The following is a 52,863-nucleotide window of genomic DNA, read 5'->3' on the forward strand; positions in this document are numbered from 1 at the left end:
TCTTGAAAATTTAATACAAGGTTTCTTATAAGTTGTTCTTAAAGTGATAAAAAAAAATCCGAAATCGTTAGTCACAATTTTTTTTATAAGTTCTTAAAGTTCGAGTTTATACGAAATATGTCAAAATTGCGAAAATTTGCAAGTAATTTTGTGGTTGGAAAATCGTAAAATTTTTTTCTTTTATAACTAAGTTTTGAAAATTTGGTACAAGGTTTTCCATAAATTTTTCTTCAAATATCTGTAAAAAAAACTCTGCCGGATTTAGACAAAAAAATTTTATGAGTGTTTGAAATTTAAATTTTTTCAAAACCGTGTTAAATAACGATTTATCCTCAAACGATTTTAAATATTTGTTATTATTCAAAAAGTATAAGTCGTAGATACTTGAAAATTTTACCAGCTATTAAGATTCACGTTTTCTTTACGTGATTTAATTTTTAAAATATTTTGAATTTTTTTGAGCTGTTTATAGACAACTGAAATTTTCAATTTTTCTGAAAAATTTGTTTTGAAGTGTCGATAAAATTTTTTTGGCTCTATCAAATCTATACAAAGTTCCTCATATGTTATTCTTATAGTGATAAAAAAATTATAAGAATACATAGGCACAATTTTTTTTTATTAGCATTTGAAGTTCAAATTTTGACAAAAATTCGTCAAAATTATGAATATTTGCAAATTATTTTGTAGGTATAATTCATAAAAATGTTTGTATAGGTAGCTAAGAGTTGAAAATCTAATACAAGATTTTTCATTATTTTAGCTTACAATAATTATAAAAGAACTTAAATTTTTATAATATTTTTTTTTTAATATTATTCAGGCCATTAAAACATAAACCACCTTTTTCACCAACCACTGGAAATTATATCCTAGGCTGACAAATCATCTTCGTTCAGAATCGTTTTTCGTATACAATGATACCTATCATCATCATTAACCTATCCTAGTCCGAGATCAACCCCGCCCCCTAATGTACAGCAGAACGGTACCCACTTGCCCACTTTTTTTCTGTTTATCTACACTTATAAATATTAAAGTTTTCCATACCTACACTATATTAAAATATTGAATTTAGTATCAAAAGAGTTAATTCATATTTAATACTACTGAATAATCAATAATCAATGTATGTTTCTTTTATTGCAGATGTCGTTTTTTTATTATTAAAATATTAAATTGATTTATTTAAAATATTTTTATACTAGTGCACTATACAGTAGAAATCGTTAAGAAGCAGGCTTGTTAATAAATTAAATACCTTTTTTTAAAAATAATTCAATGAACTAATAAATAGGTATAATACTTTTTTAGTGATAAATATTTTTTTAAAACCTATTTTTTGATGCTTTTTTAAAGCTTTTGGAAGATTTAGACAGCTTTATTGCTTTTTTTTTAGTTTTCTATTGTTTTAAGCCTTTAAAATCCTTACTCTATTTATAATATACTCTGGCATAATATGCTTATTGGATCAACTGATGAGTGGTGGTCAGTGACCAATATAATATTATGGGTTGTGGGCTCTGAAGTCTGGAGAGTGGAGATGGCAAGATGCAATATCTGTGATTGTGTAAGAAATGATAATTAACACGCGCCCTTTTTATTTAGACACTTTAGCGAACAGTACGGCCGTAGATAGACAGTATCTGCAGGCTTATATTATAGCAGTGGTGCTAAAATAGTTTCTACTTTCTACATTTTTTTTTTTTTTCTAGAGTCCGTGAAAGTCGATTTTCTTCTCGTATCAGATATTAAGGACCGCGCTACCAGGTAGAAGAATATAATACGTGACTGTGATTTGATTAGGTATATTTTTATCATTTAGGTAGCTCGTGTTTATCACAACGTGGAATTGTCCTCCAAATTTGAAATACTATTATCAATCGTTATTCGTCATAGGTATTTCCAATTTTTCGGCTTTTCACATCTCGAAATTGTTTTGTTCGTTCGTAATTTCTATTAGTGGTACCATCAAACTGCGAAGGTTAGTATTACTCTGTATTGAAAACTGTATGTTATCTTTTTTTTATTTTAGTCAAAATTCAAACGTACACTGTGTTTCAGGTACGATTCTTTAAACTTTGAAGTTCAAAGTACACTGCTGTGATCATGTCGACAATTGTGTCTTCTCCGGATTATGGCAAAGTTTTCAATGACAATATACATGGACACATTTTGCTCCATCCGCTGTGTGTGAAATTCATCGACACACCTGAATTTCAAAGAATGCGTAACATCAAACAGCTTGGTACTACATATTTAGTCTATCCTTGTGCGAGTGTTAATCGATTTGAACATTCTATTGGGTAATACACTTAAGTTTTACATTTATTTGTTATCAAGTATTATTTTTTTTTAACATTGCCTTTTTATTCATTCATAAATAATATTTATGAATGATAATAGGTATAAATAATAATATTTGTGTATAGTATTTATATTTATATTTATTATATATGTATTGTGAGGCATTCAATTAAAAGGTATGTACATACTCTGTTCAGAATAATAGTACACCCAACATATCTATTCCTTTACTGGCAATTGACACTGTTACTGTTATGCACAAATTTGTTTATTTTGAATATAGTATACAGTATAGTAGACTATTCTCTTTTAAATGTAAGTTTCACTGTATGTTATTGTTTAAATTATAATTTTTTTAAGTTTTAACTATTATTGTAATGTCTGTAACTATATTTAATTTAAAATTAAGAAGATGTTCTTTAAAGAACGAATAATATGACTATAAAAAACTTACAATTTGATATTGTTTATGCTCTCTTGTACAATTTGGAAAATGGCAGATAGTATTTTGATTTAAACGCCTTTAATACCTATAAATATTTTTTTATTTATTTTATGTTTATTTTTTAAAAACTGCTTTCAGTGTTTGTTATTTAGCTGGACAAATGATTGAAGCCTTATGTCGAAATTCAGGGAATGATATTAATGTTACTACAGAAGAAAAATTATGTGTTGAATTAGCAGGTCTTTGTCATGATCTTGGACATGGTCCTTTGTCTCACAGCTGGGAAAGATATCTTAAAGCATCTGGAGTCGATTGGAAGGTACTAAAGTTTGCTATAATACAATTAATAATCATAATAATATATTTATTTAATCATATAACAAAGGTTTCATTAAATATAAAAATTTTTTTTATAAAAAATCTTTAATACACATCAACTATATTTTATTATAGTAGTATGAATTTAGTAATATACAATGTTGGCCTGGCATACAAAAAGCCTTGGCTGCAATTTTTCTTTGGGGTCTCAATTTTTTTTTTCTTCATTTACTATGAACAAGATTGATCATAGAATAGTGAATTAGTATATATCCTTGTCTCCCTGCCATGATTATAAACTAAAAAAAAAGCTTGGCCAGGCCAACACTGATAATATATCATATAATAGTCTTTTTTTAAATGATATGAAAGATATCTGAAGGTTATTAGGAATACTAAATAAATGCACTTATAATAAATAAAAATAGTTTTATTATACCTGTTATAAAGGCCGTAGCCATTTTCCTCCAAAAACAAGATACCGTATTTCTCCACTGTCTATTTTCCTCCACATTATTGTTGACTAAAATAATGTCTATTTTCCTCCAATATTTTAGTCAGTGTTGAGTTCTGTATTATAAAGATAAAGCAGAGATTAATCTAACACAATCATGATTTCAAAAAATTCAAAGTCTTCATTTAGTTCAAGAACCAAATGTGAACAGGCACGTATATTTCAGAAAATATTACATTTCCATCACTTATTTGGGCAAAATCATCATCTTCATTATTATGAACTACCAATGCATGTGAGTCATTCCATTCACATTTTAAAGAAAATTTTTATAAAGAAAAAACAAACATATTTATGTGGCTCAATATTATGAAGCAGATTTAAACTTATATTTATTGTTAAATAAGAAATATTCATACCTACTCCAAAAAAATCTATTGACTCTCGAGCGAACAAACGTTGTATTATTTTACTTAATATTATATAAAAATATAAAATTATATACTATTTTATTATTTTATTTATTGAAATTTGAAGGAAAATAGATAATGGAAAAAAATGGTCAAAAATTATTATTTTTTTTTTTTTTTTTTGAGGAAAATGGACCTGCCCGTTATAAAATATTATTAAATAAAATGAATGGCATTTTAATAGTACTATCACAAAAATGTATATGGTTCTTTGATTCTAATTTTTTTAATTCTAAATATAGACTGGTAAAATATCAAATAATATAATCTTAAATGTATTTTACTTTTAACCAAATAGTATATAATATACAAAATTGTAGGTACACATTAATATACTATGTATTTTAACTAAAGTTATATAAATTGTTTATTGATACATGTTAAAGCATGAAGAAAGTTCAACTGAAATGCTTAAATATATTATACAGAAGTATGATTTAGAAAAAGAGCTTAAAAAATATGGACTTAATATGGAGTATCACGTTGAATTGATTTGTGAATTTATTAGAGGAGAAGGAAAGTTATTAGTAGAAAACCATTTCTTATATCAGGTAAATTAGTTTTTAATTTATTTTTACAAGATATTGTTAATTAATTAAGTACATTTTATTTTCAGGTTGTATCAAATAAAGATAATGGCATTGATGTTGATAAATGGGATTACTTTTTACGTGACGGAAATTGTTTAAATTTAAGCATATCATTTGATTATAAAAGATTGATGCAGTTTTCTAGAGTAGTTTTAGATCCTCATTCAAACCAACCAAAACAAGTAATAGCGTTCAGAAATAAAGAGGCTAGAAACATATATGACATGTTTAGGGTGAGATCAGATTTACATCTGAGAGCTTACCAACACACAGCAGTTCAAAACACAGAGTTGATGTATGCTAATTAAATATCTATTTGGATTAATTTTGAATACTTAAGATGGCATATTATTATAAATATATTAAATTTTATGGTACTTAGTAAATGTGAATAAAATTTGATAACTTTGTTTATATATTTATGATGTATTTAAATATATATTACTGTAATTAAAATATTATTTTTTCTATTTTAGGTGGATAGATGTGTTATTAAAAGCAGAAAATTATTTTACTATACAAATTTCATCTGGTGCCAAGTAAGTTTTATTCAATAATAATTTAACTTTCTATTGGCTATAAAAAATCATATTATTTAATTGTTCATTGTAAAGTGTTTCCATTATCAATATTTGTGAATTTATTAAGTTTACATTTTTGGTAAAATGGATTAATAATTAATTATTTAATTTTAATATTTCATACATTATAATATTGTAGTACTTTGCATTAACTGTTATTAAAATTAAAATAATATACTTATATCAATAGTTATACTTTAAAGTCTAAATGTATTAAATATTCATAACTAATGGTTTAAATATTTCTGATATATATATATATATGTAAAACTAAAAAAAAGTATTTAAATATTATGTTAAATTCATAAACACCTCAACCCTACTTAAATTTATTATGATTATTACATAATGAAGTAAGTATATATATTTTTTATTCTCATTATTCATTTAAATTAATATATTATTTTTTAGGTTTGCCTTGAATGAAGCTCATACAAATATTGAAGCAATGTCTCGTTTAACTGACCACATATTGTGTGATATTCAATATAGTAATGACCCAAAATTGGAAGAAGCTAAAAGTTTATTAAATAGATTACAAACAAGACATCTATATAAATTTATCGGTTCTTATAATTTAATATTTGTGAGTATAATGTTAAATTTATATTTGTTTTAAAATTTAAGATCTGTTAGGGATAAATTAAACACAACAAAATTTCATAATGAATAATTACAAAATTACACAGTTTGTTGTTGAGTAAAAATAGAAATAATGTTCAATTAATGGTTTAAAATATTGTTTCAACTTGCTACTCTGCAAAACACTAAAAAAAAAATTGCTACATATTTTATTCATTGGTGTTTGATTATTAATTATAATTTATAATATATATCTGAAAACAATTATTTTTAGTCTAATAAATTATAATAAAAATATTAAATAATATTATAATTTATAAACAAATAGACACCTAGAAAATAATAGTAATTATTAAATATTATTTATTTAACTTAATACTGCTAATAATTATAATATTATTTTTAAAGATTAACAAAGAAATTTATAACAAGTCTATTGATGTTGAAAATCTAAAACAAAGTCTTAAGGATGAATTGCAAAAACAATTTGGTATTGAATTTGGTATTACAGCTACTTGGCTAAATTGTGGATATCCATTAATAAATCCATTAGAAAAAGTACTATTTTTCAAGAAACCATTATATAATAATACATCAGTCGTATTTGATGACACCAAATTTCAAAATGTATATCCTATGAATGAGTAAGTAATAGTTTGGTATTTCAGTTGTATTTTTTTTTTTATTCGTTTTATTTAAAACTAATACAATTTGATGAATTGAGAGATTTTTGTTATGTTTTATAATTTTGTTTCAAGTGTATATTGTGTTTTTTGGTTTTGATTGTTATTATATCACACAACGATTAATAAGTTATTGTTTATGCTTTCAGATTAGAGTTTTTTAAACGAGATATCAATGTATTTAGTAAATCACTTAAATTAGAGGACAGTCAGCTTAAAGAAATTGATCTTGCTTGCAATTCGTTTTTAAAGAATTTCAGGCCATAATGTAAGTTTTATACTTATTTATCTAATTTTTAGACAAAATAAAATATTATTATGGTACCATATTTTTATTGTATCCTATTCAGTTTTAAATTAAAATTATTTTATAATTTAATGTTAGTATTTCATTAGAATTTCATAATAATTATTAGGTATTCATATGATTATTAATTATTATATTATACTTTTCCATAAAAATAAACCAATCCTTTATTATTTCTTAGAGTCCTTACAATTTTTGAATAAATATTATATTTATTATAAACTTGCATTATATGTGATTTTGTTTTTCAATTTATAATTCATACATTTTAATAGTATTAAAAATGCTCTCAAATTTGTCAAATTTAAAATGAATTGATTATGATTTAACTGTATAGTTTTTGGTTCGAGTATACATTCAATTTCAATAATATGCAAAATATTACACCAGGTCAAGGAATATTATGATTCAATATATTTTAATAATAAGAATAAATAATGTATTGCATTTACATTACGTCAATATTAGTTAAATTAAATAGATCACCAACCAAAGTATGTATCCAAATTTATTTATTTTATTTTTTAAAATGTCAATCAATTGTACATAATATTATACATTTATAATTAACCTAATTACATTGTTATATTTTGATTGATAATCATACCTTTGTTAAAACTAATATTTAACTTAATATTTATTTTATTTATATCCATTGATCTATGATGCTAGTTGTGATAATAGATTTAATCACTTATGTAATTTAATTTAATATCATTATTTATTATTTATAAATTACAATTGTTTTGATTTTTATATTAACAATTATACACTATTTTATTTATTTTGAAAATGTTATTAACAAAAATTAAGTAGTTTATTTGTCATTTTACTTTTTGTATACCATTTTCTAAAATGTTAACTTCAAGTATTATACTATTTTCCTTCTAATGTTTTAGCATAATCTAAAACATATGCTCATCATATTTCAAGCCTTCAGTATTTGTATTTTAATGGCTTTATATACCTATACTTTAATACAAGGCAAAGTTAATTTTATCTAAATTCCTCAACCTTAAATTATTTTTCTTTTATAACAATAATGAATATAATTGTAAAAGAATTAAAAAAAAAATTTAAACAAACATTTTTGTGATACATACATACTTATACGCAAACAACGACTAAAAACCAAAAAATGGGAACAATGCAGATTCGAGAATTAGACTTTATATTGCAATGGTGAACGCGACAGTGGTGGCGCCAACTGGCAACTGTTGAAAATTGAAATCCGTTCGCGGGCACTCCCATCATCGTTGTAGGTTTCAGCAATACCAAATAGAGGTATGGCCAAACCGGATGTGTTGAGCTATGATACCCACCAAGTAGATGGTGGAAATCAATGCCAAAATTCGCAATACTTATGATGTATGATGCGATTGAAATCAAGTGCACCTTAGCAAGGTTCGATCAAAATGTTATGAATAGCTAGTTTAGAGACTGAATCCGCGGTAATCATTATTGAATTTAGACATCGTTCATTTTAGAAGCGGACGAAAAGGTTTATTCGTCGTATATTTTGTTGTGCTTATTATTACCTATGTAATAAAGTGCCAGGTGATTCCTTTGTCATGAGTAGTACCGGATATAAATGCTCTCAAAAGCATACAAATATGCTCTAAAATAATAGTCAAAAATATATTTTACCGCAAAAATGAAATAAATTTGTTTAACGAAAACAACTCAAATATCAATATAAAACAATTTATCTTTAAAATTTAGTTAATATTATGAATAGTCTAAATTTTTATAGCATATCGAAGTATCGAACAAATATGCATTAAAATCAACAAAATGACCCAACAATACTAAAAAATACTGTTAATCAAATCATCCATGTATACAATAAATACTCAGTACACACGTAATAAACTTTAAAATCATAAACATTAAATAATAAAACATTATTTTCATCTACAAGGCATGATTTTATTTTAGGTATTATAAGTAATATATGCTAAGAATAATTTTTTAATAGTTGGCAAACAAATCTATATTATTATAGTTTATAGTAGTTATTGTCAATATTTGATATTATTTACTAGTGTAACATAAGCTGTATACTTAGTATATTAGGTATATAAACATTTATAATACAGAAAACAAATAAATCGTTGGCACAATCACTTAAATAAATGTTTCTACTATTTTTTTGTTTTATATAGTTGTATAATAAATTATAGGTATATACCAATATATCATGCATATAACGAGTGACGACACGTAGGTATATTTTTTAGGTAGGTATCAACCTATATTATTATCTACACTTATGCTTAAAAAAGTATATCGATATAAAGAAACGGTGATCGTGAATTATGATCTTAGTCAATATACTTTTTTTTATAAACAAGATATTTTTTTCCCATATTTATTTTCTTACAGATCCTAAGATATTAAGAATAAGTACGTATACTTTTTTCGTATTATGTATAACTTAATACAACTTTATAAATACCTAGTGATAATGTATAAAAAAAAAATTAATAATAATTTACATAAAAAACAATACTCGGGCTTTAGCTTATGAGGTATCAACGCACAGCCTCAGCCTAAACCACCGGGTCTAGAGACTTGAAATTTTGCATAGATGTTCCTTATACGATTTAGGCGATCACTAAGTAAAGGTTTTTCAAAATTCAACTTTTAAAGCGTTTTTTAAAATTCATGCCTTAAAGTGGTGAAACAGGATTTCTAAATTTGTCTAGAAATAAAAAGTTTCTCCAAAGTCAGTTTATAGTTTATCATTTTATTTACTAATATAGATAAATATAAACTATTATACTTCTACTGAATAATATATACTGAGTAATACCTATGTAAGAACATAGTGCACTGCTGAAAGAGTAAAACTGTATGAGATTATGATATTAAAAGTGTGCATGTTACCATTTATAATAAATTAAAAAGTTAATAGATAAATTGTTAGCCTAGAAATCACTGATAAGTATATTTCATGATATATTTTAGATTCTTAGCAAAGCGATGAATTTATTGATTTTACATACAAATATACAATGGTTTGTGTTGGTTTTATTTTTGTTTAATCTGTTGTGGTAGTAACCATGCTTGGATTTTCAACTTTGGGGATGAGTTTTCGGGAACAAATTGAATGTAACGTGTATATATTGGGTGGTCAAAAGTAAAAATTGTCAAGTTTTTTTCCTAATAATTATTGGAAAAATAAAAATTAAATTAGGAAAAAAAAGAATTTTTACGCAAAACCAGTTTTCGACCAAATCGATTTTTTATGGTTGTAGTTCTAAAACTAATCACTGAAAATACTTGAAATTTTCACCAAATGTTAGTGGTATCTGTATATAGTTAAATTTTCAAAAAATTTTGACTTTTTTTGAGTTATTTATAGACCACTGAAATTTTCGATTTTTTTGAGAATTTTTTTTTAAAGTGTCGATAAAAAATTTTTGGATGACCAAAAAGCTTTGAAAATTTAATACAAAGTTCCTTACGAGTTGTTTTTATTGTAGCTAAAAAAATTTAAAATCGTTAGTCACAATTTTTTTTTATAAGCGTTTATAATTCAAATTTTTACGAAATCTGTCGAAAACGCGAAAATTTGCAAGTAATTTTGAAGTTGAAAAATCATAAAATTTTTTGTGTTCATAACTAAGGATTAAAATTATAACACTAAGTTTTTCATAAGTTTTCCTTCAAGTAGTTATAGAGAAAACTCATAACATCATTATAGGAAAAATTTTATGTGCGTTTGAATTTTAAATTTTTACAAAATAGCGTAACGACAACGATTTATCCCAAACGATTTTAAATATTTGTTATTATTCAAAAAGTATAAGTCGTAGATACTTGAAAATTTTACCAGCTATTAAGATTCGCGTTTTCTTTACGTGATTTAATTTTTAAAATATTTTGAATTTTTTGAGGTATTTATAGACAACTGAAATTTTCAATTTTTCTGAAAAATTTGTTTTGAAGTGTCGATAAAATTTTTTTGGCTCTATCAAATCTATACAAAGTTCCTCATATGTTATTCTTATAGTGATAAAAAAATTATAAGAATACATAGGCACAATTTTTTTTTATTAGCATTTGAAGTTCAAATTTTGACAAAAGTTCGTCAAAATTATGAATATTTGCAAATTATTTTGTAGGTATAATCCATAAAAATGTTTGTATCGGTAGCTAAGAGTTGAAAATTTAATACAAGATTTTTCATTAGTTTAGCTTACAATGTTCTTAAAGAACTTAAATTTTGGTGTATTCAGGCTATTTAAACATGAACCCCCTTTTTCACCAATCACTGGAAATTATATCCTAGGCTGACAAATCATCTTCGTTCAGAATCGTTTTTCGTATACAATGATACCTATCATTGCATTCAAATTTAACCTTCCCTAGTCCGAGGTCAACCCCACCCCCTAATGTACAGCAGAACGGTACCCACTTGCCCGCTTTTTTTATTTTGATATAATTCAGACGAATACACATATAGAAACTTGAAATGTCTATCAATATGTTATATTATCATTTTCCATGCATGGTATAATTTCAAAATATTATGAGTATTGTGACTCCTTTTGCACATTATTTAAAGAAATTGAAATTTTCGATATTTCTTTTTTTGGTTTTAGATTCTGAATGAAGTGATGAGTGTATTGATTTTACAATGATGGTTTTTTTATTTTTTTGTGTGTGTGTTTACCAAAATTTGTCAAAATAATGCTTCAATTTAAAACTCCAGGGGTGCTTTTTTGATGGAAAAGTGAATATTCTTAGTACATTATAGAGGTCAAAAGTAAGAATTTCCCAGTAGTTTTTAAAAGAATCGGGGAAAAAAAAAAGACTGGTGGAAAAACGGGAATTTTTACACAAAACCAGTTTTCGGCGAAATTTACTGTTATAATATATTCGTAACACGAAAACGAGTCATTGTAAATACTTAAATTTTTTTGTATATTAATGTTATATCTATACACAATTAAATTTTCAAGATATATTGGTTTTTTAGCTACTTATAGATAAAAGTTTTCGATATGAATTTAATGGAAGGTTTCTCATAAGTTATTCTTACTGTAGTTAAAAAAAATTGTTTATAGACATTTAAAAAAAAACAATAGTTAAGTATAGTTTTTATAAGCGTTTAAACTGTTTTAAGTTCAGTTTTGCGAAATATGTCGAAATTACAAAAATTTGAAAGTAATTTTGTATTTGAAAATTTATAAAAATTTTGGTATTTATATCTGGTTAAAAATCCAACACTAAGTTTTCTATAAGTTTTCCTTCAAAGTTCAAATAGCTATAGAAAAAATTAGAAACATCATTATAGGAAAAAATGTTATGAGCGTCTGAGTTTCAAATTTTTACGAAATCGCATAACAATAATAATTTATTCTCAAATAATTTTCAATATTTATTATTATTCAAAAAGTATAAGTCGTAGATACTTGAAAATTTTATCTGTTGTTTAGATTGGCATTTTCTTTACATAATTTAATTTTCAAAATATTTCACTTATTTTAAGGCTACTTAAAAGCATTTGATATATTTGTTTTTTTTTTTTTTTGTAATAAATGTTTATACAACTTTTTTTCGGCTGAGTCAAAATACTTAAAAATTTAATACAAAGTTCCTCATAAATTAGTCTTATATAGTGATTCAAAAATTATAAGAATAAATAGGTACAATGTTTTATTATTAGCATTTGAAGTTCAAATATTGACAACTATTTGTTAAAATCATTGTATAATTCATAAAAATGTTTGTATAAGTAGCTAAGAGTTGAAAATTGAATACAAGATTTTCCATAAGTTTGGCTTACCGCTTACAATAATTATAAAATAACTTAAATGTTGGTGTATTCAGGCCATTAAAACAAATCACCCTTTTCACCAAATCACTGACAAATCATCTCCGTTCAGAATCGTTTTTCGTAAACAAATATACAATGATACCTATCATTGGATTCAAATTTAATGCATCTATTATAGTGACTTACCTACTATACAGCAGAGCGTTACTCATTTGACCACTCTTTTATTTTTTTAATAATTTGAAACATTTATTTTAAAATCAATAGGTGAATTATAAAGTATAATAATAAAGAAAAACTTGAATCATAAGATAATTTAATGAAGATGCATAAAAAATATCTTCTTATGCATAAAAGTATAATATATAATCCTATAACTACAACATATTATTTATATGAATACATTTTAATATTGAAATTCAATAACATATAAATTAACAATTATATATGTATCTAATACATAAGTACGTCAAATAAAAAATAAATTAAAACATTTAATTTCTGTTTGGTTTTATAACCATGTAAGTAACTAAAAATAAAAATACTATTACGAGTAATCCAAAACCGTTCAAAACTAATGACTCAATTGAATACATTCTGTAATCTTTTGCTCTGAAACAAAAACATTGTACACATATTATATTTTATTTCATATAATATTATGCTGAATATAAAATACAGATATTCAAATGATTCATTGTAGAATTTATTTTTAAAGGAGATTCATAATTAAGTAATTTTATGTAATTAATAATATTCATTATACTCATTAGTATTGAAAAAATAATATGAAAATATAAACTATTAAGTAGTCGATCGCAATAAGATTTTTATTTTTTAGTATTTTATTATTCCTAAAAATTATAATTATTATATTTATATTATTAATTTAACTATTAAATTTTATTGAAACATTCTGTGAATTTTTAAAATAATACATGTGAGATATAACTTATAAGTAAATACAACGAGATAAAATTATAAAAGGAATTTTTGTATTATAAGACAATAATAATTTAGTTAAGTTGATTATCTCATATTTCAATGTCAACGTGAAAAAATCCCAAAATATCTTTCAGCTGTATCACTAGCCAAGTCCACAGTTGTTTATCAGGCTGTTTGAATTAAAAAGAATAAATATATATTTTTTAAATACAAGTAATAACTCATTTATATTTGAAATTAAATGAAAAAAAAAAATGATAGCTTCTTCAAAAAGTCTAAGCTTATTAGAGATCGTTCTGTATTGTAAGTGTTATATAATTTATAACTTATAAACATTTTTATTTACTGTTTTAGCCTATAGGTTATAACTTCTAACTAAGCTGTAGTGTAATTTCTATCATCTAGTCATAATACAATTTTACAATATGATTCATATTCGTGTGCAATAGATACAACCCTTTTAACTAGAACTCCGTAATAAATTAATTACGGTAAAAAATTACACAATAAATATTTAATCATTTTTAAAATTCTAGATAAGTATAGTCGTATAAAAATAGTTAGATAACTCTCAGGAGTAAGAAATAAAAAACTAATTTAACACATAACAAAAGAGTTATCGTATTTTATATTCGTATATGATACGACAATGACAATGCAAACAATCGATTATCAGTAAACATATATTGCTATAAAGGTATGTTCCGTTCCGTTGGTTTTATTTTTGTTTTTCTTTACGTTCTCGGTACTTGGATCACAGAACAATACTGTACCTACAATGTACTCGATTGTATGGGCAAGTCACAAGTGATTAATTAATGTCGTCACGGTTTTTTTCCATTTTATCATTTGGTACCAATATGTATAATAATAATATTACACTGTAGCCTGTAGGTTAGGTTTATGTGTGGGCACTCACCCCAATATATGAGTATACAGTATCCCAGCTTGTAAGTTGTAACCCACTGTCGATAAACATTTAGTAGTCGTATCGTATCACTCATAACAGTGAATTTCCTACGCATTGTCTTTATCTACAGATAGATTATTACGTCATGTACTCAATTACCCGAGGCAGAGAAACTTAGTGAGCCATTTATTGCATACTTAACTACTAATTTATACCATATGCATTTTAATATCGTATAAGAAAAAAGACAAAGAATGCTCTATAGGGAAAGTTATGATGGAAAATCAAAGTGGAGAGCGAAGGTTTGATATGATGGCAAAAAGAGATGTTACTCTTAACGTCAGTATAAATGGTAACGAATAGTGAAATAGAGATCAATGGAAAGGGATTGTAGAAGCAGTAAAGGATCTTACTATTTCGTCTTAATACGCCTAAGAAGAAGATAAGACAAACTCAAATCTCAAAACCGCCAGTGATTATAGTACGTCTCATACTCACGTCTTCATGGCGTTTTGGTTGACTCCGGAAATGAGGCTGATGGTTGACACGATGGTGGTATACAGGCTAAACATCTTGCCCAGCGGTAACCCTATTTTGAGCAGACATGGCATGATGAACGTGGCGGCGGCAGTCAGCCATTGGATCGTGAACATGGCGGCCGCCAACACACCGGTCCAAGCGTGTATGGAGTATAGATGACCCTCGTAGAACGCGCTACCCTCGGGCTTGCCCGTTTCTTTGTGCACGTACATGGCGCACAGTCCCAAGGCTGATACGAGGTACGCAAATGTGTGCAGCATTATGTACGGTAGCGACACTTTTGATTTGTGGGATTTTATCATGAAAATCGCTGCGAACAGTCGCGTAATATATTAGGTACATACTATTGTCTGCCTATAACATGTGTGATACCTATATGATGTATAATTATATTCGTTTTTGTAATCTTACTAAATAGTCGGCGTTTTGCATGTTAGTGCCCACAAAATAAAACAACTCCATTGGGTCCCCCAAATTCATCTAGAATATCTGAATATCTCAAATAATTGTTTCTTCTCCTCGTTTGTTAATTTTACGCAGAACTTAAGTAAACCCCTACTTCCACCCCAATCCCAAGTAATCGAATTCAAACATTTTAATCGGACAGACAATTGCAACGTTAAATTCGTGAAAAGTTAGCCTTAAGTTTTTTTTCATTCAACGATTAACGTGATAAAGCGTTATTTGATTGTATTATGTTAACGATTAACCGATCATTGCAGCATCACTTACAGTTGGCATAGAGGTATATGAATCCAACTGTGCTAAGCGAGTAATGCCAATTGGAAAATTGGCTTTTAGTAATCGACGTTGAGTTGTTGTTGGAAGATACGTCAAAATATCCGTGCTGATATATGACAGATCGACAAATAATCGTGCCAACACACGTAAGTCCGACGGCTTGAAATATTGTCCAAAAACACAAACCAGTGTGGTCTTTTTTGACGTTTCGTTCTGGAATTATAAAAGATATAATATTATGATATATTGATATCTGATTATTAATTATTGTTTTGTAAAATAGAAATTAATTCATTAAATGACTATGTATAATAATAATCATATACACGCGTGCCACATACGTGACATTTTAATATTTTCAATGATGAAATGAAATGTTAATATTCCCATAGGGATAAATGGAAATGAACACATTTAGAAGTATAAATATTTATATATTGTGCCAATAATTGAAAACCGACTTACAAATAAGAATAAGAAGAGTAATAATATGTCCTTTACCATAATTATGTATCGCCGGGTGAGTTTGAGAAGATTGATAGCCATCTGAAACCAATCATTAAATATTTAAAAATTATCAAACATTTAAAGACTAAACAATAAGCATAAGTCCATATAAATATATTCCAATATCGGTCTACATTTTTAATAAAAACAATATTATATATAACTGTTAATAGTGTTATTCATACAATTATTATTAATTATTATTATTATTTATATTAAAATTTTACGAACTGCTACCAATTGTATTCTCCACGGGCATTACGAAAATATTATGAACACTTATTAAAACCAATCTTTTTATAGTAGCTAATTAGTTAATTGTTCCTAGAACCTAAGAACCTACCCATCTATGTACTTTAATGTTATACAGAAAAAAAACCTAGGTACTGAACTGTAGAAGTAAGTAAAATTCAAATAATTAATAAACGTTTTCACGAAAATTTAAACACACTATAAATTTAAAATAGAATAATACATTTATTTTTCACATGTAAACTATTCACATTCAATAAAATGTTCATTCTGTGGATCACCTTTACTTCTGGTAGTTTGACTAGTGGTAGACTAGTGGTTCTCAATCTTCTGAGGACCACAACCCAAATTTTCCCATGCAGAAAACTATCGTGACCCACATGATTTTACTCTAACAAGGAGTTCTAAAAAATTGAAGTTTGCTTATTGCTTTTACTTCTTATGTATACTACAAAGTTTATATAGGTTTGTAATAAATATAATTTTAAAAAATTTGTAAAATTATTATTATTATTATTTTTATATTAAAAATACATTAAATGTATTTTTAATATTGAGGCATATGCGAAGTGTGTGCTTGTTTCCTGCTGTGGTTAATAACAGAAACTTATAATTTATATAGGTAGTTTATGTTTATACAGAATAAAATATCATAAATATCTTAAAATGTATATACATAATTAATATACAATTTTTAAGATCCAATACCACTGTTTGAGAAACGCTGCTTTAGACGTTTAATTTCTGTTTTTCCTAAACAGCTTCTATTTTACGAGTACTTCAATTTTTTCCCAAACGGCCCTTTTCCATCTTTGCTACCGTGTGTAATACCTATGTATATTATTTCAGTTAAACAAATTTGCTACACGATCTATCTAATAAAATATTATGTAGTTATAAACAACATTGTATATTTGCAAATAAGTTCTAGTGCATGATATTTATTACATAAAGTTTAGGTTAGGTTAGGTTAGGTTTATGTCATAAACAGTTTACACATTTTAAAATTCGTCGTATACAAAATACATGATATATTTTTTCTACCTAGTACATGAACTAGGTAATTATTAATTTACAATTTCTTTTCAAATTTTGATTTGATTGAAAATGTAAGTCAACATTAATCTAAACAGGTACTGATTTTATTGAATATATTTTTGAGGTGTGAAAATGTGACATCAAATATCAATCATAACTTTTTTAAGGCATGCGTGGATAAGTGCTAGGTGGTATTTATGGTGTGATTACATTTTATTTATATTCAATTTCAATTAATTTGTTGGTAGAGTATAAAATACTGTAATTATATTGTTAAACCTTTATGTGGTAATTCTTTGTGGAACTAGCTTATGTGAAAAACGTTATGTATATAGTGAACACTTGTAGTTTGTACCTACTTGAAAACAGTGCATATGTATAACAAGTTTAAATATATACATACCATTTTTTTTTCAAGTGGTATTAAAATTATAGAGAGGGGACCATAATAGTATTACTTCTACCAATGCCCTACCTAATAATGACAATATGTAAGTAGCAGATACAAAATAAAAACAAAAATGCTATCATTTTTCAAGTTTTCCTATTTACATAATATTATGTAATATGTATAAGTAGGTATCATAATTTATCTTACATGATATTAAAAATAATAGTAGTCAATGAATCACTGCCCTCTATTTTATATATATATAATACAATAATTTAAGAACTAATCTCATTAATTCATAATTTGTATTCCCAATTATAACGATTACAGGCTTAAAAAAAATTAGGACTGACAATTAACTTAACATACAAATGCTTATAAAACGATGCCCTATAAAGTATTATGAAATATGAATACAATCAATTTCGAATATTGTAAATTAAAATGTACATCGTCTACTTGTAATACCTATCTATTTTGGTGTACGGTCTGGATATGATTTTATAGGTAAAAAATAAAAATTACTGTTCCAAAATTAATTATAGGTCAAAAAATGTATTAGTGAAATTTATATGTACCTACCCGAAAAATGTACTAACAGGCTTTAGTCCTATAAATATCGTATAATATTTTTATTAATTCTTAATCCAAAACTCTTATTCTTGTGAATCGTTAATAAATATTTTTAAGATTTATGGCATAAATTACACACCAAAATAGATGATAACGTGTCAATAAAACTTTGAGATTTTAAATTCTGATTTATCTATTGACGAGTTATAAGTCTCAGCTAATTATAACCATGGGCGTAACTTGAGCAATTTTTATGGGGGAGGGGGGCAAACTTTATTCTATGTCGATATACCGTATACTTAAAGATACTTAAATACTAAATATACCTAATAAATACATTTTACAAAATACCAAGGGGGCAGTTGCCCCCTCTAAATCCTCAGTTTACGCCTATGATTATAACCATAAACCATTAAACCACGAAAAAGTTCGACGTTATACCTAGATTTATTGTTAATGTAAAACAACATTCGCAATTTATAACATTTAAATTCTTAATTAAAATCTAACATAATTGTAGTATAATAACTGATAAGTGTGTTATTTCATATTTGGGTTTAAGCAAAAAAAAGTATTTTAATTATTTCAATTTCAAATTCGGAAAACGTATTAAATTAAAAGGTAAAGTTATTTAGAATAAGTAAGACGTAGGTATTCGGATGATTTTCAAAAAATATATTATCTAGAAATTAAATCGAATAACATATTTGTATTCGTTTAAAAAATAAGAACAATCTTTTAGAAATATACGATAATCTATGTTATGTAGAATGTTGGATAAAAAAATTATCTCGAATGTCGGACGGTCACGAATGTTGTTTTATTTTATTTTTACTATAAATATTTTTCAACTTAAAACCGACCAAATTTAAAGATATTCTTTGAAATTGCGAACGTGTGTTTTGTTGTTATGTGTATAAACAGGATAACGAATATTAGTGGTATTTTAATGTAATAATGTCCAGATGTCCTCTATATAAGATATTATAAAAATCATTTGTCATTCTTTTTAAACACCGAACAAGGTTAAACTTATTTTTGTACACTGTAAATAAAATTATGTTTTGATTATTATAGTACAAGTGCTTATAAATGACGAAACAAAATGGAGTAGAAAGAGTAATAAAATTAAAAATATTATATGAATATAGAATATAGATATGCCACAGGACTATAATAATACTATAAATAATAAGATTTCGTTTCAAGTGCCCTACATCGATGGGAAAAAACGCAGCTACCACTCGTCCCCACATACCTATACTAGACTATGACATTCAGTTTAAATACATACATTGCAACAGACTTTTGACTCTAATAAAAACGATCACTTGCTCCTCGAAGTGTTAGAAATTTTTAATAATTATCAAGCGATCACGTACTTGCAGTTACGTTCCCCGAACGTTTGACAGCGTTACTGTTGGTGATGATTTGCTCGACTATAGAGTTACCGACGTCATCCAAATCCAACACTTCCGTATCATCTGCATACGATAAAAATACATCATTAAATTATAAATCTAAATCCTTGAAATCGGCGAACTTGATTCAACACGTATATCCGTTTACATAAATAATCTGTATGCTATATATACCTACTCAATCGTAATTATAATTATATTATTTACATCGGCGTCGCCGTTACCTTTGACGGAGCTGGTTGTGCTTCCGACTGTCTGCAAAGCGTACATAGCGGCGGTCGGTCAGTTTACCGTTTAGTTACACTACAATTACAACGGGCTTTAAGCCTTTAACTGATATAAAATATGTATAATATTAATCAATTACAATATTTAATATATTATATATAGGTAATATATAAAGGTATACTGTCGCGCATAACCTAAAAGCGACTACTAATTTTCAACCGACGACGACGAGTGGATATCGTGTCGTACCTATTGTAGTCGTTATCTCGAGAGCTACACTCATCGTGCCGGTACGCTTGTCTATTGGATGTTTTCGCATATCTCTCGCACAGCCGTCGAACGAGCTCGCCCGCTGTTAAATCACGTAGGTATCGTAAGGCAGGGTTCGCATCGAGTAGCCTTGTGCGGGATTTTTACACAGTTGGACATCGAACACGGCAGCACGTGACATCAGTGTGAGATTTGAAGCTTTGCGAGTAGCAAGTTGCAATATTACAACTTGTCACTTGTCAGTTGTCTTCCTACCAACAGTAGGAACTTATTTTTTTTTGTGACCGCTGCTAAATTTAGAAAAACGTAAATAATAATAAAAAAACACAAGCTGAATAATATATTGTACACGATTTTTATTTATTCATATATTATATAATCAAAAGTCAGTCGTTAATGTTATGATACAATGATAAAATGCAAAAAAAAAAATTAGCACGCAAACAATTATTGTTAAGGCACTAAATAATATGTATATTAAATAGTATTTATTCATAAATACTTATTTACTGTTTTATATGTAAGTACTAATAAATATTAAAGGCACAAATTCGATGTTCATTATTTTTAATTGTGAAAAAAAATAGTTAAGTTATTTTTAAGTTCAAAATTCACTGGTGGTTTTGTGATGGAAGACTAGACAAAAATAATTAATATTTTAAGTGTATTTTTTCCTATTTTTATTTTATAAGCTCGATTTTAAATTCAGAGATCTGTTGATTAATTTAAAAGTAGAATAGAAAATAAATTATGTATACATCAAATATAATATTAAAATAAAATATTAACAAAATAGAAAATAATATACAGAAAAGGAATTAAAATATATTTAACAAAAATAAATATTAGGAAGTTTCTAAGTAACATGTTTAAGTTATAATTGTTTTTTTTTTTGCTTACAATAATACTGCAGAAAATTAAACATTGACAATGAATGAATCTTTATTTACAAGATACTGAGTTCTACTGCAATTTTGTTAATAATTCGTGGCTCTCAGGTGTAAAAATAAAAACAAGTGTTAATTTACTATAATTTACACATCTATGGCACGTGTTCTATTTTCTAACAAAAGCTCTAAAAATGAGTGACAAACACTCTATTTGTTTAAGTTTTTGTTAGTATACAATATGTAGTTTTGAACACATTTGGATTTTAAGATCTGCCCATATATGTAGGATTTTTGAATGTTGATGTGGCTTGTCTGTAGATTGGATTTTCAGCCTAAAGAATAGAAAAATATTAATGTAATAAAAACAATTGTTTTGTGTATTTAATAATACTTACTGTATCCCACTTGGCAATCATACGTTCTTTTTCAAACTTAGCAAATTCTCGTCTATCATTAATTGTAGTTAGAAGTTTCCACAGTAGCAAAAGAGCCATTCCAATTAATACTATAGCTCCAATCACGCCCAAAATAATACCTGAAATGATACATGTCAATTAACTAACAATGCATAAAAGCAATTTATACACTTTAATTTTAGTATGTACCCATAAAATAAACTTGAGGAGGACATTCACGTTCTTCTTGTGCTCGAATTACTATCTTTCCACTTTGATCATAAGTGTAAACATATGCAAAACGACAATCGTCTTGATCATAATAAGAACACATGTTTTCATCTTTGTCTTCATTAGCTAAAAGATAAAAAAAAAGTATAAAAATACATTTTTTTTTTATTAAAATAATTACTCATAATTTACCTTCAGCTACTTTTACTATGGTTGGTTTGATTGTGCATGTTTTTTCACATTCTTCAGGGGATAGAGGACCAGTCTTATAAACGAGACATTGAATGCAATCTTTAAATTCTTGACATCTACCAGGACATGTCTACAACACACAATAATTTAATAATAGTTTAATAAATAATATCTTTTTAATGACTTACTGGACATTTTTGACAGTATTTTCCTGAATATCTTATACCGTTTTCTTCAGAGCATTTACATTGACCACATTCACAACTCCCACGACCAGAACATATTTCATCACTACCATCCATAATGCATGTTTCATTTGTAGCATGGCAATCACATGATTCACCAGTCCATCCTGGAATACACTTGCATACACCACAGTCACATGTACCATAACCACCACATAATGCACCACCAGATCGGTCACAGGAGAAATTATCACATTCACAGTATGTACCATAGACTTTCTAAAAACATATTTTATATTATTATTTACATCGACCTAAATAATTTATATTAAGTCAACTTTACCTCTTCTGGATTAGATCTAGCTTGACAATCACATTGACCACAGTTACATTCTCCACGACCTGAACAATTTATTTCCGAGTCATTGTTCAGCCGACATCCAGAAACCATGTATGTATCATTAGCATGGCGGTTATTGTTAGCATCACATTCACACATACGACCAAAGTGCATGGAATCACATTCACATACACCACACTTTAATGTACCAGCTCCACGACAATCAGGCGATTTCTCAACATAATCCTAAATTTTATATTTAATAATTAATCTATATTATTTGTCACTATAAATTTGTTACTTACAGGATGGCCAACATTTTCACATTGACAATCACATTGCATATCTAATGTTACAGTTAATGATTCATTAATTCCAACAGGGTAAATTTGAAAAGTCTGTTTCCATTCTTTGCGATTAGGTGGACATGATTTTACTTCTATTTCAGCTTGGAAACTGACTTTTGTACCAACTTTAAGTCCATCACATTTATTTGTCTGTTTTAACACTCCATCTTTATCAAGACAGCTTGAATAATATGTGACTTTTATAGCACTAGTTGCTGTATCTCGCATTTCCACAGAAGATGATATTTTCTGTAATACAATCAAATAAATTTATTAGATTTTATCAAAAAGATTAAGAGCATGTATTTTATTGATTGTGTTGTAATAATAAATTAGAAAATAAAATATTTCTTACACTGTACTGATCTTTAACTAAATCAACAACGTTTTCAGAATTTTCAGATAGAGTACCAGCTGAAGCGCCTTCAATATGTTGCATTAGACGTTCATAAACATTTATTTGTTCACGTGTCACAGCAAAGATCATATTGATTGAATTTTGTCTTACTTTTGAATTGATCTAAAACATTGTTTATTATCATAAAAAGTGCCTAAGTACCTAAGTTATTAATATTTGAATATAGTTTTTACCTGTGATATAGATGGATAATCTTGTAAAGACGAATGTGTGTAAGTACCTCTAGCATCGAGGTGACAAAGACCATCATTTGGTTTGATAATACCACCAAGCTAAATATATAATTTATTACTTAATCATTTAGAATACAACTTAAACAATAAAGAGTCAATCATACTTTTCCATCGCCAGCATAATGAAATCCAGCATCAGTTGAGAATAACAATAAACGTCTGGCGCGCTCTCTCCAACCAATTTGTTCTCGACAGACAATAGCTTGCATAATAGCATCAAAACCACCTTCTGGTGCATCTAAATTACCTGAAACTGGAGCTCTTTGGACCTCACCCTAAATTAAGTATTAGATTTAACAAACAAATATCAAACAAATATTTTACATGCATTTATTTACAAAACTACTACTTTAGCCCATAAAATTAATCATGCAACAGAAACATAAATAAGCTGTAAGTCAATCATATTAAAAAAATGGGAGTGTTAGATGAAAGTTAATTAAATTTTAAGAATAACAATTAAAAATAATATATTTATTCTGGTAACAATATATTTCTGAAAATTAGACATAGTCAAAAGTACAAAATTATATTATGTTAGTATTCATAAATAAGGTTTGGTCAACAGTTATTTTTAATGATGCTGAATAGTTTTCATTGGACTTACGGCAAATTTACTAGTGTTTTGACTGAGAGACATGACATTTTGAAATCCATATGGAGGAGCTTCACAACGAGGGCATGGCTTCAGCAAGCTGGATATTATACAGGCACACAAAATTTATTACCAAATAGGCTTTATAATAATTACACAATTATAGAATGATAGCAAATTACTATGTGCACAATAATCATATGTCTTATTAAATAGGTACCAATGTATGGATATGAATATTTATTTATTTAAAATCAATGTACTCCAAATATTTATTTTAAGTATAAAAGTAGAATCATATTTTGCCTATTTGCCTACTGCGTGAATAAAAATATGTATATAACAAATATGAATACAAAAGCTGAGGAATATTATTTTTAAACTATATAAATTATGATTGAAATATAGAAACTGATAAACTCATACATATTGTACTTACAAGTCATGCAAATACATATTATACAAATCATACAACTATGGGAGTATTTTATTTAAAAAACTTAACTAAAAATATAATATATACAATTAAAATAGGATATTACCAAAAACGTTTTTGATTACCTAGTAAAATTATTATCTATTTATATTAAATAGTTTAAAATAAAAATACAGTCATCAAATCATAGAAAAATATATAATAAAAGGAAATCCATGATTTCACATACATGATTATGATCTTGATTAGTTTAATAATAATGAATACTGTTTGAAATTTTAATAAATATACATGTATGGAACATAGAAGTAACTTTTCATCAGAGAAATGTACGGAAGGGATGAAGACCATTAGCTAATCTTATTATTATGTTTCAGGAAAATTATTTTTAAAAATAATAGTATTTACTATTTAGATAATAAGGAATTTTACACTAGAAAAAATATTTAAATAGTATTACATATTAATTATGTTATTATAAAACATATCATAATTCATACTAATGTTTTCTATTTTTAACAAGTTTTTATCTTTTGCACATGTATCAACCACCCCGCCCCCTTCCAAAAATAAAATTTCCAAATAGACGCTAATATATACTTGCAATAGATACAACGCGGACATTCAAACGTATACACGTATAATATATATATATACAACATTGATTTATTTGCAGAAAGATTATTAACAAAGTTTTGCCTTGAATTCATATTATATCAACAACTTACTGAGAATAAATCAGTGTTAGAATTCAACGACAACTGATTACGAAAACCATATGAATGATCACAGAATTCGCATGGAAAATCAGCTCTAACCCCAGAAAAATCACGCAAAAATAAATTTTTTACTCATACTCAAACACATTAATAAAAACTAAAAATAACTACACATTTAACTTACTTTTTCGGCATCGTATTAACATATGGCATGACAACTTTATCAACAAAGCTACCAAATCCAAGTCGAAAATTTGAGGTAATATTCTGCATGCTTTCAGCCAATAAATTTCCAAGAGCGGATAATTTTTCTTTATCGTCCTCCATTGAATTGGATAAGTCCATCAAATAATACAAGTCTACGGGATAATCTTCGGCTTGTGCATAATTCACAGCTATTCTATAGGCTTCGTCTAAAAACAAAATCATAAATATTATTATGAAGATTTACACAGATTAAACAAATACAATAATTCGGAAAATAACTTACTTATTCTAAGCTTAAGAGATACTTGTTGAGGGGAGATTTGTACAGCATCATGTGTAGAACTTGATGCTGATCCTTTATAAGTTGAAGAAGAACCGCTAGAACTACTAACACTAGAAGTATAAGAATGCGTATTTTTCCTGGCTTTTTGAAGTTCGCGGGCATCCAACATTTTGTACTCATTTCTTGGATTATTAATATAACGTTCACTACATTGTATCATGTTAGAGTTAATATTTGATTGAAAACATCGCTTTCCATCAAATTTCTAAAATAAAAAATACAATTGTATAATAAATTATAAAGCAATGAAAAACTAATGATAAAAGTAACTATCAGCATTTTATAAATACTGCTAATATAAATAGTTATGATTGGAACGTGACAAAACAAAGAACAATAATATCAATGACTAATGATTTTTTATTTTTGCTGAACGTACCGGTTGTGCACACCAAGCACACGTTGGAGTTTGTATACATTCATGACAAGTCTGTTTAAGAACGCAAGGATTCTGCCTGATTAATTGCTGTTGTATTTCGTCTGCACAACAAAAGCCTAGTGTCAACAAGGCAATTGCTAACATCATCATCATTAGTCTTCTATTCATTTTGGACTTAATTCTAATCTGAAAAAAAATAAAAAATTAATAGAAAATCAATTGTATTGTTAAACATGTTAAAATAGATATATCGATATTTAATAACATTTTATTAAATCAACAATTGATGTAAATATTTATACTTATATTTTTTAACCAAATTATTTTTATAAAATATATTTTAAAACTATATTAAAATAATTGGTTAAAAAGCATCATATAAAAATAATACTCCACCTCTGTAAAGAGGTGTGTTCTTTTTTACGCCTACAATAAATAATAATGTGTCTATGTTTCGATGTTTAATAGTAGATATAAAAAAGAAACTATAGTATGAACCACAATAACTTAAGATTGTAAAAATTGTTTGACAAAAGTAAAACTAAGTAAAAAACAGTCATAAAGATTAAAAGGTGAAATAAAATCATATAAAAACATTAAACAAGCAACTAATTAAACGTCATATAATATGGATAACATAGTAATTAAGTATTGTAATATTATATTTTGCATAGTTGAACTTTTAAATATGTATACGATTTCATGAAGAATTACAATAAGGAACGTTAAGTGAAAATTTAAGAATACTAAAAAAGTGTAGTCACAATATTCGTAGAAAACACAAATTTAAAATTTACAAAAAAAAAAATTAACCTAAAAACATCAGGCATTGGTGTTGTTGATAAAATTAAATGTTCCATTACTATAAATTTATACGAATTAAAAATGTATAATATACGCGTCAATAACGTACCGGATGATAACAGTTATAATACGATCACACATAGAATGATCGAGAACCAAATATGGAAACGTAGCATTAAGCACGGATCTCGTTCTAAAAACACAGAAATCCGCAATGTTTTGAAATAGGTATATGCGGCCATAATTTGTTCAGTAATTTTAGAATTTAGGTACCTGCTATTCACAATAATATTTTAACGTCGATTATTTTCGCATTCATCAGACAGACACCACTGCATCGTTTCCGGAAGAATACGAAAACGTTAAACGAAATGAACCTTAGATCGCATCCGGTACACGTTCATTTACGTTGTCATATAAACTCCATTAATATTTACTTTCAGAACTATATACTATTTTACATAATATACTACCTATTATTTATTTTTATATAATAATAATAACATAATATTATTGTATTATTCGTATTTCTTATTTCGTTTTATTTTTCCCGCGCTGCACCTTTTGAGTTTTCGGTTGTAAATTAGGAATGCGAACCGGTGCGGCTCGTCTTTTGGCTTACATGGCTCATTAACATTGCACGGCGTCGACGGCCACTACACAGAACCGCGCTGCCAAGGTCCGGCCCCTTCACAACTCTCCCCCCCCCCTCAAAAAAATCTCAGCCCATTGCCCATCCGGCGCATATTGCAAGATATTATGATGCGATCGATGTTTATGGATGCGGCCATATGCGACGTTCAGCATGCCAAATACGATCTATAGAGCCGACAAACGTCGCGTTCATCTTGGAAAAGGTCAATGCTTAGCGACAAAAGCAGAGTCCGCGATCAGAACGCTTCCCCGGTCCCGTCAGTGTCCGACAAATGATCGAAAAACACGAACATGTGTTCGGCATGACACAGTGGTTGGGTCGGGTAGTGGATTGGCGGTATGAGGGAGACGGCAACGACGACGGCGTGGTCCGGACAAGGTGGCAGCGCGTACGCCTATACAAACTAACTTTTTATGTCGTGGGCGCGCAATGGAAACCAGTCCGTTCCCACACGGTCGCGTGCTGCTACAACTGCCGTCGAACTAGTTATTATTTTACAATTACACGAGTTTTTTTACCGTCAAAATTTAGTGCCATCGGGACAGAATCATGTTGTGATAACATATGTGATATTACCGAAAATTTAAAACATATAACTACACGATACTAAGCCTATAAAAGTATAAACGTTATCCGTTCAATACAACGTGCACGTTTAGCTATCAATTGCTTATATAGAAATAAATCAAAATAAACTACCTAACTTGTCGACAGTCGGCAGTTAATCAGTATGGAAAAGTTCATCATTATGTCGGTTGTCGGTCTCATTGGAAATTTAGTTATAGTAATATTATTAAAAGATACTATTTTTTATAATTCGCAGCACAGAAGTCACAAAAATTGAAGTATTTTATTCAACAGTATTGATCTGATAAGAGCTTGAAGATGAACGAGTCTCAATGTTGATTTATGTTGTGATCTTATAACGATCTTCGAAAGTTTTTACTTGCAGTATTGAAGGTTAATGGTTATATAGGTACCTATATTATCTACGTAGTTTTGGCAATAAGTACACTAACTCCATTGATAATTCATATATAACTCAATTCTTTCGAAGCCCTTATTCTAATTTAATATCGTTAGACTATCAATTTACCCTTAAACTGTAAAAGCTAGATTTGGAAAGAATCCTTTTAGAACCCCACTGCTAGTGTTTAAATAAAAATATTCTTTAATATTAGTCAAGCTGTAATTATTTAATTATTATGCTATACTTCAAGTTGCGTACTGACCATAAAGCCGTTCTACATTAATTTCTCCAATGAGGTTATGTTATTTATATTTAATCTGCAGTATAATATGTATTTTGAAAATTACTATAATATATGTTAGTATTTCTTTCATTCTTTGATATATCTAAAGAAATATAAATAATTTATACATTTCACAATTCGTATTAATCGAGGTATTAATTGTACCCAATAACTGTAATGTTTCAATTATATTTATCCAAAAAAAAAATGGAGGGAACGAGAGAAAAATCTATTGACTTTTTTTTTTTGCTCGCCCTAAGTTGCTCTATCTCTTTCTCTACGGCCGTGAGCCGGAAATTGCACTGTGTTGGCGATTATTCATCATGTGAAACGCACGCGTATTCATCAATGAAATCATCGGATAAAAATATACCAAGATAATCACTTCCCCACCACTGTCAGACGATCACGTCATACGTGACGATTGTACGAGAGTGAACAACGAAAGGGGTAAAAGAATGGTTTTTTCCTCTTCTCTAATAGTCTTTAAAGGTCGTGACGACGAAGAGGTGTAAACTAACTATTTTTCTACCTCCAACCGTTGTCGCGTACTCACACGGCAAGAATTAAAAAAAAAATACCAGTCGAACGGCCGCAGCCTTATAAGGATTTGATGGACAGTTATCCGGTGCTTACGCATGTGAGTGAGTGTGTGCGCGCGAGACTGTAGTATGTGTGTTACGGTTATGCGATATCATATTTTTGTAACAAGCCAACGCAAAACTAAAAAACACAATTTAGTCCGAAGAACCCACGATATGGCCGTGATATTATTCGTTACCGAATTAGGAAGACGTTTACAGCTTATTAATGTCAAATCGATATAGACTTAAATATTATTTGCATGTGTGGGGACGTGCCGGAAGTGGGGCAATATGATACCGTCGTACACGAGGTACACGAATACATAATACACCACTATTGATGACGATGTTTTGAATTTTATTTTTACCTTTTAATGTTAGCGCAGGCGCGAATTATGTAATAACAGAAGCTAACAGCAAGCGCTACTACTGACGAATGACGATGCGGGTTATTAGGTTAATGGATTAACTGGAGTCCCTTTTCGTTCATATTTTGATATCGCATTTAGATTGAACGGCATCGTTATTTTATTCATATTAAAATTTAAAATATTATTTGTTATCTACATTCTACACCACTATTTAAACATATCCACTATCTATATCATCCTCGCAGTGTATATTTAAATGTAAGCGTATTTATTAAGGTCCCCAAACACTGCAGTGGTGACGGTAAAATTGTGTCCCGACTCATTTTAACGCTACCGACACCGCTGCAGTAAGTAACCTTTAGGAAAGAATATATTAATCGTCATATTGATAACAATAGTTATCAATTTAAAAAATATGTTAGCAGACTAACATTCTAATTTCCAACCATTATATAGCATAAATCGTTAACATTAATAATATATTATATCCTATACATACAGCATAAAATAATGAATAGGTAATATATTCATTTGTTATTTTATATAGAACTAATATTTTACAAAATAAACAACACTGTAGCGCAACTATCAGAAGGGTTGGGACTATTGATCATTGGGGGTATTAGGGCCCTCATTATTAAATGGCAAAAGGAACCCCAGCCAACCCACAATAACTTATTTCCGTATTTAACAACAAATATCAAAACCACACTATGTTGATGTAATATACAGACTATATGTATTAATATAAGAACAATTTCACATAACACCGGTCCACAATAATAATAAATTTAAATTATCAAAGGCACAAAATAGAAAATAACGAAATAAGTAGCATATTGTATAATATTATCTATTATTTGGGATTGATAATAATGTGTCATAAAATCAAACTATAGGTACATAGTAAACAGTGAGTTATGTAGTTATTTCTAGAATAATTCGCAAGTACCAGATATAATACCATTAATACCTATACTAATACACTTTATATAAATCTGGATTTGTTTAAATTATCATAGAATATAATTTTAAATGTAAAAAATTGTAGTTTTTGCAAAATTTCTCTACGAATCGAGGTGTGGCATCATTTTTGAGCTTATCAAGCGTTTTTACACTCGAGTTGCTGACTAAAAAAACTATAAGATAAACAATGTTGATATTTATTTGTTGTCATTTAACATACATGATTAATTAACACTGTGTATATTGTGAAATAATTTTAATCAAATACACTTCATTTTAAAAATCAATATTTATCTACAAAAGTTTTTCAATGTGACCTATGTTAATTTGGTGCACAGCTAATCATAACAGCATATTCAACGTAAGTGTACACCAATATTTAAAATTTAAATTAAAAACTTTTAAATTTAAAAAAATGTATTGAAGATGTTGTTTAATGGCAAGTATTAGACTAAGTTTTAATAAAAACAACTAATGCAAAGTATAATAATTATTAAACCAGAAGTTCCCTAACTGTGGGTCACGCTATATTTTTATATTAAAAATAAATATATATTATATGTATATATTTTTGTTGTAAGCAACTGATTCACTAAAAAAATATGTCATTCAATAAAATATTGTGGGTCACCAAATTTTAAAAAATTCCTAAAATGGATCGTACAATAAAAAATTTAGGAGCCTCTGTATTATACTATAATTAGTACAAAATATAATGTTTATCAAGTCAAAATAATTATGTTAATGTGATAACAAAAAAAAAAAAACTCAAATTTCAGTATAAATGTATAAAAAGTTAGTTTCTTTTATCACTAACTTATGGCATTAAGTATAAGTCACCATATTTTATTAAACACCCAAAGTGTAAAATATTGTAACTTAAATTTATGGAAATACTCATTAAAGATTTTGGTTAAAAATTACTAGGTCTAAGATATTTAAAACTATAATACTTGTTTTGTAACAGGTTACATTTTTCTATACTTGTAAACTGTTTTTTAACCTATATTTTATTGAACTTAATAAAAATTGTTCTAATTAAAACTTTATGGAAGGTGCTTAAAAACCGATTTTTAAAGTTAATATCATTCAAGTTCAAGTTAAACTATTTACTGTCATGGTTATATGTTTATAAGATCCCTTCTAAACCTTCCCACTCTAACCTCTACTGACATTTCTTTTCTACATAAATTAATCAATATTTACATTGATGACCCTTATTTATTACAAAATATTTCATTTAACAATCCAGCATATAATAATTGAACCACTCCCTTGTTTTACTTACTTCACACATCACAAATTAATTAAAGATCTCTTCTACTCCAAGAGCCATGACTTTATGAAATAAAATCGCTCCGGATATGATTTTTTTCTTTTCTTAGTCAGTTACAATTTATAAAATATATTTAATTAACAATATGTAATATTTGATATTTTTAATCTATATTAATTTATTCCAACAACTTAACTATTACCTGTACTACTGGGCAATTTGGCAATTTTATTTATTTAAATTAATCAACACCAATTTGTAATTATTTTATTTTGTTATTATAAATACTAATAAAATGAATAATTTATTATTAAAATTCTAAATATATTTTATGACCTTGATAATAAACCAGGGAAATTAAGTATAATACCTATATTAATTTAATAAACTTAGATATCCATAAAATAATTATAGCTTAAAATGTAGGTATCATAAAATAATCATAAACACTAAAAATTGTATAGAAAAATACTTAAACATATTATCTACTTTCCACACAGCTTATTTTAATAATAGATTTGACCTACTTCATAGTAATGCATTAGATTCATAAAACCCAATGCCTATAAAATGGGGGAAAATATTTAAGTTTTATTCTGATTTTAGGTTTAAAGAATGCTATAGCCCAAATGAAGACAATTAAACATTTTAATTGTATACAAGTTAAATAAGAAGTTTTAATAAATAGGTATATCATTATATCTTATAATATATGGTGTTTCATTACAAGAGAGGTATAGTTTTAAATTGTAGAGTACACAATGGTGCTGAGATCAACTAATGTAATTTACTAGAATTATCACCCTTTAGTTATTTAAAAAAATGTTACATGTTGTAATTGAAGCAAAATATCAAGGTCATATTATACATTTTTGATCGAAAAGAGTGAAAATGCTTTAAGTAGAATATAAAGTATACCCATATTAGTTACCATATAGCAATTATTTTGTTTATACTACAAGTGAGTGGTGAGTCACTATTAGTGACAGTGTGACCTAACCTAACCTATCTTTTATTCATTAATTGAGTAAATCATAATATACCTAATACATGATTTTTTGAACTGTGAGCTGGAGGTATTTTATTTAAAATTTTGATACTGGTATTTAGTATTTGTCTACTACTGGTGTGTATGGCATTATGTATCGGCTATATAGTAGGTATTTTTGGTGTCTTACAAAAACACCAGACCTCAGTAAATACTAGAACTACCAAATTCCTGTGAATTTATAAGTGTTTCCAACCTAGGAAAATTTAATTATAACACCTATTTAAAAAATAACATTTGTTATACTATTCATTATTGTTTAAATTCCAAAATATTTTGTAATACTACAAAGGGGATGGAGAGTTTCTACAAAAATAATAAAGGTTCTATAAGGTTTCTTAATTTAAAATGATAATATTGACTAAGTCAATATTCAATAATAGGCAATATATAAATTGTATTAATTTCATTGTTTAATCAATTGTCCGTTGCAATTATACTCTAACTTAACAATATAATTGCCATAATATTATGTACAATATAAATTGTAATTCATATTATATACCTAGACAGTATTTAGTACCAATCTACTTATTTTATACATCCAGATTTCCTAAATCTCATTTCTAATAATCGTTACTGATCAACAAATATGATAATACTTTACTAATACTTAATAATAAAAACAATAACAAATCATAACCAATGGTAAACTAAACACATTCATTTTAAACACTATTACCAGAATTAATATTTTTATATATTTCATTTTATTTGATACCTATTCATTATACAACAATGAAACTTATTAAAATAAAGTATAATGTTAATTATATTATCTAAAGGAGCAAAAAAATAAAAAGATCCGCCATTTAAATGAATGTATAATTAATTTAAATATGTATAAAAATTATATCATATACCAGTATATATAATATTATGATCTAAGGTTGTTAGTAATTCAATATATTTTTAGTTAATCAGTTGGCATCTAATTTTTGTATTGCTTTACTAATCTTTATAATAAGCGAATGGTAATGTCACTATGTCATTATCCAAGTATAAAAAATAAATACATAAATATGTATAATTTTTAATGTGTTTTAATTACCAATATATTTAGTGTCCAGACTTATCCTTGAAATTGAAGAGTCTGGATAATCAGTATTTTACTGTAATAATAATAGTGTTTTATTTTTAAATATTATATAAAAACTTACTTTGAATTAATTAAATGGATGTTTATTTAATGATAATTACTTAAGTTGTTTTTGATTCCAAAAATTATGATTAGAAAATTTAATTTTTTTAAGCTCTATGATTGGAAATTTGCTAAATATTTACTTAAATTTTTTAACTTGTTCTTTTTATAATTTAAGTTGTTTATGACTGAGCCTAGCAAGAATGTATACAATCCAAGGGCAGGCAACATTATTAATACTTACCATATTTGTTGAAAGGTTTGTCAAGGATAGTATTCTTTTAAGCTTTACAGTTTTATCTATTATGTATTAATTAAATATTATTATATTATGCCTACTGAAAGATTAATATTAATATTCAAATTAAATTTTTATCTAAATATTCTATAATGAAACTACACTTTTAAGTATACAATGAATATTATAATAATACATAAATTATTGACCTTACTAATCATAATATTTTTTTTGTTAAAAGCATTATTTTTATAAAGAATTTCTTCATATTAATTATATTAATAATATATATTATATTCATATTATATTGTGAACACTGTACAACATAAATGATCTATAATAGGGTACCTTAACTGGTAATTTTGAAACCATTATCTTAATAGACATTTTGTCCTGTATTTCGTAATGGATAGAAGATTTAGAAATTGTATATAAAACTATAAAAGGTTAATTACTAGTAAAACAATTAATAACAAAAACAATAGGTATACCAATCTTAATTCTTTACCTAAGTAGTTTGTTAAATATTTATCATTATAATCAATGTAATAAATATGATATACTTATTTCCATGAAATGAGATATTTACTTAGGTATGCATTTTAATAATTACTAATTAGAGGTCTGTAAAGATTTATATAGAAATATCCATTGTCTAAAATGGCTATAATCTGTACAATTTTTTTTTTTTGGTATAGTGTAGTTACTTACCAAAAAATATTCAAGAACTAGTATAATACCTAAAGTAATTCAGGACCCAACTAGTGAAGTACCTATAAAAATCTGGGACCCACCTAGTACACTACTTGCGATTAGCCCTTAGTACTTGGAACACAACTCAGATGCGCCGAAAATTATAGTATAGGTACTATTATTATTGATATATTAAACCTACTATTGTTTGGTTTCCCCCAAAATTTCCCACTTAAATGTATTACCTAACTTTAAAGTAGACAAATGGGAATTTAATTACCTTATAATTTAACATTAAGAGGACGTCGAACATATATTTTGAAAGTATAAAACAAGCTTTGGCTCTATGCACACAACACAATACACAGATACTATAGAAACATGGTTTTAAACTTTTAACTTCAGTAGAAAGATCATGACTTATTCTATGCTTCCTCGATAAGTTTTTTTAAAAAATGTTTTGATTTATTTTTTAAATGAAGGGAAAAAATAAAAAACTGACATTTTTAAGCGTGAATATTGGTTGATATATTAAATTGATCAAAAAATCTCTTCAAGGGGGCATAGTTTGATATCTCTTTTTTCAATAGAATTAATCACATTCGTTCTAAGTAAATTATTGAAGGAGCTGTAACTATAGAGCGAATGATAGTTCAGACAGCGTAAACACATTTTGTCTATATCACACGTGTGTAAGACGGAGACAATACATGCAAGTACAACGTCCTCTTAACAAATATATATATTTATTTATATAAAAATATATACCTATAATTTTATGGGATTATCTAGGACATTTGTCATTTAAAATAGATTAATATATTTTTATGCAGTTAGCTACAATACCTATAATATTGAGCTCAATACAACTGTACATTTGTACAAATATGATGTAGTATGTAATTTTTATTTATTCAAGAATTTACACTTAGAAAAAAAATAAAACCTATATATTTATTATTTTTTTAAAGATCTAATAATAAAGTTACTTCTAGGTACCTATTATTAATGATTAATAAAATAGCAAGTGTCTTGTGAACCGATCATCATTTTGAATTACATTATAAATATTGTTTATGTGTCTCTCTATGAGTAATTAGTTGATTTATCTCATCTAATGTTGAACGTTTATGCCAGCTTCTCTATTGTATTGCAGTGTTTTATTTTAACCGTGCTAACATACACAAACCTAGATAATTATGTGCAAATTTTAATTATAAGAATATGGGGACTTTGATTCAGCCCTTAAGGATTAATTTAAATTGTATACTATCCATGTTAATTTTATACAATTCTTTTTCATAAATATAATATATTTACATCAGATTTCTACTAAAAAATTACTCACGAGAAAAACAAATGCAGGTGGTTACCTACTTATCAGATATTCTATTGTAATAATGCATAGGTATAGTAATATAGTTACAAGTACCTAATTAAAGTTAGCAAACATTCAATGTAAATATTTGTTGATCAATCATATAGACTAAAATACTACCTATATATAGGTTTTAAATAGGGTTTAAATGTTAGAAATTGTATTACTTTAAGATTCTATCCACTAGAGTAAGTATGTGTGCATAATTTTATATATAAGTGTTGCTGTGGTATTTTTTCATTACATTAGTTGTCAAATGTCAAATGACAATAACAATAACAATTTTATTATATTGAAAACAGTACATAATACGTCAGTTATTAATCATCTTCCGGTATAAGAAAAAATAGATACATTCTTAAATGACAAAATTGATAATATTGATGGTCATTTCCAATCTACACATTTACAGAAGTACTTATAATTTAAGGAAAATTTGTACTTACGCACAATAGTGTATATAGTGTATACGAGCACCACACTGTAGTGATTTCTCACTGGTAACTGGTCTGTGTCTTGGTTAATATTAATTATAAACGGCGGCGGAGCAATGGTGTCAGCTTCGACGAACACACATTTACGCCGCTTCCGATGGTATTTTAAAGTGCCGGCGATAGTTTTTCGTGATCATTTTCAACGGATATTGATAATATATAGAACTACAAATTTAAAAAAAAAAAATGTTGAAAAAATAAGCGTCTTAGAAACACTTCACGTCATTTTATGCACTGCACCGAACGGGTCATTTGACTCACTTCTCACTTGCTAGTTGCTATAAACGTACAGAATACGCATTGACACGGCAGCGACGCACGAGCACACAGGCGGACGGACGAACGACGACGGGAAAAAAAATGCATCTCTAAAAATGGGCAGCCCAACCCACGTACTCAACACCACTGTCACCACAACGACCGCGGTTACGGGGGATAAGGTCGGTCGGACTGGCTCGGACTACTTTAAAAATCTTTATCAATTATCACAATATTTTTTGGTATGCTCAATGACGGAAATTTAGTTCAAATTTTACTCGTGTGAAAGCGCTGCCAGTTAATTTTATTCCGTGATATGATCACATATTATGCTTATAAAACTATATCTGTGGATATGATTAATCATTTCTGTGATAACTGATAAGCGTCATTTTTCTTTTCCGCAAAATTCTCATACTGTTGAGCGTTTACATATGAGTATATGACAGGTACAAGCATTACAAGCTTGTGTTCAGGTGTTCTCACCGTGAGCCGATCTTGGTCATTCCCACTGTCTGTATGCCATATTTTTCGTTGACTCATGTCTCATAGTTTATTCGAAATTGGATGATTTACCGTGTAATGTATTATTTTTCATTCTCTGATGTCTCCTAGACTTAGATGTGAATACATTAGACATAATTGTATGTAAGTATTTGGTAATCATCTATCAAATTAACATATAGAATTCTAACTTGTAATTAAGAATTGTTTGATTTCAGCATCAGCTTCTATCAACTCTTGTTCCTATTTGTATCCACAGTATGAACATATAAAGCATCTTTTAACTGTGAGATATATTTCATTTGTCTGCTTAGATTATATTATAATGTTATTATTATAGTTGAATAGGTTTCATTATCATACTTCAATTTTTTATGGAATGATTTTTAGGTTTTATTTAAAGATTAAGTTAGGTCTACATATTTTGAATACAATATTTGGTACTTATGCGTTATCGTGACTCGTCGCGACTACCTTGATTTCGAAAGCAACATATTTTTAATACATTTACAATAATACAAAACTACTTAAAGCTAATGTCAATGTATTTATTGTTAATATGATAATAATTATAAAATATAATAATAATATGTCAAGTATAATAAAATAGAATATGTCAAATTTATACGTCAACAATTACGAGTAAAATTTATAAAATAAAATACAATTTAGTAATAAATATAAAATTTAAAAATCAATTTGTGGTGGCCAATGATTTGCAATACTATTAAGTAAAACACTGAACTTATCTTCATTATGATAAGTATTCCTCCACTTAAACTCTGCCAAGTAAGATTCTAAATAGTGTCGCGCTGTACCTCTATGACGTTTGTTTCTCCATTTCACCGATCCCCAAAGTCTTTCTATTCCTTGTGTGTGAGCATGTATACTTGGATCAACGAAATTATAAGAATGATTCAGTGTAAAATGCTCATAGCCATTATATTGTATTGTGTTATATGCCCGCCAGCAATCAGTAAATTATCGTCCCTTTCTCTATGTGTTGATGTATTTTTGACATCAAAGTAGCAGAAGACCGATCAGGAACTTCTACTAAAAATACCTCTTTTGTTTCACAGCATCTTCCGCTGAAAATCCATTGCTGGGAAAGTACTCTTCCACAATTATTTTTACGTTTAGTGAACAAACTTTTGTCAATTTCCACTATTTTTCCTTTTCCTCCAATTTTTTTATTTTCTCTTTCTCTCAAAGTTATAACACATACTTCCCGTAAATAATTATTCCAATCATTTACCGTAATATTGCTAAGTTGTAAGTATTTTTCACAAAATTTCACTGAAATCATTTCCTCTGTCCAACAAAACATGAAACGTAAAGCTTGCAAAAATGATATGCGACTATTCACAAACCAATTGGCAACACGCATGTTAACTTTTTGCTGACAACTTTTCACATTGCACTTCCAAAATACTTGTTTCCCAAAATAGAGTTTTGCTTTGTGACTGTTCGAACCGATTCGTTGATGTGGTAAAATGCCTTTTTCTTGAAAAAAAGCTACAGCATCTTTTTCCGTAGTTGGTAAGTTCCACAGATCCATTGCCAAATAATCGAAATGTACAACAAGTTATTACTACTACCAGCGTTACAGCGTAGTTTTAACTAAATGTCTTAAGTGTCCTAAAAGTTACCCAGCTAGTCTATAAAAATTGCGATTATAACGACACTGGAAAAAATAGAATCGCATATAAAACGACCTCGTATTAACCCATAATATGAGGTAGTCACGATAACTCACAAGTACCCATTAATTATTTAACCTATAGATAAAAATAAAAGTAGAAAGCTTAGCAAGCCAGATCTTTTGAACTTTAGAGCTTTCCATAGTTGTGCCAGATTAATCGCTTAAACTTATTGATTATTTTTATTATTTAAATATTAGTAGTTATAACTGAAAATGATTGTAGTCTTAGGGGTCATTTTCTTTTCGTGTTTAATGTTTTATAATTTTATTATTAGATATATTTAACTTATACATAATATAATGTTGTATAGTATGATAATGATAAAATCTAATGGGTGAGCTAGTTATTGTTATATTTCATTATTCAAAGGATATTAATTTAATGCCTAGTTGTACTTTGTCCATCCTGATAAAACTAGTCTGCTATGTAACAGATGATCGTCTATTTGATTTTTGTCAGAATCGCAACTGTTACTCGGATGTTAGCTCTTGTTTTGGCAACCCCGACTCATAATCTATTTAATGTTTTCCTAAGGGTTAATGGTAAATTTTCAACTGATTTGTGCATCTCCGCCATAAATGGCTCCCACCAGCTTATTCTTGATGCCAGTAATTGATCAGTGAAACATTGATTATTATGGCCACTGACAATTCTGACCTGTTTTTACGTAAGTTCTAAGCCTTAGAATAGTATTATGATAATAGGTGTCTTGGTGTACATGCAGTTGACAGTTCATTCAACCTGAATTGAGTAGTTAGTATCCAAATTTTGTTTGGTTATTTAAAATAATAGAAAAGGCATCAGTATTTAGATTACAAAAAACATAATTACTCTTTTTAATATTATTTTTCTTGTAATATATATATATTTTTCTTCACAGATGGACTCAATTCATAATCAAACAATCAACTTAAAAATTAAACAAAACAATACATTTATTTGTAGATAAATTCAATTTAACATGTCGTCTGGTAGTCCTCCAGTAGATTATCAAAAGCCCGTAAAAGTTAAATCTCGATGGACACAATCTTGTCAGATAGAAATGATGATGGAAGAGTCACAGTCTTCATTAGATATGTCTGATACTGTAACAGATGTTGAAACAAGTGATTTAAATGATAGTACTGATTATAATTCTGAATTTAACACTTTAGAATTAAGCAAAAGTCGTAGGACTACCAGTAATAGAAGACATTATAAACAATCAAATCAGAAAAAAAAAATAATAACTTCTAAGAATTTTAATGAAAAGGAACTAAAAAGGAATCAATTATCTAATACATCTGTCATTGATCAGGAAGACGATATATCACTAGAATCTAATATCATTAGAAGACATGCTTCAATGGACTGGAACAATATTTCAATTTTTCAATCAAAGAGTGTTAATAATATGACTGAAATTATTGATAAATTACCATTAAAACCTATTCGTCGAGCCTCTGTACCGTGGAAGTTTAAATTCTCATTTATGAAAGACGTAAAAGATAATGTTATGTTATTGAAAAAAAACGACTCTTTTAATTTTCCTAATGATTTTAAATATTTAAATTTAAGTGAGATATTATTGAGCAAAGATGACAAATTAGCTCAAAAAGAGAAAACGACAGATACAAATATTGCCCAACAATCATATTGTTTAAATGTCAGTGATTTTGATGGCTTGAATAATAAAATATTAAATATTACAGAATTAAATGAAATATCTACAGAACATTTAAATAAGATTGAGCAATCTGATGAGTTGAATTTAGATGTAAAGCATTACAGTGAAAAAAATAAAAATACCAATTTGGAGGTATCTGGATTAGAAAATTTGAAGAGTAATCCTGTTTGTAAACCCAGGAAAATTCGTTCTAAAAGTTGTGATTTTGAGTTAAAAAAAACGTATTATTCATTTAAACGTTGTAAAAGCTTTAATGACTTAAATCAACTAAAAAATTCTGTGACTGATGCTTTTAAATTACAAAAACCTGAAAAGAAATCTCCAAAAAAAAAAAGACGACAGTCAAACAGAATTAAACCTAAAAATAATTATATACTTGAGATACTTGATGATATGAAAGTTCCAGAAGTTAATTATGATCAGGTAGCTGACGAAATTTACAAAGAACACAAAAATCAATTACTTGAAGCAAGAATTAATGATGTAGAATTTGATGAAAAATTAAAAGCTACCAATTTTACATTAGTTGATGAAAATGTTTACAGACCTAATAGGTAAGAAATATACTATTTTTATCAAAAGTTAAATAATAGTTTTATACTTTTGCTTCATATTACATTTTTTGTTTATACTTTTCTCTGTATTCAGTATTGGATAAATAAGTTTCATTTTCAAAAAAATCTTAAAAATTAGAAATAAATATAATTTAGTATATTGATAATATGAAGTAATACTTATATGATGTTGTCAAAAATTTAATGGTATAATCATAACTCTGAAAATGTTTTAGTGTCTTGAATAACTAGTTATATGGTGCCAATTTGAATAATTCAGCATATGTAAACAATAATTGTATCTATTGTATGTAGTGAACATATTATAAAATCTATTGTTTAGTTTTAACTATTATTGCAAAAATATTGGATTTTATTCAAACATAATTGTTTCTATAAATTAATTTTATTTTTTATTTAATGTATTCTTAATAATTATTAGACTTTTGCCTTTTGTGAAAATGCAATTTAAAGTGATAGTATTAATGAATAATAAAAATAATATATATATATATATATTTTTAACACTAAAAATAGAAAAAAATTAATCAAAATGAATCACTTTTCTTGATTGGAAATTTAGTCTTTATGGTACTTAAAAACTATCATTTCTTTATTTTCTCAGCATATTTGTGAAATTTACAAGAAAAAATTATTATCAAATATTGATTATTTTTAAAGAAACCAAGGTTTCCTTAAAATCACAATTTGTTCCAAATTTAATGATCCCTTACTAATTTTTATTTTTTTTTCAGGCAAGATTTAAAATTGTATCCACCTTCTGAAATTCCTATGCTACGTAAGCTGAAACAACGGTATGAAAACTCAGTTTATTTCTATTAATTCAATTGTTTAAAAGAATGTAGTTATTACCTTATGTGTTGTAAAAAAAAAAAAAGGTGTATAAACGCATATTGAAACAAATTTTATATTTCGAACAATTTAAATTTAATTAATTTTATTTTATATATAGATTTTAAAGCAAGTTAATAGAATTTTTAAATCATAAACTTTTTGTAAAATTCAAAATACTCATACCTTGCTGTAAAATAAAATTATAAAAAATATATTTGTAGAGCCGTATTCTATATTTATGTTAAGAAGAAAACTCAATAGTCAATATACTAGTATTGCACACTAGTACGGGAACATGGCTTAACTACACGACAAGTGTACAGATGTTTTGTCTTAGTTTAGAAACAAACTGTTATTGCCTGCTTGACCAGAACTGGTCGCTGCTGAGTTGTCTTCTTAACTTGAATAGAGTATTATTAGTATTATGACATGATAGATCAGTTGGCTCTAGTATAAAATATTACAGAGTAATATAGTTTAATCTAAACATAGAATTTCCCATGTTAATATGTTATGTGTTAATTAAGACAAAGACAACACACGAGGGTATATAACATTTGTGATTTGTATTTACCAATCTAATTATTAATTTTAAACTAAATTATTTTATAATCATAGAATAATATCTGGAGATATAAACGATTATTGTGAATGTACATTATCTAAAAAAGATATAATTGAAGGAATTACAGGATGTGATGAAAGATGTCTCAATCGATTGCTTAAAGTTGAATGGTGATTATTGTAATAATTATACTTTATTTTATTTCTTATTAATGTTTTTATATTTTATCTTTTTTTTAGTGGTTCGGGTTGTTCTCTTAAAAGATATTGTACTAATAAACAATTTCAGAATAAACAATTCAAGAAAACTAATATTATTAAAACTGCCAATAAAGGTTATGGAATTTGTGCTATTGAAGATATTCCTAAGTATATAAATATGATTTACTTTAAATCTAATTAAATTTAGTTTTTATTATAAATACTATAACATATACATTTTCTTTTATAGAGGTGTTTTAATTAGTGAATATGTTGGTGAAGTAATTGATTATAACGAAATGTGTAATCGTCTGACAAAAAAAGAATATAAAAATTTGAATTATATGGTTCAATTAAATCCAGATGAAATTATTGATTCTACTTCAAAAGGAAATGTGACTAGGTTTATTAATCATAGCTGTGATCCAAATTCAGTTGGTGAAAAGGTAAATATTTAATATTTATTTATCCTTGTATTTTAATTTAGTATTTATGTTTTGTTATATTTTCATATTTTTACTAAAGTTTTCAGTCTTGTTGTTTTAATGTTTTAATTGTATTATTCATGGATTTGTTTTTTCTTAGTTCTGTATAATTGTTTTTGATTAATAATTATTTATCTCTTGTGAGTTTACTTGTAATAAACAGTCATATAAAAAGAAATCCCTACCACTTAAAATATATAAGTTAAATCTCTTGCATACTGAGATTGATATGTCTTTTGTTTTTTTTTTTTAAGTTCTATTTTTGTTTTTTTTGCCATTATATTTACAAAGATTAAAACTAGATGATGTGTATGTTTCTATTTATAATTTGCTTTTCCTACAAAATACAGACAATAAATATTTATATACTAGACATAGATAATTTTACAGTTTAAAAATACAAATTAATTTGATTTTAGTGGCATGTATTGGGTCAGTCTCGTATTGGGTTCTTTAGTACTCGGCCAATTAAAAAAGGTGAAGAAATCACATTTGATTACAGTTTTCAAATCTTTGGGTAAATTTATTATAAATTCAAATCTTAAATATTTAAATTTATTATAAAATTTTTAAAAAAAATCTTTAAATTTTCAGTGATGGTGCTCAAATATGTTATTGTGGTTCATCAAAATGTCGTGGATACATCAATAAATCATCTCAAATTGTTGATCATCATAATAGTTCTGATGATAGTGAAAGCACTAATGAAAATGTTTTTGTATCAAAATCTGAAGAAAAAAAAAAGAAAAAAAAGAAATTGCAAAAGAGAACTGCTAATAATAATGAAAATAAATTAAGAGAGGTATAATATATAAGCTTTCATAATTAACTAACAAAATTATTGTATTTTTTTAACCAATTTACTGTTAGTACGCGAAAAAAAATTATTTTTATATTAACATAACAGGTTAAGAGTACACATTACTAAATTAGAGACACATATCTCATATCCATGTTATAATACAGGCATGTCAAACATGGGACCTTTAGTTCATTTTGTTGCTGCTACCAATATTAATGGACAAAAAAAAGATAAAAATAAAATAAAACATAAGTTATAATAACCTTATCAATGTGAGATTGTAAGCAATTATTTTCATAAATTATCGGTAATTTCATTAATCACTCGTTAGATCCAGATTAACTGACACTCATCTAAATTCAATATAAAAGTAACTTTGTTCAATAATATTTCTCTTGAAATTGAAAAGTTGATGGGAGAAAAGAGATGTCAAATATAGTCCAAAAAGAATTATTATTTTTTTTTTGTAATTTAAACAACAAAGAATACCTAATTTAAATAAATAAAATGGTTTTTTTAAATGTTGGTGTACATTTTTTGTAGATAGTTGTTTTTATTTTGTTTTTTTTTCTTTTCTTTTTGTACCTGTTGTTTTTGTAAACGTAAAAAATAAAATAGAAACGTATTTTTTTTTTTTTTTATTAAATTTTTGTGTGCAACCCTCGTAGTAAGCTATCCAATATTTTTTGCCCACTTGATACTTTGAGTTTGACATGCCTGCTATAATATAACTATGATTAAGAAAATAATAACATGTTTCTAACCCAAGATCACATGTCCTGCATAAACATAAACATTCCATTAAACATAGACAATGTTCAATGCTTATCATACAGTGGTGCCGAGTTCAGTTAAAAAGGTGTTCAATTCTAATCGAGGTCCACCTACCTTATCTCATAAGAACCATAAAAAGTTCTAAAATGTTAGTACTTTATTAACATCAAATTTTCAACACTTCAATCTCAAAAATATTTTTAACTGCCTTGACTCGGGTTATGTAAAAGACAATGGTATGGTGGTGTTATTAAATGAGTTTTGAAAATAGTTTGAACATTTTTCCTGATGTCAACCATAAAGTACCGTTATGTTGTTGTTTTCTGTTTAATAATATAAAAATTGTATAGTATACATAAAGATAAGACAGTTTAGATGGACTGGTAGTCATTTTTTCATAAGGAATTATTGTAAAAGGCCATAAAAAAATAAAAATAATTGCATTGAACAATTAATTTTAAATCAAAATATTATATATAAAAAAAAAAAAACTATAACAATAATGATATCTTTGAATAGGAAGACGTTAATGTTATTTAAATTAATTAATCAATGTTTTTAAATAATAATCTTATTAACACTTTTATTTTGGTAGCAACCTTATAAATTATTTTATACAAATGAACATAAAAATCTAATAGTAAATATTAATGTATATTACATATAGATACATAATTCTAAATTTATTTTTTTCAACATTATCATTATTAACGATATAGGAGTAAGTAATTGTTTGTGAATTTTGAATTATACTTTGATATTTAATCGCATCTTATATAGTAATTATCAGCAACACTTGTATAATAAGTAAAAATGTATGAAATTATATTTGAGTTTAAACCAAGATTGATTGAGGAAAAATATTATTGTCTGTAATAGAAAGGGTCCATTATAGACAGGTCAAAATACTTTGAAAAACCCATGATTTTGTCAGAAATGTATCATGTTGTTTATTTTTTGTTTATTAAAGGTGTTCTTTTAGTCAAGTTTCACTATGTTAGTCATATCCTTATATTTAAATGTGCATAAATAAATTTTTTTGTTTAATTTATATGTAAATTAATTAAATTTCTAATAGTTGAGAAGACAATTAACAGAAATTGCCAAATTAAAAAGTGGATTAAAAGCTGATCAAGAAATGGCCACATTGAATTTGAATAGACTTATGGTACATATTACAGATAGTATTAGTCGTTTACATGTCTTAACATTTATACGAGAACATGATATGAACAAAAGATTATTTATGGATTTCAGTGGACTTAGTATTATTCATAATTGGATGACATCAAATGAAAATGAATCATTTAAATTAATGGTAAATTTATTCAGTCTAATTATAAATATATTTCCTATTTAAAAAATAATTTTTTAAAACTTGCAGATTTTGGAAATCTTAGATGAACTTCCTATCACAAACAGAAATACAATTACTAAATCTAAAGTATTAGATGTTGTTGCTGAATGGGCTGAAATTCCACAAGACGTCAAAACTAAAATTGAAAGGTTTCATCAAATATTATATTTTAATTTTGGTAGCATATATTACTTGCATTCAAAATGATTTTTACTTGAGTATTATTACACGCTGTGAGCCGAATTTTTAGTTTTTTATGTTTTTTTCACTCATTGTATAGGAGGTTGCTTTAGGTTGAAACTTGTCTTTTTTAAAACCTAAAAACTTATTTAGATTGTTGTTTTAAAATTTAAAGTTTCTCAAATTGTATGGGACATAGATGGAAAATTTTGCGGATCTATATGAATAAATCTCTATAAATAAATACCAAATAACAATAAAATGTTATCAATTGAATAGTTTATTTAATTGCTATTTGTTATTCAATAATAAATGTGTTTTGATATTTTTTAGTTTAGAGTATCCTGCTACAGAAATTAAAAATCATTGTCAAGAAATTGACAGCTTATTTTCAAATGATAATGGAATGATAAATAATCTGTTGGAAAAATCTAGAGCTTTGTGGAAAAAATGGATTGTATTAAAAATGGTGTTTAAAATTCCTAAAAAAATAGATCAGCATAAATCAGTCAAAGAAAAATGTTCAAGTGAAGTTATTAATGATTATTATGAATCTTCGATGAACATAAGAACTATTGATCAAAACACGTAAGTGATAATAAAGTATTAAATAAAATTAATTTGTTTAAAATTAAAATGTTTATATTTCAAGGTTTAGATATTCTAATAAATACGAAAATAAAGTACGGAATCATCGAACTATATATTTAGATCGTAGACAATCCAGAAAAGAATATAAATTTAAAGAACGCCAAAAAAAGTAAAATTATTTTAGCAACAATATATTTTTTAACAAACTAATTTTTTCTATTTAAAAGGCTTAGAAATAAAGTGATGGATAATTGGTATGAAAACTTTGAGGAAATAGAAAACAAGAAATCTGATGAAAATTATTTACAACATTCTCAGACATTAAATTTCCTTAATTACAATAATTCAACATTAAACAATAATAATGGAATTAATGAACAGGCAAGCTGGGATTTTTCATCACAAGCAACATACATAGATCAAAGTAATATAAATATTTTATTATACTTGAATATTAATTATTTAAATTTCATTATTAAACACAGACAAAACCGTTATTGTAGAATACAACTAATATTTCTAATTATTTTTAAGTTAAAAATTAAAGATCAAAAATAGAGCCATGTGATAACATTTCTCTTTAAATAAATATTGATATTGACCAATTAAATACAAATTCCACTCAGCACTGTGCATTACCTTACATTATATATTCAATATTTTATAATGATGAATTAATAAATCTTTGTGGGATACAAATTTACAGAATTCACTTGTGCATGTATATATTTTATTTTAAAAATATATATTGTTATGGTTAATTAAAACATTCTGTTTCAGATTCAATAATCAATTATAATATGCCAAATTCTTGTTTGAATTATATGCCACCACAAGCATTAGAACAATCATTAATTCAATTTCCACAGTATTCGCATGTACAGTCTCAAGTTTCATCTGATTATCATCTAGTTAATCAACCAACATTTTATAATACTTCTCAACCACAAACATCTAGTCAACCATTAGTAACACAACTGCAAAACATCACTCAATTAAACAATAAACCTATTCATCAAAACATTGAACCACTTGATATGTCTCCAAAAAAACAAATAATTAAGTTGGCTGAAACTAATGTCTTTAATTTGATCAATGACAGTTTACGTAAGCATTATAATCCTGATAAAATTAAAGTTATTAGTTCAGAAATAGAACATTCCGAGAAACCATGTACCAGAGCTGTGCAATCTGGTGCAGATTTATTAGCAAGAATTAAAATTATTAGTAATTCTTTTAAAAATCAGCCATCAAAATTAATTACAGTTAAAAATTTAAAACAAAAAAATGATAATACAAATATTAAAAAGGTACCTTCGTCGGATATAAAGTTGAAGACCATTTGTGATGAAAATAATAGAATTATTTTCATCAATGAAGAAACTAGTGTGACTTCAAACACATTAAGCGAAGATTTGGTACCAGTTCCTAAAATTATTAAAACATCTAAAGAAAATAAATTTGCAAATGCCATATTTAATTCTTTATTGAAAAAGGTATTGATATCTGAAGATGAAAACTCAATACCAAAAACATTTGTTTCAAAAACCCTCAACTCAAATATAATTACATATCACGAAACTGACAAAGAAATTGAATTGTACAATAATATGAAACCAAAAGTTTTAAAAAAAATAGTTGGTCATTTAAAAACTAAAAATGGTTTAGCACCTGTCTTTAAACGACAATGGGGGATCAAACTGAAAGGTTTAAAAAAAAATGTTGATGAAATACCAGCTACAAAACGTAATATAATGCGTAAGGGTAATATACATCGTTTAGCATTAAAAAATGGTCTTGTCAATATAACAAAATCAGCATTAAAGAGACAAAGTAATATTAATGTAGATGATTATTTAAAAAGACCTAAAGAAAAAAGAGTTACATTCTGGATAGAAGGTGAGACATCACCAAATTTGTCACACTCAGAAGTAAAACCAATTAATTTGAATCAAGATACTGTGAAACAAAAGCCTTTAATGAAGTGTCATCCGTTTGAAATACGAAATGAACCTAAATCTATTTTTCAACCTTCTACATCTGCTATTCAAGGGGATGATAATTTGCAAATTCCTGGTCTTGATTCAATTAATGATCAAATAATTACACCCATTGTTGCAAGATTCAAAGCATCAAGAAATAGGCGTATTAGTTTACGAGACAAGTCAAATGAATTAGAATTGTTACGATGTAAAAGAAAACATAAGATACCTATAAGCATGATGTCTTTATCTGTGGACGTATTAAAGCTTATTCCTGATAACAGAAAGGAAATGAAGAAAGTAATTGACTATTATCATTCAATGGCTACTGTTATAGTAAAGACATTAGGATCATATGCTAAAAAGACTTGTCAACAAGGACGTATAAGAAGTGATGAAGATTTTAAATATCTTGCTAAAAAAGTAACTAAAAAGTGATTAATTTTAATGTTTTTTTATGAAAACACTTATCTATTTTTGCAGATTAATGAAAATGTGTTGTTGAAAGAGTTACAATTAAAAAAAGTGGACAAATTAAAAATAAGTGATAGTACAAAAAATAAAGTTTCTGAATATATCAGAAAGTATATGTCACGATTTGGAGAAGTTTACAAAAGAAAACCCAATGGTATGTATGGTTTTTAATTGTATTATTAATTTATAATTCCTTGGCAAATATATCTTAAAATTATGGTTTAAACCCAAATGTTGAAATTCTGTTTATAATAAGCTGAACAAAATCTCGGTTGTTTAAACCTTGATATTATAAGCTTAACCAAAACCAAAAACTTGTAAACCGGTTTACACTTTTATGAACAAAAATGTAGCCATCATGTTTACATTCAATATTAATTTTTAAAGAACTAATGCATGTGTTGTCTCTGTTTTATAAACATAAAATTTATAAAATTTGAGTTTATCAAAAATTCAAAACTAATATTGTTAACTTAATATTAAAGTAAAGAGGTCACTATTATCAAATCTAAAGAACATTATTTATTCTTAAGAGTCGGTATTTTTTGTTAATAGTTTATTACATATAGGTCAATTCATTTATTGAAAAATACTAACTATTTCAAAATCTATCAATATTTTTGAAAATATTGTTTTTGCATAATTTCTAGTTAAATTAAAATAATATTTTTTTTATCATAATTTTTTAAGTTTTCACTTTTTTAAAAATGTCAACGTACAACTTCATTTTATTTTCTGAAGCATAATATTTTTCGACATATACATATCATTTATTTGGTATGCATTTAAATTAAAATTCAGGCAAGTAGTTTATGAATTTTAAGTATTTAAAGTTGTAACTAGTGGTGTAATTATAAAGATTGATCCCTAATGTGTCCTTCTTTTCAAAATAAATGTAAAAGAAAAATATATGTTTATATTATATCTTTAATGGTATATTTTATAAGTCAGTTATAACAGTTAAAATTTTACTTTATGAGTTTTCTCTTATTATTATTGTTATGTTTAAATTTCAACACAAATTTTTTTTTGTTAATGATAAAAAAAAAAAAAACAGTATTCAGAAAAGTCCCTTAGACTTAGGGCCCTAATGAAGTCGCATTCTCTGCATTCCTATATTTATGCCACTGATTATAACTCATGAATTACTCATCTGAGCTTTGATTTGTATGTATCAAAATACTCCAAAGAATATTCTGCTATAGAATAATATGAAATTAAAAATGTATGTTATTATTTAAAAAAGAAAAAAGTAAAAAAAGAAAATAACAATCAAAAATAAAAATAGATTATAAAATAATGAGTGTTAAAAAAAAAAAATAATAAAAAAATCATCCAGTATTGTTTAGAAATTAAAATATTAAAAATAAAAGTCAAACATCTAGAAACAGCTGATAATTTTTTTACATTTAAGTTTAATAATAGGTTAATTCTCTCTTAATATTCAAGCTAACAACTCAAAATTAGTTCTGATTAACTCAAATTTGATATGTTTTAAGACAACACATGCATGAGGTGTCATCTTAAAGATTTTTATTATTTTTATTATGTTAAATTAATTAATGAAATACAATTTTTTTCAGAACAAACTAATCACAAACTGAAGTAAGTTACATGGAAAATGTTGACTGTTTTGTTTTAATATAACACTTTAACTGTTAATAAACTTTGGTTTGAAGTTGTTATATATTATTTTTTAATGCTAAGTATTAAAAGTTAATTAGAATTTGATTTATTTTAGACTGATTAGATCATTTATGTTTTTGATTTAAGTTTTAACTATTTCTGTGTAATTTGTATAGATATTTTCTTTTTTTATGTACAGTTATAATTCATAACTTATAATTTACATTTTTTACATTTTGTTAATTACTATGTTGTTTTTTATATTTTGAAAGTACATACATAAAAGATTATTAAATTATTATATCAGTTTTCTTATTTATTTGTCAAAGTAATTTGTGTTAATGATGTGTGTTCAATGTTCATATATTAAAGTAACAAATTGATTCAAACTTGAATACTATAATTTATATTTAAGTTATGTGTTTAAAAATTATAATACACAAACTTGTGGTTTAGGTACTACTAAATGTAAAATTGACAACTTAATATTTATTTTATTAATGGAATATTATATTTATATATTTGTTTCTAATCTAGTCTAACTTTTTGTTATATTTAAAATTGTTATTGTTAATAGTTCTGTTAGTTGTTATAATACGTTTGAAACATTTGAATAACCAAAATTACAAATATTTGGACTTTGAGTGCTCTTACACAATATATATGGTTTTACATAAAATTTCTAGTACCCTAGTCTAAATGTTTGGTCTCAGTCAAAAAAAAATAACTTACGTTTCATCCTCAGGGTGTAGTAATATGGGATGTTTGGTGCTCAGTGTATTTTAGGGCGCTTGTCTTTCAGGTTTTTAAATCATCATTTTTAGTAATGTCATTAGTGTGATTTAAATAGTAAAAAATAATGTAATGCTTGGAAATCAATTCAATATTACCTTATTATTTTATTGAAAAAAAAAAGTAAATTATTAATAATTGTTAAGTATTATTAATATGAATAATAATATAAACGAGTGTTTTGTATACTTTTATTGTCGACAATATAAATCGTAATGAAATACATTATATTTTTATTCTAATGATCGATGGACAGTCCCCACCAATCGTAATGTGATATTTATGCTTACAATTAATATAAATGTGTGTAGTATAAAATATTATAAATGCTGAATATGCAACA

The 52,863-nt window shown here is 26.5% G+C and overlaps 4 protein-coding genes across 6 annotated transcripts; 2 read left to right on the plus strand and 2 right to left on the minus strand.

Annotated features, from left to right (window-relative positions):
• The first annotated feature begins 1,612 nt into the window (after positions 1-1,612).
• On the plus strand, positions 1,613-7,416 carry LOC114124937 (deoxynucleoside triphosphate triphosphohydrolase SAMHD1). The gene is made up of 11 exons (XM_027988390.2): positions 1,613-1,806; positions 1,900-1,984; positions 2,065-2,306; positions 2,891-3,071; positions 4,381-4,545; positions 4,611-4,879; positions 5,061-5,123; positions 5,577-5,751; positions 6,156-6,391; positions 6,580-6,698; positions 7,075-7,416. Exons 3-10 carry the CDS (start codon positions 2,110-2,112, stop codon positions 6,695-6,697), a joined length of 1,404 nt encoding a protein of 467 aa, XP_027844191.1. The 5' UTR covers positions 1,613-1,806; positions 1,900-1,984; positions 2,065-2,109; the 3' UTR covers position 6,698; positions 7,075-7,416.
• A 5,408-nt stretch (positions 7,417-12,824) lies between these two features.
• Positions 12,825-20,311, minus strand: LOC114124936 (lysosomal membrane ascorbate-dependent ferrireductase CYB561A3-like). The gene is made up of 6 exons (XM_027988389.2): positions 20,068-20,311; positions 19,805-19,906; positions 16,163-16,207; positions 15,653-15,874; positions 14,879-15,230; positions 12,825-13,137 (listed from the first exon to the last, which is right to left on the minus strand). The coding sequence occupies exons 1-6, from the start codon at positions 20,111-20,113 to the stop codon at positions 13,020-13,022; spliced, it is 885 nt and encodes a 294-aa protein (XP_027844190.1). The 5' UTR covers positions 20,114-20,311; the 3' UTR covers positions 12,825-13,019.
• Positions 20,312-20,682: 371 nt separating this feature from the next.
• Positions 20,683-37,551, minus strand: LOC114124922 (integrin beta-PS). The gene is made up of 15 exons (XM_027988367.2): positions 37,105-37,551; positions 26,252-26,437; positions 25,813-26,077; positions 25,507-25,735; positions 24,180-24,267; positions 23,677-23,847; positions 23,513-23,611; positions 23,277-23,441; positions 22,880-23,170; positions 22,578-22,820; positions 22,238-22,513; positions 22,050-22,179; positions 21,837-21,983; positions 21,627-21,766; positions 20,683-21,563 (listed from the first exon to the last, which is right to left on the minus strand). Exons 2-15 carry the CDS (start codon positions 26,417-26,419, stop codon positions 21,495-21,497), a joined length of 2,481 nt encoding a protein of 826 aa, XP_027844168.1. The 5' UTR covers positions 26,420-26,437; positions 37,105-37,551; the 3' UTR covers positions 20,683-21,494.
• A 247-nt stretch (positions 37,552-37,798) lies between these two features.
• LOC114124926 (uncharacterized) lies at positions 37,799-52,029 on the plus strand. 3 transcript variants are annotated; one of them, XM_027988375.2, is made up of 17 exons: positions 37,799-38,058; positions 38,133-38,200; positions 40,498-41,837; positions 42,593-42,652; positions 43,311-43,427; positions 43,497-43,625; positions 43,708-43,903; positions 44,362-44,459; positions 44,537-44,744; positions 46,597-46,836; positions 46,903-47,024; positions 47,389-47,643; positions 47,708-47,815; positions 47,874-48,070; positions 48,427-50,051; positions 50,112-50,256; positions 51,686-52,029. In XM_027988375.2, the coding sequence occupies exons 3-17, from the start codon at positions 40,579-40,581 to the stop codon at positions 51,709-51,711; spliced, it is 4,785 nt and encodes a 1,594-aa protein (XP_027844176.1). In that variant the 5' UTR covers positions 37,799-38,058; positions 38,133-38,200; positions 40,498-40,578; the 3' UTR covers positions 51,712-52,029. The 3 variants fall into 3 exon arrangements, with proteins under 3 accessions (XP_027844176.1, XP_050057080.1, XP_027844177.1); XM_050201123.1 differs by having other exon boundaries at positions 47,714-47,815; XM_027988376.2 differs by having other exon boundaries at positions 37,799-38,054.
• Positions 52,030-52,863: the final 834 nt, after the last annotated feature.

This window comes from Aphis gossypii, chromosome 2 (genome assembly GCF_020184175.1).
Source record: "Aphis gossypii isolate Hap1 chromosome 2, ASM2018417v2, whole genome shotgun sequence".
Taxonomy (NCBI): domain Eukaryota; kingdom Metazoa; phylum Arthropoda; class Insecta; order Hemiptera; family Aphididae; genus Aphis; species Aphis gossypii.

Bases quoted from the DNA above. Each gene is read 5' to 3' on its own strand.
- LOC114124922 (XM_027988367.2), bottom strand. From the start codon at position 26,419: ATGAATAGAAGACTAATGATGATGATGTTAGCAATTGCCTTGTTGACA. The intron at 25,736-25,812 runs GTAAGTTATTTT...TTTTGTTTTTAG, and splicing joins ATCTCTTAAGCTTAGAATAA to ACGAAGCCTATAGAATAGCT. The intron at 21,564-21,626 runs GTAAGTATTATT...TCTATTCTTTAG, and splicing joins TGATTGCCAAGTGGGATACA to GCTGAAAATCCAATCTACAG.
- LOC114124936 (XM_027988389.2), bottom strand. From the start codon at position 20,113: ATGTACGCTTTGCAGACAGTCGGAAGCACAACCAGCTCCGTCAAAG. The intron at 16,208-19,804 runs GTACGTGATCGC...GATTGGTTTCAG, and splicing joins TTCGGGGAACGTAACTGCAA to ATGGCTATCAATCTTCTCAA. The intron at 15,231-15,652 runs GTAAGTGATGCT...GACTGTTCGCAG, and splicing joins CATATACCTCTATGCCAACT to CGATTTTCATGATAAAATCC.
- LOC114124937 (XM_027988390.2), top strand. From the start codon at position 2,110: ATGTCGACAATTGTGTCTTCTCCGGATTATGGCAAAGTTTTCAATGAC. The intron at 5,124-5,576 runs GTAAGTTTTATT...ATTATTTTTTAG, and splicing joins CAAATTTCATCTGGTGCCAA to GTTTGCCTTGAATGAAGCTC. The intron at 6,392-6,579 runs GTAAGTAATAGT...TTATGCTTTCAG, and splicing joins AATGTATATCCTATGAATGA to ATTAGAGTTTTTTAAACGAG.
- LOC114124926 (XM_027988375.2), top strand. From the start codon at position 40,579: ATGTCGTCTGGTAGTCCTCCAGTAGATTATCAAAAGCCCGTAAAAGTT. The intron at 41,838-42,592 runs GTAAGAAATATA...TTTTTTTTTCAG, and splicing joins AATGTTTACAGACCTAATAG to GCAAGATTTAAAATTGTATC. The intron at 47,025-47,388 runs GTTTCATCAAAT...GATATTTTTTAG, and splicing joins GTCAAAACTAAAATTGAAAG to TTTAGAGTATCCTGCTACAG.